We start from the raw sequence: 72089 nt of genomic DNA, 5'->3' as shown, positions 1-72089 counted from the left end.
AGACTGGTTCTCAGAACCAAGAAATTGGAATTGCCAAAGAAGGAGAACATGAGAACATCTGAAGGATGGAGGGTGGGCAGAAAAGAGAATATCTTGATTTTACCTTTGCTAATGTGCTTTTTTTTTAATGTGCTGGTTGTTAAGGGCCAGTTATCTAGAGTCCATGACCTTTGAACTTGAACTCAATAGGCATAATCTCCCTATCAGAGATACCCCTGGCACCTTGCTTTATCATATCTTCCCCAAACCAGTAGTCATCACGTGGACTCTGTCTCATGGCAACCCCATGTGTGTCAGTGTAAAACTGTGCTCCACTAGGTTTGCAATGGCTGATTTTTCAGAATTGGCGCATCAAGCCTTTCTTCTGAGGCACCACGGGGTGGGCTCAAACCTCCAACCTTTTGGTTAGCAGTTGAGTGCAGTTGCACCACCTAGGAACTGCTTTATCTTATCTAAAAAAAAAAAAAAAACAAAACTCATTGCCATCAAGTTGATTCCGACTCATAACAACCTTATAGGACACAGTAGGATTGCCCCATAGGGTTTCCAAGGAGTGGCTGGTGGATTTGAACTGCTGACATTTGGTTAGCAGCTGAGTTCTTAACCGCTGTGCCACCAGGGCTCCTTGTCTTATCTGCAGGGGGAAAATATCATCAATGCATACAGAGAATGAATGGCATCTGTAAAATCAGTGCCTTTGTCCAGAATTTACAATATGACACTGGGTCTTATTTGATGTGACTGTTTTTTGTTTTCATTTTCACGACTTCTTAGTTTTGATTTCGCTTTTATGCCTAGTATTTTTGGAACCATTTTGCTCCTTTCAGTAGTAAAAAATTATTTTTATATATTGGGGCCCCCAAACCCTTATATCTTGTTCTTTTATCCAGGAACATTAAGACGTAGACAAGGACTGGAACATAAGAACCAAAATAATGTACAGAATTTACAACAGCACTGGGTAAATTTAAAACTCAAGTATTAGTAAACCAGACTGAGAAACATTTTGACTTTTCAGATTATAAAAGGTAGTTGTGGCTGGGGTTAAGAAACATGTTGGTAGGCAAAGCCTGAGAAAACGTAGGCTCTTTGTGCCTTGTAAATTTTGTGTTTAACATTCTCCTGAAATTTTTATAGTTTTCCTACCTAAGTTTGCATTCTTAATAAATATTTTATTTAGTTTCTCCTGTCTTTTAATGCATTTAAATTAAATCACACTATATTCTTTAGAAACATGCTCTTTTAATTATTATGTTTTTAGTATTTAGCGAAGTTGTTCCATTTAGCTGTTATTCTCTGATTTTATATGTTATGTAGTACTCCATTGCCTGGATATTTAGATATACAACAATTTCTGTACTATTCTTCTGCTTTTATATATTTGAATGTGTCCAGTACTTTTATAATACGAACTACGCTATTTGAAGATTTCTATAATTTTCTCCTTGTTACATGCAGGAACTCCAGTGGCTTTCAAAAATGTTTGACCAAAACACAAAACGAGAAAGTTAGTTTACATGGTGACCAAATGCAGGTAACTTCATATATGACAAAAGTTTCATAAAGCAAATAAAGAATATTAATTTGATGTACTCTAGTGTGTGTGTGTATATTTATGCCATGGTGGCACAGTGGTTAAGAGCTATGCCTGCTAACCAAAAGGTCAGCAGCTCATATCCACAAGGTGCTCCTTGGAAACCCTATGGAGCAGCTCTACTCTGTCCCATGTGGTCGCTATGAGTCAGAATTGACTTGATGGCTAACGGGGGTTTGTTTTTTGGTTTAAATATATATATGTGTGTGTGTATATACATATATACATACAAACATATACATATATACATACATATACATATATATATAGTTGTTTTCAGGTGCTGCCAAGCAGGTTCCAATGAATAGTGGCCCTGTGTTTAGCAGAACAAAACACTGCCAGGTCCTGTACCTGACAGTCATTGCTATGCTTGAGCCCACTTTTGCAGCCACTATGTCAATCCGTCTCCTCGAAGGTCTTCCTCTTTTTTGCTGACCCTCTGCTTTACCATGCATAATGTCCTTTTCCAGGGACTGGTTCCTCTTCTAACATGTCCAAAGTACGTGAGAGTAAGTCTTGCCATTCTTGCTTCTGAGGAGCATTCTGGCTGCACTTCTTCCAAGACAGATTTGTTCTTTCTTCTGGGAGTCCATGGTATATTCAATATTCTTCGCCATAATTCAAAGGCATCAATTGTTCTTTGGTTTTCCTTATTTATTGTCCAGCTGTTGCATGCATACGAGGTGATTGAAAATCACTTGGGTCAGGCTTGGCTTGAGTCAGGCTTGGCTTGAGTCAGGCACACTTTTGTCGTCAAAGTGACATCTTTGCTTTTCAACACTTTAAAGAGGTCGTTTGTAGCAGATTTGCCCAATGCAATATTTCATTTGATTTCCTGACTGTTGCTTCCATGGGCATTGATTGTGGAACCAAGTAAAATGAAATTTTTGACAATGTCAATCTTTTCTCCATTTGTCATGATGTTGCTTATTGTTCCAGTTGTGAGGAGTTTTGTTTTCTTTATGTTGAGATGTAACCCATACTGAAGGCTGTAGTCTTTGATCTTTATCAGGAAGCGCTTCAAGTCCTCTCCACTTTCAGCAAGCAAGGTTGTGTCATCTGCATAATGCAGCTTGTTAATGAGACTTCCAGTAATCCTGATGCCACATTCTTCTTCATATAGTCCAGCTTCTAGGATTATGTGCTCAGTATACAGGTTGAATAAGTGTGGTGAAAGGATGCAACTCTGACACTTACTTTTCCTGATTTTAAACCATGCAGTATCCCCTTGTGTTGTTCTAACAAATACCTCTTGGTCTATGTACAGGTTCCACATGAGCACAATTAAATGTTCTGGAATTCCCATTCTTCGCAATGTTATCTATAATTTGTTATGATCCACACAGTTGAATGCCTTTGCATAGTCTATAAAACACAGGTAAACATCTTTCTGGAATTCTCTGCTTTTAGCCAGGATCTACCTGACATGAGCAATGATGTCCCTGGTTCCACGTCCTCTTCTGAATCCAGCTTGAATTTCTGGTACTTCTCTGTTGTACTGCTGCAGCCACTTTTGAATGATTTTCAGCAAAATTTTACTTATGTGTGATATTAATGATACTGTTCGATAATTCCTGCGTTTGGATGGATCACCTTTCTTGGGAATAGGCATAAATATGGATCTCTTCCATTCGGTTGGCCAGGTAGCTGTCTCCCAAATCTCTAGGTATAGATGAAAGAACACCTCCAGCTCTGTATCCATTTGTTTGTCAATTCCTGCAGACTTGTTTTTCACCAACACCTTCAGTGCAGCTTGGACTTCTTTCAATGTCAATGGTTCTTGATCATATACTACCTCCTGAAATGGCTGACGGTCGACCAGTTCTTTTTGGTACAGTGACTCTGTGTATTCCTTCTATCTTCTTTGGATACTGCCTACTTCATTTAATATTTTGCCTGTAGAGTCCTTCAAAATTGCTACTCAAAACTTCAATTTTTTCTTCAGTTCTTTCAGCTTGAGAAATGTCAAGTGTGTTCTTCCCTTTTGGTTTTTTAACTCCAGGTCTTTGCACATTTCATTTTAATATTTTACTTTGTCTTATCGAGCCATTCCTCTTCAATTTGTCATTTCTGGCAGAGTAGATCACAGTGTTGTCTGATTCAAAATGGCCAATACCAGTCCATTTCAGCTCACTAATGCCTGGGACATCAATCTTTTCTGTTCCATTTCATTTTAACAACTTCAAGTTTTCCTAGATTCCTACTGCATACATTCCATGTTCTGGTTATTAATGGATGTTTTCAGTTGTTTCTTTTCGTTTTGAGTCATGCCACAACAACAAACGAAAGTCCTGAATGCTTGACTCCGTCTATGTCATTAAGGTCGGCTCTACTTTAAGGAGGCAGCTCTTCCCCAGTTGTATTTTGAGGGCCTTCCAACCTAAGGGGCTCATCTTTTGGCACTATATCAGGCAAAGTTCCACTGTTATTCGCAAGGTATTCACTGGCCAATTTTTCAGAAGTAGACTGTCATATTCTACTTTCTAGTCTGTCTTAGTCTGAAAGCTCTGCTGAAACCTGTGCACCAAGAGTGACCCAGCTGGTATTTGAAATAGTGGTGGTAAGGCTTCCCTTATCACTGCAACATGCAAGCCACCACAGTGTGACAAACTGACAGAAGCATGGTGGATATAGACATGTATATATAAAACCAAAAAACCAAAGCCAGTGCTGTCGACGCCGACTCATAGCGACCCTATATACATATGTAAAATATATATGGTGGATATACATATATGTATTTACATATTTACATAAGTATATGTAGGAGCCCTGGTGGCACAGCCTTTAAAGGGCTCAGCTGCTAACCAAAAGGTCAGCAGTTTGAATCTACCAACTGCTCCTTGAAAACCCTATTGGGGCTGTTCTACTCTGTCCTACAGGGTCACTATGAGTCAGCACTGACTCAACGGCAATGGATTTTTTATGTATGTATGTGTGTGTGTGTATATATATATATATATACACACACACACACATACATATATTCTATTTCATACATAATTTGTTTAAAAATTCTAGTTAGCCTCTGAGAGTCACAAACCACAAGGTCATGAAAAGTAAAATAAGTTCATCTGATTTGGCAAATGAAAGCTTCTGATTTCAAATTGAAAGCTAGTTCACTATTATACTAATCTTTTTGGGATTCCTCAGGTACTAAGGGCTTAGTCTCTGAGAATTCTTTGATAATCGAGCATCTCATCAGTACCTCTTTACTACTCCTTTTAATCATTCTTTTTATCATGTGACTTGGAGTTCCTCTCACAGGGGCAGAGTCAATCTCCGGAGATGACTCATATTCCTTGCTTTGGTTAACAAAATGAAGCAAAAACGCAGTTGTGTAATTCCAAGCCCAGTCTTTAAGAACCCTTATACTTTTTCACTTGCTCTTTTGCGTTTCTGTCAACACCATGAGAAGGAAATGCCTGTGCTAGTCTGCTAGTCCCAGGAGAAGAATAAAGGGCATGTGGAGCAGAAGTGTTCCAGGTAAGCTGTCCTGGCTAAGCCAAGCCTGGAACAGAGTCTCAGCAGTATTGCAGATGAATGAGTAAGCCAATTAAACTACAGACAGAGGGCTGATCACAGCCAAGATCAACCGAACCTATCTTGGATCAAGATGATTGCTATCCAACCCACAGATTTCTAACTATAACAAATCAATATTGCCCAAGGCTCTGAGTTATGGAGTGATTTATCATGGTTATTTTTGTCTTGTGGCAAACCCATTTCTCCATCCTCAGTAAACTAATGCCATGAAATTGCTATGTAACAAACAATGAAAATACCTCAGCTGCATATAATAATAAATATGGATTTCTCATGTAAATGTGGGGCTTGGTTCAGCTTGGAGGTGTTGCTGATTTTAGCTGGACTCACTCATATGTCTATAGGTCAGCTTTCTTACTTGTGAGACTTCAGGCTCTCTGAATAGTCTGCTCTGTGCTGGATCGGGCAGAGTTAGAATAACTGGGGAAGTTCTACTCTATGTGCTTCTCATTCTCCTACACGGACCAATAGGCTAGAAAAGGTATGTTCTTTTCATGATGATGGCATCAGCACATAAGGACAAGACATGTAAGATCTCTTGAGGCTTAGACTTGAAACTAGCTCACCATCACTTCTCCCTCCTTCTATTGACCAAGGGAAGTTAGAATGCCAAATCCAAACTCAAAAAAAAAAAAAACTCAAAGGGCAGAGAAATATACTCTGCTACTTTGTGGAAAGAGATGTAATATCACATGACAATGGGTTTCATTAGAGAGAGTATGAAGTACTGGGACTATTAATGCAATCTTCCACACCTAGAAAGATAACCAAAAACCAAACATTTTGCCATGGAGTTGGTTCCGACTCATAGTGACCCTATAAGACAGAGTAGAACTGCACTGCAGGGTTTCTAAGGAGCAGCTGGTGGATTCTAACTGCCTACCACTTGGTTAGCAGCCAAGCCATTAACCATATCAGCCTATACGTAAATAATTACACATACAACACTGTCTTAGGCTAGGTTCTCTAGAGAAGCAATATAGAGAGATTTACGTCAATGAAATGACTCACGCAATTGTAGAAGCTGTAACATCTCAAGTCCGCTGGTCAGGCTGATGCACATAGCCACAGGGGCTGGCGACCTCAAAATTGGTAGGTTGGAGAGCAGGGCTCTTGTTCCCATGCTGTGAAGATCAAAGAATCCCAAAGACTGGCAGGCAAGACCGCCAGTAAGCTGCTCACTCAAGTCCCAAGAACCAGAGATCAGATGAATAGGAACCAGCTATAGGATCCAGAATGAGCAAAAACCCAAGCCTTGCCAGAATATCCACTTATATTCAATGCAGGCCACATGCCCAAGGAAACTCCCTTCCAACTGATTGGCTACTCACAGCACATCCCATCATGAAGGTGATCACATAATATCAAATCTCATCATGGAAGTGATCACACCATCATACCACTATCAGATCACTGAGGATCATGGCCCAGCCAAGTTGACACACAATCTTAAACATTACAAACACATTAATCCAAATTCTGCAAAATGTCATAAAAAAGAAATGCAACATATGAAGTTCTACATGGAAAAGAATAGATAAAACAAATACAATTAAGCATTTCTATTTCAAAGCTACAGACTATATCATTACAATATTCACCATCAAGTATTTAGAGTGAGCACTTAGTTAAAAATTCACATGATATCTGATGTTTTGATAAATGTCCAAAGTTTGACATTAAAGAAAACAAAACTAATAATGCCCTGATTGTGTAGAAGTCGTAGATTATGTTTCTTTCTTTAATCTAAGAACAAAGCATGTCAAATTATTTACTGTCTCCTCCAATTTTGAAGAAAAAAATTACTCCAGTTGGGAAACTGTCTGATGTTCACCTTGAGGTTTGAAGAATACATATATGTTGGCGGGGAAGCATGGCGAGGGAAGTGAGGAGCTTCCTCCGTGTTTTTACTTTTTTTGCAGGTAAAATAGATTATTTCCACCAACACTTCCATTTTATTGGACATCCTATGCATGCCATTTCTCTTAGTCTCCGTACTGGCCACCCCCTTTCTTACTTACTGCTTGTGCAGGGGCAGCGCCTATCTAATTTGGTTACATAAACATTTGATGTCTCAATAACTTTGCCTTGCTTGGTCTCAAGCAGAGCACATTCTTCTTTTTCCTCTTCAACTGTGATAAATATTTTGGAATTGATTCTCCCTTGCTGGGGATAGAGAGATGGGGAAGAGGCTGCTTTTCTGAAATTTTAACTGTAACTAGGTATCAGTTGCCATGGAGTCAATTTGGATTCATGGCAATCCCATGTATGTGAGAGTAGAACTATGCTCCATAGGGTTTTCAATAGCTGGTTTTTCAAAAGTTGATTGCCAGGCCTTTCTTACAAGGCACCTCTGGGTGGACTTGAACCTCCAACCTTTTGGTTAGAAGACTAGCTCATTAACCACATTAACCATTTGTGGCAAAATCACTGAACTCTGCTGTCTTTTTACTAATTTGGTTTACTAGTAACATATACGTAGATTCTCATTTGACTCTTTGTGTTCATTTTCTGTTGATTGATTTTAAGATGGCTGCAAATTCTTTGACACTTCTACCATTGAGAAGTGAGGTCTATGTTCCTTTTTCTAGAAGGCAAAACTGGATGGAGAACTAATGCTATTTGACTTCCAAAGCTAGGTCATGAACATGTCACGCAGCTTCCACTTTGTTCTCTTAGAACACTGACTCCCTGGATGTCTTCTATTGGGTATTTCTCTCTCGGAAACCTAGCTGCCATGCTGGGAGAAGGCCCGACTACCGCATAATGCCATTCCAGCTGACATCTCAATCTGAGCCTAGGGCACAGGGTAAGTAATTGAAGGAGCTTCCAGGTGATTCTATCTCCAAGGTATTTGAATCTCCCACATCAATTTGAGTCCATTCAGCTGAGGCTTCAGAATCGTAAGCAGAGATCAGCTATCCTTGCTGGGCCCTGTCTAAACTCATGATGTGCAGAATCTGAGAACATAACAAAATGGTGATTGTTTCAGGCTACGAAGTTTCAAGGTGATTTGTTATATAGCTGTCATGACAGCAACAATTGGAGAAGAGAAGTCAGTGTAGATGACAGGAAACCAAAAACTTTCTCCAATGAAATATACTGAGCATAGATGAGTCATTTGAAGGAATAAAGACAATTCTTAGAAAACAGAACTCTAAGATCCGTAAATCATTTTTAGGACTTCTTCATGGCTTATGTGGGTCTAACTGGCCAGGATGGCTTATTCACAAGCATGCCTCTAGTATTCAAAACCAACTATTAGTGAGAGTGTTAAATGGCTTCAAGATTGTGATTTTGGGATGACTGTGGCCAGATTACGAGCCCTGGTGGTGTAGTGGTTAAGTGTTCAGCTACTAACAGAAAGGTTGACAGTTTGAACCCACCAGCCACTCCACAAAAGGAAGATGTGGTAGTCTGCTTCCATAAAGATTTACAGCCTCAGAAACCCTACGGGGAAATTCTGCTCTGTCCTATAGGGTCTCTATGAGTCAGAATTGACTCAACAGCACTGGGTTTTGGGTTTGGCAGCCAGATTGCAATAACTGGGTACAAATGCCACCCACCTAGCCAGTTCTGTGTCTGTATCCTGGGATATAAACAAGACACAATTATAGAAAATTTAAAATATAAAGCATTTAAAATATTCACTTCTTAGAGAAAAAGGCAAATGGCAAGAGGGTTAATTTATCCTGGGGTTTGGATTTAGTAATCCATATTGACCTTCATGTGGAGTCCCTGAGTGGTGCAAACGGTTAAGCACTTGGCTGCAAGCAAAAGGGTTAGGAGTTCTTAGTTAGTACAGATGCCTCGGAAGACAGGCCTGACCATCTGCTTCCAAAAGGTGTCACACTTGAAAATTCTAGGGAGCACAGCCCTACTCTGGCACACATGGGGTTGCTATAAGTTAGAATCGACTCTACAGCAACTCACAAAAATAACAAATTGACCTTCACATACTTAGGAATATGTCCTGGACTTAGAGGACATTTTGCACCATCTTTTATATTGTCTACGTTTATGTTTATATATGTAAACAGTGAAAATTGGTATTTTATTTTAATACACTGAGGTAATTAAATTTTCTTTACTCATGTGACACTGTATGTCACCGAGAAAGTACTTTAAGAACTCAAAATTTACAGACACAACAAAAGACAAAAAAAAAAAAGTTAAATGTAAAGTCAGCAGTCAAGGTCACAGAAACCATATTATTCTTAAAACTTAATAATTGATTTTTTTCATTTATGACTGCAAATTGGTTGCGAAATTGATTTGAGGATATGAAGATATAATTTAAGTCATTTCAGGGCTTAATTCTCATTAAGAGGAAAACGAGTTTATCATTACACTGGTGATACGGATTCTTAGCTTCAAGTAACAGATATTCAGAAGCACTAGCTTAAGCAATAAACCAAAAAAAAACCAAACCCAGTGCTGTCGAGTCAATTCGGACTCATAGCGACCCTGTAGGACAGAGTAGAACTGCCCCATAGAGTTTCCAAGGAGTGTCTGGTGGATTCGAACTGCCAACGCTTTGGTTAGCAGCCGTAGCACTTAACCACTATGCCATCAGGGTTTCCAGCTTAAGCAATACGGGGGATTTATTACAATGATGCAAGATATATCATAGAACTCAAGAAAACCCGTTTAGAACTCAAGGGTATGTATAAATTTAGTTCTCAGGAACTGCCAGGGGACAGAAACTGGAAATTGTATGCTTCTTTTCGTGTCTGCTTCAATTTCTCTTTCTCAAACAATTAGCTTATTCTGATTTTCCTGGCCACAAAGCAAAAAAAAAATATGGCTGCTGAATTGACACGTTGTAAGTCCATCCCTCCCACTCCACCCTAGAGAAGACGGATTTCACTTTTTCAGTCCCAAATTTAAGTTCCTAGAGATTGACTGGTGAATAGCTTAGACTGAGTGATTACCTTTGGATCTATCAGCCAGGACTCTGACAAAGTCAGGGGGATGGAATCTGATGGCCCTTCTTGGCTTGGTTAGAAGGACAGGGTCATGTTGTACAAAATAGCTGCTGGGAACTGACCACTGCCATCCTGTGGTAAATTGGAGGAAAAAAGTAAGGGTGCCATAGAGAGATTGGGCGGACTGACTTCCCAAGAAGAATCCATCATAAATATAAATACTGTATATAGACCCTGCAAAATGATTGACCAAATAAGCCAAAGAGTTAAAAAAGAGTCTTACTATGTCCCGCAACACACCTTCTACACCTGGAATGCTATGCAATTCCCTGCCAGTTACCCTGATTTTTTTGAAAGCACTGCAACCACACCCATATTTTCTTGCTACACAGAGTAAACTAGTTTCTCATTAAACAATTAATACACATATTGTTTTGTGACATTGTTTGCCAACCCCACAACATGTCAACACTCACCCTTCTGGACCTTGGGTTCCCCATTACCAGCTTTCTTGTCCCCTCCTGCCTTCTCGTCCTTGACCTTGGGGTGGTGTGCTCAATTAGTCTGGTTTTGTTTTATGGGCCTGTCTAATCTTTGGCTGAAGGCTGAACCTCAGGGCTGACTTCAGTACTGAACTAAAAGGGTATCTGGGGATCATACTCTTGGGGTTTTATCTTGCCACTTCTTTTCCCTCTCTGCTGGCTACACATTTCATTTACTAGGAATGAGTGCCTACCAGTCTCTACCACCTCTCCGTCAGTTTGTTATGCTGCGGTGTCTGTGAGGTGACCAAAGAAGAACTCTGTGTACCAGGAGCATACCATGCTGGATTGTGATGGCTGACTCATCAAGGTTGTGTTCTAGGTGAGTTTGAATTGAAATTGGTCACCTTGATATTAATGTCTTCAGGCATAGCAAGCTCAACAGCAGGTAGGCATTGAATAAAATACCAGTTGCCCTCAAGTTGATGCTGACTCATGACGATCCCATGTGTGTCAGAACAGAAGCGTGCTTTTTTGGGTTTTCAGTGGCAGATCTTTTTCATAAGTAGATTGCCAGGCCTTTATTCTCAGACACCTCTGGATGGACTTGAACCGCCAACCTCTCAGTTATGAGGCAAGTGTGTTAACCATTGGAACCATCCAAGGACTTCAGACATTTAACAGGCTGAAGTGTTTGAATAGAGCCCAGGTGATACCTGTTTCTGTATATGTAAGTGCTAGGGATGGCTCTGAATCAGCATAGCTGCAGCCAGATCAACAGAGCCAGGTTTGTATGGGGGACAGTAAGAAATGATGTCTTTTGTCCCAGATGGCCTCTAAGACCACTTCCTATTTTTCCCTACTTCCTCACATATTGTCAGAATCAACCCCTATTACCTTAGGAAAACGGAGTGTGAAGCTTAAAAGAGCCTAATTTAACACACTTTTCAGGACATAAGTAAGGACACTGACAGCAGACAAGACTGAGAAGATGTTCAGGTTAACAGTGAACAGTTATTTTGAAGGGTGTAGATTTTATTAAGAGTAATAATGACAAAATCATAGCAGTAATAGCAATAACAAGAATACCAGCTACTTTTTGTTGAGTAGGTATTATGTGCCTTGGAAAGCACTTGGCAGATACTATCTTAATTTAAATAACATGATGGTCCTCTGAGATTGGTTTAGCTGTTATCATGCTCATCTTATAAATGAGAAATCTGAGGCTCAAGAGAATTTAAACTCCCCAAGATCCTATAGCCAGGAATTGAATGATTAAGCCAAAGATATGACTGTGGAATCTGTGCTCTTACCCACTATGCCGAACTGGTTCTCCTGTGGAATTAAAAAAAATAAAAACATATCTATGGGATTGAGAACAGATCACAATGTCATTTTGAGAAGTCAAGGTAAGTGCAATATAAAGACACTCGCATAGAGGACTCCCAGTAGCAAACGTGTGGTTACCTTTCTATGTATTTTCTGATATATTTGTCCTTAGATACTAATCCTAAATGATTTCAACATCTGGTTCAAATTATGCAGTTTGCTTCATCTATAAAATGGCAAAACGTTATGTCATTAGCACCAAGCAAACATGTGCTCTTCATTATGTTTTATTATATTCATATTGAAATAGTTATTAAAATAACATGGCAGAGTTTCTCTATTCTCTTTATTTACTTGTATTTTAGTAGCAAATAAAATGTTTTATTGTTAGTATAAAGAGCCACTTTGGAGTGTCTTTTTCTTTTTTTTTTTAATTATCAACTGTGATAAATTATTAAAATGTAACCTAGAGTTTATTAAAAAATAACTCCCACTCTAATAAAACTATACTTCTAAACACCACCAATTATTGTTCAAGAGAAATTGAAAAGCTCCTTTTAGAAAATACCTAGTCTCTCTTGATCATCTCAGGATATTTAACATGGTGGACCACCTCCTTTTCTCTAAAGACAGTTTTTCTTTTTTTGATCTCTTTGATGTTTTACTCTGGTCTGTTTCCACCTCTCTGACTACTCCTCTTGTTCGTTCTACTTTAACACAGTTTCAGTTTTCATCAACTTTCAAAGCACAGTCCATTAAACTTGAGCTTTTGATATTTTATACTCTTCCAGGAAAACAAAAGGTGTTGCTTCTGATGGTTTCAATGATTTCGTGCAACCATGAGGAGCATGGGTTCTATGCCCAGACTTCCTAGGGTCAAGTCTTTCTCCAGTTACTAGATATGCTAACCAGGGTGGGAAATTTCATTTCTCCTAACCTCAGTTTCTTTCTCTGTAAAATTGGGAATATAATAACAACTCTGCCCACAGGGATGTTGTGAGGATTAAAATGAGAAAATATGAGTAAACTGTCTGGTACACTGTAAGAACTTAATAAATGTGGGCTGTTTTCTTCAGCCCTAATCTCTCAGCCATACTCCAATTTCCCATTTTCCTCTGACTTCCAATATTAGTATTTAAGATAAAGACTTGGTGATTAAAAATAAGTAAAATATTTTAAGAAAGGTAGTGAATGGCACAAATGGTTGAGTGCTCGACCACTAGCTAAAAGTTGGCAGTTCAAACCCAGCCAGAGGAACCTCAGAAGACAGGCCTGGTGATGTGTTTCCAGAAGCTTACAGCCTTGAAAACCCTATGAAGCAGTTCTACTCTGCACACATGGGGTCGCCATGTGTTGGAATCCACATGACAGGAACTAACAACGACAGCAATGAAATGATGGGAGGGCAGTGGTGGCTCAGTTGTAGGATTCTCGCCTTCCACGTGGGAGACCCAGGTTTGATTCCTGGCCAATGTACCTCATGTGTAGGCACTCATCTGTCAGTGGAGGTTTGCGTGTTGCTATGATGCTGAACAGGTTTCAGCAGAGCTTCCAGACTAAGATAGACTATGAACAAAGTCCTGGCAATTTACTTCCAAAAATCAGGCAATGAAAACGCTATGGATTACAACAGTTCAGTCTGCAACAGATCATTGGAATAGCACATGTGCATGGGGTTGTCATTAGTCAGAACCAATTCAACGGTAGAAACAGGAACCATAGTAAAATGACAAGACAGTGTGGGTCTAGAGGCAGGAGTGTCTTGTAGATGGTTGCTGTGGTTATTTAGGTATGAAATACAGAGGTCCAAAATATGGAAATAGGAGCCAGCATGGGTAGAGAGATCTTTTACAAATAGAGTTTATTTGACTTTAAGACAGATTGCATGTGTCGACAAGGGGAAGGTGATAACTAGAATGATTTTCAGTGATTGGAAGACTGTGTGAATTATTGAGTAACTCATTAATAGAGAGAATAGAGTTGTTAAGGGTCACAACGGGGATGACAGTGAAGGAAGGAGTTAAGCTCAGTTTTGGATATCCTGAGATGGAGACTTCAACAAAAAATTCAGTTAGAGCTACTCAGTCAGTATCTATATCTGTGTTTGTATGCACATCCGCATCTGTATCAACATCAATAGAGATATATGATAGTCTAAAAAGAAAGAGGTAAAGCATTCTCTTAGGCTGGGTTCTCTAGAGAAGCAAATCCAGTAAAGTATATAAATATGTATATACAGAGATTTATATTAAGGAAGTAGCTTGTGTGGTTGTACAGGCTGCAGTGTGGGCCAGGCTGGAGGCTTCTCCTGATTCATATAGCCGCAGGGGCTGGCAAACCCAAGATCGCCAGGGAGTCTGGCTCACAGGCTGCGGAGGCTGACAAATCCCGAGATCGGCAGGCAAGACAGCAGGTAAGCTGCTGCCTCAAGTTCCAAGAACAGACGGTTAGACGAACAGGAGCCAGCTGCAGGGGCCAGTGAGAGCACAAGCCCACGAGCCTTATCAGAAAGTGCACTTACGCTGGGTGCAGGCCAAACCCCCAAGGAATCTCCCTTTCAACTGATTGGCTACTCACAGCAGATCCTGTCATGGAAGTTATCATATTATATCAAATCTCATCATGGAGTTGATCACATCATTATATGACTACCAAACTACATCATAATTGCCAAATCTGTGAGGAGCATGGCTTGGCCAAGTTGATACACAACCTTAATGATCACAGGGGTGTAGATAGACAGTTATTAGTTATTAGCAATGGATATGCATAAAATTATATAAGGAGAGTTTGCAGAGTTAGAAGAAAATTGAGCCAAGAAGAGAATGCTATGGGTCACCAAGTATAAATAATACGTGGAGGGAAGAGGTTGAAGAAGAATGTCTAGAAATGCAGAAGAATAATATTGAGACAATGGATTCATGAGATGCTGATTTCATGGAACCCAGGGATGAGAGTATTGTAAGATATGTGATGTGCCAAAGCCTAGCAGCTCTACATGCCATCAAGAGGAGAAGATACTAACTTGAAAGTGTTTCTGAGATTTGGCAACTTGGAGGACTAGAAAATTCCTCCCAGAAATTTTCTAATAACATTTTTGTTTGAATGGTTGAATTGGAAGCCATATTGCAGTGAACTGAAAAACAAGTAAGAGATAAAGAATGGGAAATGGGAAGAGGAAAATACTGCATCTCTGAAGGAGAAAGATGGTGTAGCGGTAGTAGATAACGGGTATGTAAAGGTCAAGTGAAAATTGCTTCTTTGTTTTGTTGAGATGATAGAAATGTGGAGGTATTTACTTCTTGAGAGGAACAACAACAACAAAAAAAAACAGAAAATTTTGAGGTCAAAGTTGAGATAGGGGATGACCTATGAAGCAAGCCATGATAGTGAAGGAAATGGGAAATGATTCCTCCTCCCCAAAAGATGAAAATACTATGACATAGCCCTGCAAATGAAAGGATACAGAAGATAAAGATCAAAACAAATACAGGTAAATGTATAGATTGAGGATAACAAGTGAAGACCTCTTCCATTATTTCTCCTCCTGCTCCTTCTTCCCCTCTTCTTCCTTCCCTTTTCCTCCTTCCTTCTCCTTATCCTCCCTCTCTTCTGTTTCTTTCTCTTGCCTTTCCTCCACTACTGCTCTTCCTCCTTACTCCTTCTCCTCTTCTGCTATTCTTTTTCTTCTTCCTTTCCTTTTATTTAATCTCCTTCTTCTTCTTTTTTTTTTTTTTCCTATTGAGAAAAAGGAGTGTCTATGGTGTATTTCTATGGTGTGAAGAATGGGAATTCCAGAACACTTAATTGTACTCATGTGGAACCCATACATAGATCAAGAGGTAGTCGTTCTAAGAGAACAAGGACATACTGCATGGTTTAAAATCACGAAAGGTGTGGATCAAGGTTGTATCCTTTCACCATACTTAATCAATCTGTATGCTGAGCAAATAATCTGAGAAGCTGGATTACATGAAGAAGAATGCAATATCAGGACTGGAGGAAGACTTATTAGCAACCTGCAATATGCAGATAACAAAAGCTTGCTTGCTGGAAGCAAAGTGGACTTGAAGCACTTACTGATGAAAGTCAAAGACTGTAACCTTCAGTATGGATTACACCTGAACACAAAGAAAACAAATATCCTCACAATTGGACCAATAAGCAATATCATGTTAAAGGAAGAAAATATTGATTTTGTCAAGGATTTGTTATATGAAATTTTACTTGCATTCACAATGAACACCTATGGAAGCAGCAGACAAAAAATCAAACGATGGGCCCCTGGACACCCTACTACTTCTGAACCAAAGCCACTCCTGAAGTCCACCTTTAAGCCAAAGATTAGACAGGCCTATAAAGCAAACAATAACACACATAAAGAACAAGCTTCTTAGTTCAATCTAGTATATGAGACCAAATGGGCAACACCTGTCCAAAAACAAAGATGAGAAGGCAGGAAGGGACAGGAAAACTAGATGAATTGACTTGGGGAACCCAGAGTATAAAGGGAAAGGGGGAGAGTGCTGATATATTGTGGAGATTGCAACCAATATCACAAATTATCAGAAATTAATTTGTACTGTAAACTTTCATCTAAAGCACAATAAAATTTTTAAAAAATTAATAATTAAAAAAAGAAATCAAATGAAGCAGTGCACTGGAAAAATCTGCTGCAAAGACTTTTAAAAGCAAAGATTTCACTTTGAGGACTCAGGTGTGCCTGACCCAAGCTGTGACATTTTTAATTGCCTCATATGAATGTGAAAGCTGGGCAATGAATAAGGAAGAAAAAAGAAGAATTGATGCACTTGAATTATGGTGTTGGCGAAGAATATTGAATATACCATGGACTTCCAAAAGAACGAACAAATCTCCCTTGGAAGAAGTACAGCCAAAATGCTTCTTAGAAGTGAGGATTTCATCTTGACATAGTGGCTACAACAATGGGCTCAAACACAGCAATGACTGTGAGGTTGTCGCAGGACTGGGCAGCATCTTGTTCTGTTGTACATACGGTCACTATGAGTCAGAATCAGCTCCAAGACACCTAACAACAACAATATGGTGTAAAATAAATACAACAATATTTCTCATGTGTTGTTTGCAGCCACCGTGTTAATCTACCTCATTGAAGATCTTCCTCTTTTTCACTAACCCTCTGCTTTACCAAGCATGATGTCCTTCTACAAGGGCTGGTCCCTCCTGATAATATGTCCAAAGTATGTAAGACCAAGTCTCTCCATCCTCTCTTCTAAGGAGCATTCTGGCTATACTTCCTCCGAGACAGATTCATTCATTCTGCTGGCAGTCCATGGTATATTCTTCGCCAACCCCATAATTCATTTCTCTTGTGGTGCCAGTAAAAAACAAACAAACAAAGAAAACACTTAAATATTTGACATCCAAAAACAACGCATTTCTGGGAACACAAAAATGTTATTGTATTTTGAATTTCCAGATTGAAAAGTAAGTCATATTATTTTTTGAAAAGTTGTAGAAGAAAATATTACAATAAGTAAAAGACTGCGCTGAAGAAATCTTTGTCAGAAACAAAAAATAAATATTTTCTTAGATCTATAATATTTTCTTAAATTATATAAAAATTCTGAAAATCCCATTGGATCTGGGTGGTGCAAGCAGTTTGTGACCGACTGCTAACCTAAAAATTGAGGGTTTCAACCCACTCATCTGCTCCATGGAAGAAAGGCCTGGTGAACTGCTTCCATGAAGTTTATACCCCGCTCCCCAAAAAAGCATGAAGCAATTCTACTCTGTAACAAATGGGGTCACCATGAGTCAGAGGCCAACTCAATGGCAGGAACCAACAACAATATTAGTCATAGAAAAGGCTTGTACTGCAGCACTTATCGCCCTTCAGCTGGGACCTGATACATTGGCTTTGTTTGTGAAAATGGGTGTCTGTAGCATGCTCAGAGCCTTGGTAGCACAGTACTTAAGAGCTTGGCTGCTAACCAAAAGGTCGGCAGTTCAAATCCACCAACCACTTCCTGGAAACCCTGTAGGGCAGTTCTACTCTGCACTATAGGGTCAATATGAGTATGAATCAACTCGATGGATACAGGTTTTACAGCTACTCATTCTTTTTCACTGGAGCATTTTTTTTAGCATTCATTTTTTGGCAAAAATTTACAAATTTGTTTGCATTAATAAGTAATCAATTCTATATATTTGTTAGAGCTTTGCTGTTTTCAAATTTATTCTGAAAATAAAAGGACCTGGTACGCCTTCATTTTAGTGGGGTTTCTGTGAGTTGGAACAGACTCCACGACACCTGACAATGACAACAGAAAAGAAAAGCAAACACCATGGTGAATGTGTTCTTTGAAATTCTAAATTTAATTTTCAAGCCATGTGCTTTGAGGGCAGCAAGAGAAAACTTGTGATGAGAAAAAAATTGTAAAAATGTTTGCACGTTATAGGAAAAAAGAAAATCAATCACTTTAAGACTCATAATATTCTTTTGGAATTTTATCTGAACTTTTCAGACAATGTCACTTAAGTCAACCCTATTATCTTTAACTCTACAGTGAAGAGAATTACACTGATGTTTTTCATATTTGAAGTCTTTTTCTTCACCCTTCATTAATGCTATTCTAACTTTGATAATGCCTATACCCTTTAACAGGTACTAACAATCATTACGTGTCTTCCAGGGCATCATCCCCAGGAGAAATACAAATTGTCAAATGGTTCTTGCTCCCAATGCTAACTCCCCATTTAGACACATTAGTAGGAAAAACGAAATATATTTTATTATTCCTTATAATTCTAGGTTTGATTAAGCATGGATTAATTGGATTATGTTTGTCAAGTTCTCTATATTCAATCTACCTAAAGGCAATGCCTCTATAAAAATTTATTAAATATCATTTAGGCACACTGGATTGGATGCTCAATGACCTTTTGCAAATGTTATGATTTGTCCAATTGTTTGATAATTTATGTCATGGGAAATAATTTTAACATTTCTTCGTATGAGTTTATCAAAGATTTCCTAGGATCGTATAATCAAACAAAATGAAAAGTTCAATAAATCAGTAAGGGGAAAAGGTGCACAGGGCAAAGTTTGGAGGAAACCAGTCACAAGCTTCCAAGATTCATCTTCCAGTGGAGTTGCACAGAGCATGCTTAATTTCTGCAGTAACAATGTGTGAAAACGCGTGAAGGATTGCTCACCAACAAAGCTCACCTGAGCCTGAGCCTAGAAGTCTAGGATTTTCATTGGGTGTTGGTCACATGACTTACCACAATTTCCCCAGACACTCAGAAGAAAAGCAAGTGCTCGCTGTAAATCACATGATTTGTGCAATTTATCTAGACAAGCTGGTACAGTGTTGTTCAAGGTCCTGTGTCTGCAAAACACTCTTATCACACTCTTATCAGTTAGGACTTGCAAAGAGCTCAATTCTCAGGAGCTGGCCAGGAGCCAATCTAGTCACAAAATCAGGTTCATATTATGAATGTGCAAGCTTTGAGCAACTCAGGCCTACTGAGTTAACCTTGTCATGTACAGATGGCTGGTACACTAGCAGCCATCTTGTGATCTTGAGAAGAGAACATAGAGTTCAGTCAGATGTCTTTCTAGATCCACCAACCAATCTTAGCCTGCCTAAATCTTGATTTCTTGTGTGCGAAGTGAATGCTTATGTTACCTCATTTCCTCGGTTTAAAATGACAAGAAAAAAGTGTTCATTGAATAAGATCTTATTCATGGATAACTATCACAGAATTATAAATTAAAGACATATTTGGATTTACTAGAAAGAATTCCATGGGTATTATCTCTAGGGCTTGCTTCCAATTTCTTTGAGTTCGGACAGTATGAACAAAACGAAGAGGTCATGAATTACTCTGTTCAGAATTTTGAAGAGCTCAAATTATCAATTTTATTTTATGAACTAAGGTTGTTTAAAAATTACCTCCAGCAAAGGAAACTAAAAAGGGGTACTTTTATAGTCTGAATGCCAATTTAGCTAGTATTCTTTAAGACTGGCAGTGCACCGGTCACTGTGAACAAACAAGGGGCCATGCCAAGGGGCAGAGTGTGCCATCCTCAGTAACAGAGATAGTTAACTCCCATCGCGGAAGCTATCTCCTTATTAGGCAAAACAGGAACTAACCTCTGCTTTTAGAGTATCTCCTTATTTAGGTATACTTCCAACTTAGTTAAAGAAAATAAGAGACTGGGGTCTTCAGTCCAGCTAAAACCAATCTCGGACCAGCTCAGGCCCTCCTGAACTGTGCAATACTGATGACCTTGCCCCCTCAGACAATTTATTGATGTCAGAGGTCGGAAAACACACCCCCGTCTACACCCCAGATGTGGGCAAAATGCCATCTTTGTAACCCCCCCCTTCAGACTGAACAGGCATAGAAAACTGGATGCACTGAGAATGTCATCTCATGTCAGACCAATCAGCAAGCTGGCCCCACCCTGTGGTGCTCTTGGGCACCCCAGACCTGATTTACTTTATCCATATAAACCCCTTGGGCTATTGTTCTGAGAGACACCTTGGCAACCCGAGTCCCAGTGTTTTTCTTTACTTGGCCAACTAAATAAAGCTATTTCTTTTGCTTTTGTCCACTCCCTGTGTCTTGACAGCAGCTGTAACAACAACAACAAATATGGGCCAGGAGTCCCTGGGTGGTGCTAACAGTTAACACACTCATGTGCTAATTGACAGGTTGAGGGTTTGAGTCCATCTAGAAGCACTATGTTGCTATGAGTTGGAACCAACTCCACAGCATGTAGGGACAACAACAGAGGCATCTGGGAAAGAAAGTCCTGGAGATCTACCTCTAAACAACAAGCCATTGAAAACCTGTGGAGCACAGTTCTACTCTTTCACACATGAGGTCACCATTAGTTGGAATCAACTTTATGGCAACTGGTTTACCGGTTAATATGGGGAACCAGAACACATTTTATTGAACTGCAAAAATGAGTGCTCAGTTTGTCACATTGCTCCCCAGACTGAGTGCATTTAATTTCTGAAAAATTTAAAAAAATGCCGTGTCAATATCTCTTTGAATTGGTACCAAACAATTGTTTTATTTTCCATTTGTCTTCCTGAAATTTTCATCCATCTTGTAATACATTTCTATTCCTTTCACTCATTTTTGTCCTCTAAATAAATCTGCTTGATTTAACCATAGTCTAAAAGAAGCCGTGCTTCGAAGTCTAACAATTCATGTTTAATCATATCATTCAAAGAAAGGTTATACAAAATATGTGCCTCATTTTGTGGGGGGGGGGGGTCTCACCAAAAGTTAAAAAGGAATGGGATAAAATGAAGGGCAAAATATATCTTTCAGCCCCAAAATGGCCTGGTTCATCGGAAGATGTAAAGATCACATTGTAATGCCAGGCCAATATATTTATAAAATATACTGAGGGTACTGCATTTAGAAAAGGTGATTTGTGTGACAAAAATTGTGACAAGAACAGAGGTTGGCACCAAAATCAATACATTCATGTGACAGGTACTGCAATAAATAATAGAAATGAAAAACTGGATGAATTTAGCCCAATTTTATTATAAATTAAAGTCAGACTAATAGCCTATGTAATTGGCTAAGAGCAGCATGCCCATGAAAATAGAGAAAATTGCAAGCTGTACTTTAGATCATTTTAGTACTTAATAATTCTCTAAAATCACAATTGAAAAATGTTTCTGACTTTCACTTTTACATGCGAGGTATGAGGCCTGCGTGTATCTACAGATGGGCTGGTTTTTACATAACATGAGCATAATGGAGCCGTAACATGCATAATGAGGATTCGCTCAGCATGTATATCACACTTCACCATGCAAACCCAACAGCTCTGCCTCGTGGGACCTGCTTTATTTTCATACTACATTTCACAAATAAAGAAACTGAGGCATGAAACAATTAACCTATTTGCTGTGGGTCATGAGGAAAATCTGTGGCAGACATCAAATTATGATTCTTAGTTGCTAGAAGCAAGATTCAAAACCACCGTGTCTTTTAATCTCCTGAATTTTTATTTCTTTTTATTTCATGTCACTATGGATATAATTGCTGAGGTACATAAACTAAGAGATTTTCTGTCAGGATGATTTCCCTAATTACTCGGAATGTTGCAGGGATGCAAAAGTAGCATCAGCTCCAAAAATAGTATTTTAAGGGCCTGGGGACATATGAGTATGTACACAAATATATGCATGTGCATTTTTCAAAGTTAAAGTTAAGTGTGTGAAAGAGAAAGCCCACTTATAAACCTAAAGTAGTTGACTTTCTTCTTTGTGTGAATATGTAGTCACTCTGACCTTGCCCATCGCTGTCCTTGAAGCTGGAACATCTCGTCAATTATAGAAATGGCTACTATATGTTTTAAATTGCCTAGAACAATCTAAATCGCATACAATTATGTTCTTCTTAAAAAGACAGTTCACTACGTATAAGACTGTGTTTTATTAAAATTTAAATGCCTTTATGAGATTTTCCATTTGTGTAAGTCCACACATATTAAAAATACTTTGATAGACAATATCTCTAGATTCACATTCATTATCAGTGGTGAGGACTGAAGCCAGCGAAATTATATATTGCAATTTCCAGACGCCCAAATACATTTAATTGCTTTGGGCAAAATCAAAGCAGTGTAGGAGAGAAAATATAGCCACGTGAAAGGCAATTTAAAGGGGGTATTAGTGGAAGGGAGGAAGGACTGCCTTGGTGATTCTTTTTTGGAATATCATATATTAACTTTATTCAACAACTGCTGTCTCTTAAAGTATTGTTTTCTGTCAGAAATCATGAGTCGTGTTTACTGTGAGAACAGGACATTAACTGTGTGATAATGTTACCAAAGGCGGTTCTGTTCTGAATTGGAAAAATAGCTCAGTGACCCTGTCTTCCTTACTTCTGGAAATACATTGAAATTCAGAAAAATATTCTTAGTTTATAAAATTTACCAATGTATATGATTTTTCCAAGGGATATCTAAACATAGATGAGTATGGAAAAATGTGATAGAAATTTTCATATATATTTGTATATTAGAATATATACAAATAAGCAATCCTATTTTTAGTTGACGTATAAAAAAAAATATAGTATATATTAATTACATTTTAAAATTTTCATCTTATCATTAGGTGCCTTAACAAAATAATGATGATAATCATGATAAATGCTGCTTAAGCTGATTCAAGCGTATGAAGGGGGAAAGAAATAAGACCAACAGCAAGAATTGCTCTATTTTGTATCAACTGCATGCTCTGTTTAATCCCTGACAAGTTTACCATCTAATTTTCAGTAAAAATTAGATGTCTTAACTGTTAAGAGTGGTCAGGAACAGATGTAGTGTCTTAACTGCAAATTTGCTTGGCTCGGGACTTACCACTCTAGGGGAAATTATTTGTTTATTTATTAAGAGTTTAATTAAATAAAGTCCTTGTTTTTCATGTGGTCAGTTACAACTCCATACTCCCGTGTTCTTAAAGAGGGAGTATTTACTATGATATAACCTTGAGGGGCCGTGTGAATAGGAATCGTATCACCAACTACCCTTTGGTGAGCATTCTCAAGGACCCAGTTATAGCCATCCTTCAGCTTCAATGGAGGTGTCTCCCTGCCTCACTCAGTTTTATTAATGAAAAGAAAACATTGTCAAAATATACACAAAGTCAGGCGGAACAAAGGTCCATTATTTATCCCCTCCTAAAAAAAAAAAAAAAAATTTTTTTTTTTTTTTATCCCCGTCCAGAATCCCTGGATGGTCCAGAATCCCTGGATGGTGCAAATAGTAAATCTGCTTGGTTGCTAACCAAAAGATTGGAGGTTAGAGCCTACCCAAAGTCTTCTAGAAGAAAGACCTGGTGATTCCGCTCAGAAAAGCCAGTCAGTGAAAACCCTATGGAGCACATTTCTACTCTGACGTTCATGGGGTTGCTATGAGTTGAAATTGACTAGATGGCAACTGGTTATTTCCTTGGCCTCTTCCCTTCTTTCTCTTGTCTCTCCTCCACCTCCTTTTCTCCCTCTTTGGTAGTCCCCTGAGCTCCACAGAGACCCCCAGTGGCAAATAGAGAAGCCCTGTTAACAACTGACAGGATGGCCGGGGAAGAAGTAGACCAGATGCTCATGTAGGGTATGAGGCTCAAAAGAGAGCCCACTGCTCATAGTAACACCTTCTTCCCTGGCTCTGTTTCACACACTCAGGCTGTGTACAACCTCTTTTGTAGCATCTCTTTTCTTCTTCAAAACAAACAAAACCTATTGCCATCAAGTTGATTCCTACTCATAGCAACCCTATAGGACAAAGTAGAACTGCCCCATAGAGAATCCAAGGAGTGCCTGGTGGACTCCAACTGCTGATCTTTTGGTTAGCAGGTGTAGCTCTTAGCCATTGCACCAGCAGGGTTTTCTTTCTTCTTTAAAGGTCATGATATTTCTTTTAATCACCTGTTTATGCATTTTTAGGGCACAAGATTTTATATTCTTGGGGATTTTGCCCTCAGTTAAAAATCACTTTGCTTCCACCTGCCTCCTTCTCTCTCATCTTTCTTTCAGTTTAGTTTATCCCCCCCCCTTTTTTTTTTTTACAATTGGGGCCAACTATCCCTGTTAATCAATGGAAATCATCTTATCACTCCCGGACTTCTGGAATCCATGGATATTAGTACTACATTGTACTAATTTTGCTTTATTTTACTTTGCCAGATGAAAATACTTAACTTTCTTAAAGTGATATGCAATTATGGAAAACAGAGATTACCATTTAGAAAACATTGGATGGTTTTCTAATACTTTGTGTTCTTTAGGAAAAATAGCAGGTACAATTGTGATTAAGAAAATATTTGAATCTTATTATAATGCCTTGGGTAGTCCTGGTGGCGCAGTGCTGAAGATCTGGGCTGCTAACCAAGAGGTTAAAAGTTTGAGTCCTTTGTAACCATATGGGGCTGTCTTACTCTGTCTTAGGGAGTCACTATGAGTTGGAATTGACTTGATGGCAATGAGTTAGAGTTTTTGATTTATCATGCATTGGGCTTTATATCCTCACATTTGAAATCTGTCTTCTCATCTTGTGGTCACCAAATATATCCAGCTTTCCTACTTCCTGACACGTGGTTGCAATGTTCTTTTTTTATTTTTTGACACCAGGTTTGGTCATGGGACTTGCTTCTAAGTGTGAGCAGCAGCGACGTGTGATGTGTGAAGAACGAGGGTTCTGTTTGCCATGTTGCGTTCTTCCTGTTGCCTCTTTCGGTCTGGATCTTTATTTAAATACAGTGAGCAAAGTCCCCTAGCAGCCTGCATTTGACAATGGGTCACATGAAAGGGAAATAATCTTTGTTTTAATTAAATTACTGATAATTTTTAGAAAGTCATATCCTAGATATAAAAACATAGTATATGCCAGGCATGAAATAAATGCTCAATAAATACGTTTTCTCATTTATGATCCAAGCAATGTATTTTATTCTAAAGCAAGAGGAGACTTCAGATATCAATTCTAGGTCATAAATTACCTTTTCTAGGTAAAATGAGCAAAAATAGATTGCAAGATATTCATTTTTTAATCATCTCCAAAAATAAATACCAGTATTGTGGGAATGGAAAATTCCAATATTAAAACATGACAGAAAGTCTTATGCTTAACATAAATTCCATTTGATTTTCTTTAAGCCTCCCACCTGCCTTTCTCTCTCATCTTTCCCTCTTGTGTAAACCCTTCTAGAGAGAGAAGTGATTGTCTTAAATCCCCTACAAAATCCTTCATGTGTCTTTGCCAATTCTCCTTCCTCTACCAGAAAAAGTGCTCTCCTGTCACTCCAACACATAGACACATAAACACACACATACACACACAAACACACACACACAGGCACTATCATAGCTAAGACTGTCTCATCCTTGAAACTTCAAACATTCACTATTCAATTATTACTTCAGTCAGAGTACTGCTCTCACCCACAGATTAGATAGTTTCTCCTCTGCTATCCCATAATGCTGCATCATGCGTCTATTATAATATCTGTCACATGCCATTGTACTAACTGATTTTCTCTTTTGATTACTGGTCTGTTGGCTCCTTTTGGGCAAGCTCGATGTCTTGCTCATATCTCTATCCTTGGTGCTTAACACATGCCTGGCAAATAGTAAAAGCATAATGGATTTCAGTTCACTGAATAAATGAAGATAGATAATTGATCTTTCCTTCGATCATATTTGGTTGTCTCTCAAAATTCTTTCTTCAGTCATTAATCCATTTAACAAATATTGCTTGGATGCTTGCTATGTGCAAAACATGGAGTAATGGAATGTGAAGAATTTATCAATTTAGAATAAAACATACCTGACTTATAATGCTTTTCATATTTCATTGGTTAACATTCAGTGTGTTGCTGTTAGTGGTACCCTTTGTAAAGTAAAAAAAAAAAAAAAGAAGAAGAAGAAGGAAAGAAACAATGCTCCAATCAGGACATACATAGGAGACACTGTGATATTGATAGTCAATAAACTGAGACTTGCATTTTAATTTCACAGTGGCCAGTAGAGAACTTCCCTTGTCTTTGTTGTCCTATTGAGCTTATGCTAGCTAGTATGTTTTCTTATATCCAAGTAGCCTGTGTTCAGCCCTTAAGCATACAGTGTCTGTCCCTACAGTTTAAGTCACACTTCTAAGGAACTGATTGCCAATTCTTTAGGGACATTTGAATTCTATCCTTGTGCCTTGTAGTGTTGGCAGTCTTCCAGGATTGGAACTGATAGTGTGCTCATTAAGCTGGTGGATGAGGATAACTTCCAAGTCACTGATACAAAGTATGAAAAAATACTGGCCTTAGAACTGACCCCAGTGGACAGCTCTCAATGTGTGGCCCAAGTATGTCACATAATCATTGATCCCTATCTATGGTTATGACCTTCCCACCAGTTACACAGTGACCTTACAAAATATTATAAATTTCTTGGTAAAAAATGGCATATGGGTCTGTATCAGAGGCCTCACTAAAACTGAGATATATTAAATGTGTTGCTCTTTCTTAGCTCATCACTGTCATGCAGAAATTAAATTGGTTTGGGGTGATTAACTTTTCATAAAATCATATTAAGCTGTGGTTGAATACCTGTGCTTTTCCAGGTATTTGCTAGCCAATAATTTCATGATTATATTTAGTACCTATCCAAATGTAAAAATTAGGCCAGCTAATCTTTACTTAAAATGGTTTTTCTTATTATAGTCCTTTAAATTCTGTACTCTCTTTTTCCATTATAACAATTCCATCTCATACCCCCATATTTCTTAAGACACTTGGATTGGACTGTGCCCCCCAAAAATACATGTCAACTTATCTACACCTTGATTCCCAATATTGTGTGGTTCTCCTCCATTTTGTGATCTGATGCAATTACCTTCCGTTTTGTGTATTGTAAATTCTGACTTCTATGTGTTAATGAGGCAGGATTAGGCTATGTTAACGAGGATTAGGTTATGTTTGTTACATTAATGAGGCAGGATGAGGGTGGAATGTATCCTGAGTCACACCACCTTTACTTAAGTCCCCACCCTTACTCACGTTACACCTCTGCTTGAGTCACACTTTTAGTCTTATGAGAGAGAAGTGAGCAGAGAGGAGGGGGACCTCCTACCACCAAGAAAGGAGAGCTGGAAGTGGAGCATGTCCTGTGGACCCAGGGTCCTTGCCCTGAGAACCTTGTAGACCCAGGGGAAGGTTAATGCCAAGACACATGGAGATTCCCAAGAACACCGGGCACGCAAATGTTGAAAGGGGACAAGGACCTTCCCCAGAGCTGACAGAGAGAGAAGGCCTTCCCCTAGAGCTGGTGCCCTGAATTTGGACTTTCACCCTCCTAAACCGTGAGAGAATAAATTTCTGTTTGTTGAAGTCATTCACTTGTGGTATTTCTGTTACAGGAGCACTAGATAACTAAGACACTGCCTTTGCCAACTGCTCCCTCCCCAGTGTTGCCTTCCTACTCAATAAAAACTAGCTCACTCCTACTCTTATCAAACTTATGTGGCTATTATCTACTTCTTTGTTTGCTTTGTAACTTCTCACATCTGGTATGCTTGTTATTTTGAGAATGGAAGCATTTCTGAGTCCATAGTGTCTAGTAATTTGGAACTCTGGTGGAGCAAAAGTTAAGCACTCAGCTGCCAATTGAAAGGTAGGTGGTTTTAAAAGACTTGGTCACTTGCTCCCATAAAGATTACAGCCTAGAAAACCCTATGGGGCAATTCCACTCTGTCCTATAGGGTCGCTATAAATTATAATCAACAGCACACAACAACAACAGTAACAGTGCCTAGCAAAAGGACCGGCATATGGCATGTAGAGTAGGTACTTGATTAGTAAATACATGCTGAAGGAATTTACTCTCAAACCTTTACTTGCATATTCCTTCTATTTCTTCGCCTTTTCCCAAAACAGATTAGATCTAACTAGTTCCCTAGGTGATAGAAAGCATTCAAACATTACTTGCTCCTTGCAAATGACCAGAGTGCAGTCGTTCCACACTCCTCATTTCTCCAGTCTGTACTCAACTGACACTGGACTTCTTTCCTCAGTGAAGTTAGCACTTGGTGTACATTTTTACTCTCTGCCTTGTCTCCTGTAAAGTTTTTGGTTGTATGGTTTAGTTCAACCGCCACACATTTCTGCAACCTCCTAAAAACCTCCTAGAGTCCAGTAATTCAATTTCTACCAGCTACAAGTACAACCATATCTTAACCTTCCATGTTCAAGAACTCTGAAAAGATATAGTTTGTCATATATGACATGTTCTTAATCTGCATCTAAGCAAGTTCATAGAAGTACTACTGCATTTAGAAAGTAATTTGGAGGATTACCTTAACATGGAGAGTGTTCAGAGAGGGCTAGAATGGTCATCCTGCAATCAAGGAGATTAGACTAGAAGGAACGTAACAACAATTGTAGTGCCAGAGAGATCTTCAAACCTGCCTTCAGATAACTTTTTTGAATCCTCTCCCAACTCCCACCCTAAGCTCCACACTCAAGGAATGAAAACTTATTTCCCTGAGATTTAATTTAATTTCCCACACGTTTACTGAGCATCTTTTATTTGTGAGATACAGTTCTAGGAACAAAACAGCGAAAAAAGCAGATAGACCTGCCTACCATTTTGGCACTCGTGTCTTTTCCTGGAATTCTGTGGCAGAATGTATCATATTTTGCCTTGTATTGTATATGTATATATTTTTATAATTCTATGGGTTGCTGTGTTCAACAGAATCTTGGAATCATAAATTCTGCCATTTTCTAGTTTCAGTAACATCTTTAAATCTCAGTTTCCTCTTCCATCATAAAAACATATATCCTCATAGGGTTGTGGGTAGGTTAAAGAGGAAATGTATTTAGGGTGTTTTGGATGATGCCTAGCACATGGTAAGCATTTAGAAAACAAGCTTTTTTTTATCATTAGAATTGATATTTTTGTAGTAGTAATTGTATTGTACTTAAAAATTACAAGTGCTCAATACATTGGAGTTGCTTATATTGCCTATGTTTTTGCATGGCACTTCTCTACTGAGCCCTGGTGGCACAGTGGTTAAAAATTTGGCTGTTAATCCAAAGGTCAGCATTCAAGTCCACCAGCCACTCCTTGGAAATCCCACGGGGCAGTTGTGCTCTGTCCTTAGTGTCACTGTGAGTCAGAATTGACTCGACAGTTTCTTTTTTTTTTTTAGCTCTCTACTGAACGATAAAGAAAGATCATGGCTCCTTATTAAGTTTGTTCTTTCTGCATGGCTGACACACCATCAACGTTCAAAAACTGTCTACTATTTTGAATTAAAAAAAATAATAATTATATCTTAATAACTTCTAGATTTCATATGTTCTCAAATTGTTCCAAAGTATTCTGTTTTTAATACCTACCATTTCTTTAAAAACCTGCAAACCAAACTGTAAGATATAGCTAATCTAAATATTACTAGGTTTAGAAAGTAATTTCAAATTTCACTGTCCCTTTAAGAAAAATATATTGATCTTCTGGTCATGTTTGAGATTTACTTAAAAGATTAACAAGTCATGATACACATGAAAGTTTCAGCTCTGCTCACTGAAATGGAATGGGGGACATTTTATTGTCCAGATGGAGATTGTCATTTATGGAGAGGGAATTCTGCAAAATGTACACACTGGAGGTCATCACACGAGTACATTTTTTGTAAAAGGATGTAAACATCCAGTTTGAGGTCAGTGAAAGCCAGCCCCCAACCTTTCCATATCCCAGATTTTCCATATTTGGTATGCTAATGAGTAATCAAATCACAATCAGTATGCATTTTAAACCACAACGCAAACACTGAACTTCATTTAGTGATATAAATATGATAACAATTATGAAAATTTCCTTGGATGAAGGGCAGGAATTATTAGTACAAATGACGTTGTACTTATTTATTAGCCCTAACTGTTTTAATCTTATAACAGCTGCTAAGGAAGCAGCCAACCGCTGTCTCATTTTTGCATTCTCATTGCTAAAAACATGAAAAGAACAGAACTTGCCTTAAACAAACCAGCCTACTTCGACAGTCTTTCACCACTTAGCTGTGCTTTTCTAGATAAGTTTATGGCTTAGGCGGTCATATTCCAAAGCTCCGGTTTAGATCATCAATGTGAATATTTAGAGACATCTTACATTTTGAAAGCAAAGCATTTGAATAAAAAAGGAAGACTATAATGACCATTTTTCAAGGGGACTATTATTATGGTTTTTAGCAGCATGGCAAATGAGCCTTTCTTTTTGAAAATGTCAGATTTATTATTTTTTTTAAGTTGACTGATGACAATAGCCTATTGCCTGAAGGAGTGAAATCTAGCTACTACAGGGTCCCTATCAGTTGGAACTGAGTCAACAGCAATGGATTTTTGGTGTGCCAAGGAGGTAAGGAGCCCTGGTAGAGCAAGTGATTAAGTACTCAGCTGCTGACTGAAAGGTCAGTGGTTTGAATCCACTAGCCACTCCACAGAAAAAACATGTGGCAGCCTGCTTTCATAAAGATTTAAAGCCTTGGAAACCTTATGGGGCAGTTCTACTCCGTTCTATAGATTTGCAACTAGTTGGAACCTACCTGACAGCAATGGGTACTAAGGAAGGCAGTATCTTACCTCTTTATTAACCATTCATTGCATTGTCTTCCTACTTGAATTAAAAAAAAAATGAAACAATATAGAGTGAGTTTGAGGGGGTTTGGGTCTTTTCAAGGAAAAAGACATGGCCCTGAGATAGCAGTGCTACATAGCAAGTTATTTATTGTGGTCTAAAGGTTTTTTTGTTTTTTTTTTTTAAGGTTACTATGTGGCAGTGCTACTCTGTCCTATAGGATCACTATGGGTTTTTTAAGTGTTGACACCCCCAATGCAGCAGGTAATGGCCCATACCAGGAGACTTTCCAGAGGTAAATGGCATAGTGAAGCCACCAGGAGAGGGCAAGGAAACCCTGGGAGAAAGGAGAAAAACGGAGAGGAAGGTTACGTATGCCTAGCTTATGTCCTTGGGCAAGGTTGAAGGTCTCTGTCAGAGAACTCTGAGAGACAGCAGCAGTTTAGAGTCCTTATAACTAGAGGGTTTATCTTATCTATGGGTAGTAGATGTTGGGTGTAGTTTCTCAGGTTATGTAAAGCAGTCGGGCTCTGAGTGTATAAAAATCTGTTAATAGAGCTATTTTTGAGACAATTGGATGTGTAAAAATCTGAGTTTGGCACCACTGGGTTTTTTTGGGCTAGTGGGCTTCAGTTTGCTATGAAGAAGTAAACCACCCAAGGCTAAAATAAAGAGGCTATCTTTGGCTCATTTATATAATAGCAATAAATGGGTTCTGTTCTCTACATGGAGCCCTGGTGGCACAGCGGTTAAGAGCTCAGCTGCTAACCAAAAGGTCAACAGTTTGAATCTACCAGCTGCTCCTTTGAAATCTTTTGGGCAGTTCTACTCTGTCCTATAGGGTCACTATGAGTTGAAATTAACTGTACAGCAAGGAGTTTGATTTTTTTTTTAATTCTGTGCATACTATGAAAAAACTTGTTTTCTCCCCCTCAGTAATAATTATTACACTTTTTTTTTTCTTGTGTGAGTGTATGGTTTTGTATGTGTGTATGGATTATTTTAAATTTGCACTATTCATTAAAATTCTGCATTAACCATTCTTGTACATACTTCTCGCCCTCTCAGGCAAACTTAGTGTTTTGGTTTGATTTACAAAATAGAAGCACATATCATATTCCTATATATTATTCCTTATTAACTGGATTTCCGTAAGCAAAAACTCTGATCCTTAAAACTGCAAAGTAAGTAAATAAATAAGGTCCAGGTTTACAAAGATCGTTAGTGGCAAAGTTGAGCTTTTAACCAAAATCTCTGACTTCATAGTTAATACCATTCTCACGACACCATACTGTTTATGATGTGAAGTAAAGATGTTAAATATTTTCCGAGTGTGTAGTCCATTATCTGCTTTCTTATCTCTATGGATATAAATGTAAGTGGCATAACTATTCAGAGATATGATATATGGTTTCTTACAACACAAGGGTGTCTCTTGAATTTAGTAATACATTTTTCCTGTAAAGAGGAATATAATTTAGCTGATTGATTTTTTCCTATGAGACAGATTAGATGAAGGTGTCAATGTTGCAAATTTAGACAGAGAATTCTGCCCAGAATCCAAATATTAAGTTTCTGTAAAAAGCTGAAAGTGGAACTGTAGTCTTTTTAATAAGTCTAGGTCGCTACTAACACTGCAGAGAATGGTAAAAGGGACATTAAGAAAAACACTTTGTAGAGCAAAACAATCAAGGGGGATTTGCCAGGAATTACAGCAACATGATGAAACATAATATTGACAAAAAGTACACAAGTTTATTTATTACAAATAGCTCAGAGTGGTTAATGAGGACTCCTATCATGTTCTGATAAATTTTAAATCATCAGTTCGGCTCCTGCGTATTCAATCCAAACCCCTGTTTATTTTAAGTGCACCTACCGCACTAGCAATCACAGCTGTTAGTTTTTCTCCCACACTTTGAAATGGTCAATAAATATTGAAAATTTATATTTACCACAGGGAGATCTTTTATGAAATACTGCATGTTTATTTAATTTTAAGGCAAATTATAATCCTCATGGATGGTGCAATGGAAACCCTGATGGCATAGTGGTTAAGAGCTATGGCTGCTAACCAAAAGGTCGGCAGTTCGAATCCACCAGTCGCTCCTTGGAAACTCTATAGGGCAGTTCTACTCAGTCCTGTAGGGTCGCTATGAGTCAAAATGGACTCAATGGAAATGGATTTTTTTTTTTTTTTGGATGGTGTAATTGATTAAATCGTGTCTCCCTCCCCTCCCCCCCCAAAAAATAATAATGTTGAAGTCCTAACCCCTAGTATGTGTGAAGGTGAACTTGTTTGGAAATAGTGTCTTTGAAAATGTTATCAATTAACATGAGGTTGTATTGGCATAGGCTGAACGCTAATTTAACCTCAGTCATGTCCAACAAAAGAGGAAGAGAGACACAGAGAGACAGAGAGAGGGAAGACAGCCATGTGATGATGAAGTTAGGCTGCAGCTGCAAGCCAAGAAATGCCTGAGTCGACCAGAAGCTGAGAGAGGCAAGAAAGAATCTTTCCCTAGAGACTTCTGAGAGAACATGACTTACTGACACCTTGAATTCAGACTACAAGCACGCTGAACTCTGGGGACAATAAATTTCTGTGCTTTGAAAGCCACTCACTTTGTGGTACTTTGTTGTCCTGGGAAATTAACATGAATTTGCTAGTCATATGGTGCATCAACTCCTCCATGACAGTCAGCTGCACCTCCATATTAAATGAACTAGCTTGTCCCAGATGCCAGAAACCACTGAGTGATGTTTTCTGTGTAAGCAGACATTCACCACGAAGAGGTGGATAGCTTCTTCCTAAGGAAATATTTACCACACTATCCAGTTTTTTATTGTACCACATGTACCTTTATTAGAATAAAACTGCATATTTAAAGAAAACGTACCTAAACAATCATAAAACAGAAGCAGTTAACCACAAGTGTCCTGTAAAAGAAAGGTCCTGAATCTCATTAAACTAAGGTAGAGTCATACATGTCTGATTATGACAGAACTATATAACCTTCAATAATCCTTGCCTTCTATAGTTTTGGGGGACGTTCCATTATACATTGAAAGCAATGGGGCCAATGCTTTGGTAAAGTTTGCAAGAATCTTTGCATTTGTCTTCTTATAACAACATAAAACATGAACCCAGACTGTATATATTTTTAAAAAGTTAGTTTACCCTGATCACCTGTGGAGATTATTGTCAAGGCGTCAATAGACAAGACTCATTTGGATCACAGTTGTAACTCTTCTCATCTACAAAATCCTCAAGATTTAGGGTGGTTTCAGACTGCGAGGGAAAGATAGGGACCTTCTAATACAGACCAGCACTCTGGAATAGGGAGCTATCCCATTTGTTGTGGAAACTGGTTGCGGAAGGAAAAAACTTAGGACACTATTTGCATGTAAATAATCTTATTTGTCTTTTCTTGTTCCTTGCATTTGAAATATATACCAACTGTCTTAATTGCCTAGGGCTGCTGTAACAAAACACTACAAGGCAATTGGTTTTAAAAAATAGAAATTTATTGTCAAGCAGTTCTGGAGAAGTCTGAATTCAGAGTGTTGGCAGGACCGTACTCTCTCTGTGCCAGCTCTTGGAGAAGACTTTTCTTTGTTTCTTGAAACTTCTGGGAGCCCAAGGTATCTCTTAGTGCTCCTTCGCTTGGAGGTTTATCTTCACGTGGCATGTCCACCCTGTGTGACACTGTCTCCATTCTGTTGTTGCAGCTGTTGTCAGCTGCCATTGAATTGACCCTTGACTCATGGTTAACCATATACAAAGGAATGAAATGTTTTCTAGTCCCGTGCCGTCCCATGATTGATTGAAGATTGTACTATTGTGATCCATCAGGTTTTCACTGGCTATTTTTCAGAAGTAGATCGCCAGCCTTTTCTTTCTAGTCTGTCTTAGTCTAAGAGCTCTGCTGAAACCTGTACAACATCACAGCAACACACAAGCCTCCACACCTACACTAACAGACAGATGGTGGCTGTGCACGAGTTGCACTGGTCAGGAATTGAATGCACGTCTCCCAAACAGAAGGTGAGAATTCTACCACTGAACCACCACGGACCCCACGTCCATGTCTGTTTGCCCCTTTTATAAGACACCACTCAGAAGGGATTAGGATTAATTTATGCCAGTATGACCTCATTAACTTAACTGATAACAGAAGAAAACCCATATTTCCAAACAAGGTCATATTCTTTTTAGGAGACACAATTTCAGTCGATAACACTATCATAACACTTGTAGCGTATGTAAAGATGGGAGACCATGGAAAGAGTAAGTGAAGAGATTTTATAGAAAAGGCCTGGATTTTGCCTCTGACCAGCTATGAAACCTTGAATAAATTCTTCATCTCCGACAGTGCAGTTTAGCACCACTGAGAGATTAAAGGAGGCATGCATGGAAGGCATCTAGCACACCTTTGACTGGCTTAGGGGGACACTTAATTTTTAAAGGCATAAGAAGGGTACAGATTTCATACTGTACCATAGTGGAGGGAACCCAAAGTATGAGCTTAAAGGAGTGTATTACTGAAGTATGTAGTGGAAAACATCTTTAAGTGCAACTTTGACCTTGGCAAAACAAAACAAAACAGTCATTTGCAATGCTTTTTTTAGAGAAGTCATTTTGTTAGGCTCGAGGATTTTAAAATAAATTGCTTGAAGTCATGATTTCAATGATGTATGACAAGATATGGATGTCACAAGATAGTATTATTAATTTAATTGATTACAAGAGACTGTTTCTGTAAATTGAGGCGATAACACTCGCTTTGAGTTTTGCTCCTTGAAAAGAAGATCAACAGGAAGAATTTTGAATAGACAGAGTAAATGGGAGATAGTTGCTGAGGAAGGCATTAAAATTAAGTAATAATGACTGGATTCCTCTGTAGCTTTGGGTCTGGCATCAGGCCTTTTGTGAGAACAGGCAGTTAAAGCCCTCATGTGTCCATCACAAAGCCTCTAGGTCCTAAGGAACCATGATGGTCACTAAAGGATCCTTTGCATTAGGGTCTTGGGTCTTTTTCTGGTACTACTCCGCTTTTTTTTTTTTTTTTTTACTCCACTTTTAGCCTAAAATGACCACCCAGTTCTTGAACACTGAAAATCCCAGAACAATTTCTCCAATCTTTATCATCAGCTGAATTGACCTAGTGGATAAATATGTGAACAGATATGCACTGTGCAGAAAATCTTCATTCTTCTCTCAGGGGCCTAGGACTGACGGGAAGTGGGTGACAATGAAAAAGTGCACATTTATTTAAAAATCAACATTAACTTGTAGACAATATCCCACTGTGCCATGGCATACAGAAGGAATGATGCAGAGTTTAACCCAGAGGAAACATCTGCCTTGACCCTTTCTCTGGGACTTTTCCAAAATAACTGTGTATCAATAAGATGTAGACAGACACATGTGGTCTGTGCTGAAGCAGAGCACTTTGTGGAGGCAATAGTTGTGATCATTTGGAAGTAAAGACCATCTTTTGGTTACCAACCCACGGGAGCAACAAACACTTGACCTTTCTTATGCCTCACCCGGGAAAACAGAGATAGTCCACTACTATACATTTATTTCTGTAGTTTTTGTGTTCAATTTTTTAAATCATGTATGTATTACTTTGATAATCAGAAAAAAGTAACAAAATTCCTTCTATAAATCCATTAGAAATGGGTTTGTCTCTAAAGATATTTTTCCCTAATCCTAATGTTAGGTGGAATTGGGTCGTACCAACTCATAGTGACTGACCTTACGTATAACAAAATGAGGGAAACATATCTGGTCCTGCGCCATCTTCAAAATCACTGATATTTCTGAGCCCATTGTTGTAGCCACCGTGTCAATCCATCTCATTCAGGGTCTTCTTCTTTTTCCATGACCCTCTACTTTACCAAGCATGGTATCTTTCACCAGGAACTGGTCCCTCCTGATTACATATCCAAAATAGGTGAGACAAAGTCTCACCATCCTTGCTTCTAAGGAGCATTCTGGCTGTATTTTTTTCCAAGGCAGATTTGTTTGTCCTCCTGGCTGCCCATGGTATATTCAATATTCTTTGCCAACACCATAATTCAAAGAGATCCATTCTTCTTTGGTCTTCCTTATTCATTGTCCAGCTTTTAGGTATATCTGAGGCAATTGAAAATACCAAGGCTTGAGTCAGGTGCACCTTAGTTCTCAAAGTGACATCATTGCTTTTTAACACTTTAAAAGAGGTCTTTTGCAGCAGATTTGACTGCTGCTCCCATGGGTGTTGATTGTAGATCCAAGTAAAATGAAATCTTTGACAACTTCAAACTTTTCTCCGTTTATCATGATATTGCTTATTGACCCAGTTGTGAGGATTTTTGTTTTCTTTATGTTAAGGTGCAATCCATACTGAAGGCTGTAGTTTTTGATCTTCATCGGTAAGCCCTTCAAGTATTCTTCATTTTAGGCAAGCAAGGTTGTATCATTTGTATATTGCAAGTTGTAAATAAGTCTTCCTCCAGTCCTGATGCCCCGTTCTTCTTTGTATAGTCCAGCTCCTCAGTTTATTTGCTCAGCATACAGATGGAATAAGTATGGTGAAAGGATACAACCCTGACACACACCTTTCCTGACTTTAAACCACTTAGTATATCCTTGTTCTGTTTGAATGACTGCCTCTTGATCTATGTAAACGTTCCTCATGAGTACAATTAAGTGTTTTGGAATTTCCATTCTTTGCAATGTTATCCATAATTTGTTATGATATGCATAGTTGAATGCCTTTGCATAGTCAATAAAACACAGGTAAACATTTTTCCGGTATTCTCTGCTTTCAGCTGGGATCCATCTGACACCAACAATGATATCCCTGGCTCGATGTTCTCTTCTGAATCAGGCCTGAATTTCTGGCAGTTCCCTGTCAATACACTGGTGCAGCCACTTTTGGAAGATCTTCAGCAATATTTTACTTGTGTGTGATGTTGATGGTAATATTAATGATATTGTTCTATAATTTCTGCATTCGGTTGTATCATCTTTCTTTGGAATGGGCATAAATGTGGATTTCTTCCAGTCGGTTGACCAGGTAGCTGTCTTCCAAATTTCTTGACATATATGAGTGAGCGCTTCTAGTGCTGCATCCATTTGTTGAAACCTGTCAATTGGTATTCCCTCAATTCCTGTAGCCTTGTTTTTTGGCAATGCCTTCAGTGCAGCTTGGACTTATTTCTTCAGTACTATCAGCTCTTGATCATATGCTACCTCTTGAAATGGTTGAACTTTGACCAGTTCTTTTCGGTACAGTGTCTCTGTGCATTTCTTCCATCTTCTTTTGATGCTTCATGCGTCACTTAATATTTTCCCCATAGAATTCTTCAGTATTGCAACTCAAGGCTTGAAGATTTTCTTCTTTTCTTTCAACTTAAGAAACGCCAAGTATGGTCATCCTTTTTGGTTTTCTAACTCCAAGTCTTTGCACATTTCATTGTAATGTTTTAATTTGTCTTCTATAGCTGCCCTTTGAAATTCTCTGTTCAGCTCATTATTTCTTCTGTTAGCTTTAGCTACTCTACATTCTGAGCAAGTTTCAGAGTCTCTTCTGACATTCATTTTGATCTTTTCTTCCTTTCCTGTCATTCTAATGACCTTTTGCTTTCTTCATGGATGATATGCTTGAGGTCTTTCCACAACTCGTCTGGCCTTCAGTCATTAGTGTTAAATGTGTCAAATCTATTCTTGAAATGGTCTCTAAATTCAGATGCAATATAATCAAGGTCATATTTTGCTCTTGTGGACTTGTTCTAATTCTCTTCAACTTCAGCTTGAACTTGCATATGAGCAATGTGCTTTATAATGACATTATATTTCATGAACTAGCCACAGAAAACCCATACCAGACTTTCCAATTCTTTCTACCTTTCCACATTGTCCTGTCCAGTTGGAGTCAGGTGCAGATTTGGCATAAAATAACCGTGAAATTAAAGTAGTAGTGTCTGAAACTGTTTAACTTCAGGAGGTATAATGACCAGGATCAGCCTAAGGCTGATTTCCATGAAGTGGAGGTCTGACATACATCTGCCCTCCAAACTTTTTACAAAATCTGACACCAGCTGTCCCTCCCACGGCACTCTCTGCTTCTCATCTGGGTTCGATAATTCATTGCCACACAGAATTTACAGACCATACTTACAGATAAGTGGTGTATTAAGGAAGTAACAAGGTACAACTCAGGATCAGGATCAACAGGTTGTAACTCAGGATAGGATCAGGAAACACATAGGCAAAGTCTCCCTTTTTCAGTAGAGAACAGCCTTCTCAGCTCCTCTTGGCTATTCAGGCCTCCTCACTGGCCTGTCACCACCAGCTTGACTGCTGAGCCCTTTTTGGGCCTGTTGCCACTGGCTCTGCCACTGGGTCCCTTCTGAGCCTCTCATTGTCTTCAGTATTATAGCCCTTGAACCCTGTTACAACTCCTTTAGGAGGTTCATTGCCTCCTCTCTCCCTACTTCTTCTTTCTTCTTTCTTCCTACTTCTTCTTGCTGGTTCTTTTCCTGTTTCTTTCTGGCTCAAAAACCTCTGTGGGCTTGGCTGCTTATATACACAACTACTTGTCAATTTCAATGCACAGCCCCTCCCAACAGGAGCCACAAACTGACTAATACCTTCTTGGTGGCCACAGTCAGTTCATTTGCATAGTAGGCTATGGTTACCATGTTTACATAGTCTATTGACCAATCACAAGGTGCATACCAATCACAAGGCAGGCTGCTTCTCAAGTCCAGAAAAAAATGTATGAAAGCCAAGTTGTTTATAGCTTACCCCCAAAATGTCAATTCAACCTGGACAAAAGTGACTAAACCTCTGGGGTAAAACACTAGGACAAAGGTAACTCCTCAGGGCTTAGGGGAAAAAAAAAACTCTCAAGCTGTTTTTCCTAAGAACCAAGGCAGAATGCCACATAAAGGAACTCATTTTACCACAATAGCTATCAAGGATTTTATCACCTTTAAGAATTTGAAATCTTAAAAAAAAAAAAAAAAGTACTCCATTTACTAATAAAATATTTGTAAATAATTCGTTGGATTATTATTGACAAAATACTTTTACATGTGGTTTTATCAGAATCTCACTGTACCTCTGTGAGCAAAGAAGGGTAATTAGTATTATATGCACTTTACAGAGAAGAAAAATAAAGCTCAGAGAAATTAAATGATTTATCCAAATTCAGTAAGATAGAAACTAGAAAAGACTCAATCCTAGTATTTAACTCCAAGCCTGGTTTTCTTTACACTTGGCTCAGTGCTAAAATTATGAAGAATTCTGACCCACTCCAACTAGGTCATTGAATCTTTATCGAGAACCAACAAAGTGCCTAGGATCACATAGGTGTTGTAAGGGAAACGTAGAAAATACTCTCTACCCTATAGGGTTATACAGAAGGGTTATGTAGAAGCTAACTGGACATTTGCATAAAAATGAGTGAAGATGGTAGAGAAGAGCACTCTATTAGACCATAGGAAGTCCAGGAATATTTTTCTTTCATTTGCTTAATATTTTTATTTAGCAGTTTAACTACCGCTATGAGCAATAACAGAAACCCTCGTGGTATACTGGTTAAGAGCTATGTCTGCTAACCAAAAGTTCGGCAGTTCGAATCCACCAGGTGCTCCTTGGAAGTTCTATGGGGGCAGTTCTTCTCTATCCTACAGGGTTGCTATGAATTGGAATCAGCCTGATGGCAATGGGTTTGGGTTTTGGTTTTATGACTGATAACATAAATGAATCTCATAGAAATGTTGAGCCAAAGAAGCCAGTTAAAAAAAGTACTTCCTGTATGATTTTTTTATATGGGATTCAAAACAGGCAAAACTAATTGATACCACTAGAAGTGGTTAACTCTGGGAAAACTATTGACTGGCAGATAATAAGACAGAGGTTCTTGATTGCTGTTAACATTCTATATCTGAATATGGTTGGTAATTACAGAGTGTATTCATTTGTAAAAAAAATTATTGAGGAGTATGCTTATGTACGTTATACTTATATACTTTACTTTTTATATGTTATACTTCATTTAAAAAAGTTTTTCACAGAAATCTTTAAAAAATCAATAGAACTGATATCTCAGTAGGTAGACTGGTTACAACAAAAACATGTAAAAATCATCAATATCAGGAATAAAAGAGGGGACATCACACAGTTCCAACAGTTATTTTAAAATGGTAAGGGAATAAATAATTTTATGTAAGTCAACTTGAAAAATTAGATGAAATGGACAAATTCTTGAAAAACATAAATTCCTAATTTACCACAATTAACACAGAAAAAAATAGAAAACCTAAATAACTCCAAATAATAAAGAATATAAATTCATAATTAAAATACCTTCTCACAAAGATAACTTCAGGCCTATATAGCCTGAACAATGAATTCTATCCAACATTTGAAGAAGAAATAATATTGATGCACATAATCTCTTTCAGGAAATGGGATGAGAGGGAAAACTTTCCAACTCATTTTATGTGATCATCACTTCCCTGATACCCAGTACAGGCAAAGACATCACATGGAGAGAAAACGATAGACCAACACCCTTCATGAACACAGATTCAAAACACTTCACAAAATATTAGCAATTTGAATTCAGCAAAACATAAAATGGATCATGATTAATTGGGGTTTATACCAGGAATGCAAGGTTGGCTTCACATTTAAAAAGCATTTAGAATAATATAGGATATAAATAGAATAATGAGAAGAATCATATAATTTTCACGATAGATGCAGCAAAAGCATTTAAAAAAATTTAACACCCTTTTATGACAAAAAAAAAAAAAAAAAAAACTCAGCAAAGTAGGAATAGAAGGGAATTTCCCCCAACTTCATAAAGTGTAGCTATAAAAAACCTATGTATAATATCAAACTTACTGATGTTTTCCTCCATCTACCAAGTCCCACCCTACTACCTCCAAGACTGGGAAGAAGGCTAGATATGCCATTCCTATCACTTTTATTGAGCACTCTAATTGAGTGCCTAGTAAGTAAGGCAAAACAGTAAATAAAAGCTTATTTGAGAGGAAGAAGTATGACTTTATTATTTTTTAATTTTTGAATGCAAAAAGTAGAAAGAACACAAATGCCGATTAACAGATGAATATATAAGCAAATTATCTAATATTGATTCAATAGAATACTAGTCAGCAATAGAAAGGAATAAAATAAGGATAACACACAATATGGACGAATCTTGAGAACATTATTCTTAGAAAAAGAAGCCAGACAAGAAAGAGTACAAATGACATGATTCCTATAGAAAAGATTAATCTATGGGGACATAAATAGATCAGTTGCAGTCTGAGGCTGGAGGTGGGCCAGAGATTGATTGAAAAGGAGCATCAATTAACTTTTTGGGATAATGGAAGTCAGGGTGGTGATTGCCCAGGTGTGCACGCCTGTCTATCAACACTCATAGAGCTGCATTCATAAAATGGGCAAATTTTATTATAGGTAAATCATACCTGCATAAAAATTGGTTTAAGTGTGTATAAGAGAAACATTATACAACAAAGAAATATTTTCACTTAAGTATGAATGACATGATATAATTTTTAATGCTTAAGTTTTTTGTTTCTAAACTTGGTATGTTTTGATTATTTTTTGTCTGTTCCATTACATTTCACAGAAAGTAGACATATTTGGTAATTCTTAACATATTTCTAAGATATGAATTTGATATATGAACAGGAATTACACAGATCACTCTCTAATGAAAACTGTATCCTGCCACCTTAAAAATGAATCCAGCAGAGAGAGGCAGGCTGAAATCTTCTCTTGCTAAAACAGGTAAGAAAAGGTGTTATACTTAAGTCTTTCCATGTTTTCCTGTCTGTTTGCTGTCTGCGTGCAATTGAACAAACCTGTGAAATTGTGGTAATTTCCTAGAAATAGAAAGTGACCTGTCACATAAAATTTTGATCTTAGCCTCAGCTTTGTTCCGAAATACATTTGACTCTAGGGTAGTCTGAAAAGGGTGTGGCTTTTAAAATATCATTGTACTCGGGAGAAAACCAGTGTGATCAAAGGACAATTTGTTGTGCCAGGTTACAAAAACAATTGTTTTAAGGAGCTAAGTAATGAGAGCAAACAGGGTCAACTGTAATCATGACATAGCGATAGAAGGGCCACTCAAATGTGAATCTTCATGCTTATGCTTGCTGGATACAAAAGAGCTATGTCTGCATCAGATGTAAGCTGGTCACTGTGCTTGAGGAAAAGATGGAAAGGCTTTGCTTCTGTATAACAAATCTTATCAAATCACACAGCATTATAAGAATGGCAGTGTAATGGAATGAAGAGATGATACTGAGGTTGCCAGGAGAAGTAAAAAAGAACACTCCTAAACTACACTGAAGCCCTTGTTGGTAACTAACATTTTTTTTTTTTTTAAAGCAGAGACTATATGCCAGGCACTCTTACACGTGTATCACATAATTTAACAATCATCATAGGCACCCAGTGGGATTGGAACTTTTATTGTTATCATCCCCATCAAACAGAAATGTGGGTAACTTGCCTGAGGTTGTGTAACTAGTGGAACGTGAACCTTGATAGTGCAGCTCCAAAGCACAAATCGTTACTATTAGGCTTTCTTTTCTTACAGCTTCCTACTCTATCACCCTCACGATGAGTAAGTGGTCCTCTCTAAGGCCTCCTAGAACAGCAGCCACTCTGAACAAAGCTGAGACAATTTAAGGATTCAACATCAGAGATGAAGGTGGCAGAAGAAACTTGTTCCATTGGAGGCAGCTACAAGGTTCATCCAACAAATGCTGTATGCAGCTCTTCCAGGAATCAAGGTTCATTTCAGAGGTGTGAGTTAACCTGTTCTTAGAACCAGCAGAAAAATATATATATAAACACCATGATTCATGATGATTTGCTATGAGAATGATACAGAGGGTTGTAGTTTTAAACTGACATGATCAAGTAGGAGGATACTATCTAAAGAGAACATATATCCAAAATGGGAAGAGATCATAGCCTTACTTATACTCTCTTCATTATCTACTTATCATTTATATCGACTTCTGTGGGAAACTACAGTGTTAGAAGGGGTCAAGGGTGCATCTCTAGGGATTTTGAAGACCTGAAGGAGAAAATAAAGTCCGTGAAACCTAGAAGGAATTAGTAATGCTATGAAATTGAAATCAACTAATTACATCTACATGATTTATAATAACATGTTAATGACCAATAAAGAAGTATATCTCCTCAAGTCTACTGAAGAATGTATTCTTCTTGGGTACTAGCTTATTTCATTTAGTCTATAACAGCTAGACTACAATGACTAAAGACTTAGGTTATTTAAAAAACCTAGATCTTTTAAGACAGGAAGCCAAGAACCCAAATACATCAGGAAGATATAACCCTATACCTTTCCTAAGATTTAAAAAGTAGAAGAATATGTGGGTGAAGTTAAAAGCAAGGTGATGGAAAGAATGTATGGAGTATTTCTGGAACTGACAAGAAAAATGTCATTTGTTGAACACTTATTTAAGCCAAGAAATTTTCTAAATAATTTTAAAAGATTATTTCCTTTATTGCTTTTCCATTTATCTCTGTATGTATAACAAACCACTCCAAATTTAGTGAAGTAAAACTTTGTGTGTGTGTATCCATTCATATTGTAGGAACCAAATTTCAGCAGGGCACAGCTCTTGTCGCTGTTTCACTATGCCTGAGGCCTCAGCTCTCGGGAAACAGATGGAAAACAAACAAACAAAAACCACTTTTTTCTTTTTTTAAAGGCAGATATGAACCATATTTCTTTTTTGTGAAATATAGTAAATATTTGATAAGTATTTGGGTTGTGATCCATTCCATGTTATGAAATTCATCCACAAAATTGAGTATGACCTGTATTACTCCAAAGACTGTGGATAGAGCTGGGGAAGACAAAATGCATGAAGGACATTTAGCAGAAAGAGATGTTAAAGAAATCCATGGAGAAGTGGGCTGAGTGAACTAAGTGTGATTGCTGGCAAGCCTGCTGTAACATCACCTGGGAGCTTGTCAGAAATGTAGAATCATGGGTCCCAGCCCAGGCCTACTGAGCCAGAATCTACATTTTAGCAAGACCCCAGGGAGATTCATATGCACATTTACTTTTTTATTGTAGTAAAATATATAAAACATAATATTTGCTATTTTAACCATTTTTAAGTATACAGTTCTGAGACATTAATTACGTTAATGTGCAGTCGTCACCACTATTTATTGCTATAACATGGATAAATCTTAAAAACATTACTAAGTGAAATACAGTAGACGCGGAAAGACAAAAATTGTATGATCCCACTTACATGAAGTATCAAAAATAGGCAAACGCATAGAGACAGCAAATAGATTAATGACTTCCAATATTTAGGAGACAAGGGAATGGGGAGTTATCGCTTAATGCGGAGTTGCTGCTTCTGTTTGGGGAGATACACATTTCTGTTCAAAATGCTTTGAGCTAAAGACATCGAGGCTCTTTTCAAAGGGTGCTATAAATATCCTGCAGCAATTCCTTAGGTCCTTACTGAGGAAGCAGAATTAAAACCCTACTTGCTTGACACTAAGTAACATTAATTCAGAGAAAACACTGTCAAAATTTCCAAATACAATTCATCCAGGATTATTAGTTTTTGATGGCTAATGAGAAATTCAGATATATTGGAACGACTTTTTTCAGTCTCTCAGGAATCAGTTCTCCAAATGGCAGTAGTTTTCATAGCCTACAGATTTCTTCAGACTACAAAGAATTCCAAGATTTAGTTCTCATGTTTTGATCAATTTCTGCATTAGGGCTGTTCAGCTGAGGCATCTGGTGAAGCTATCTGAAAGACCTTGCTTTATCAGGATCAACCAGCTGTCAAAAGCTATGGACACTGAGCCTTAAAGGTGTTATTTGCAGTGAGCATAAAATAAGAGTTGTGGTTTGTTGCCCTTTGCCTGAAGACAAAAGTGCTTGGGGGTGTGGGTAGGGATAGCCCAGCTGTAAATGAACACTTCCATAATATCTATTGAACAATTTAGTTTTCAAAAACATTTCTATTTATTGTTATCAATTATTTTTGGTGAATGGCATCAGTGTTAATAATTATTATTTTGGATATTAAAAGGATAGGCATATTTGTCTTGAAAAGCAACTAAAATTTGTTTTTCATTCTGATTACAAGGGTCACTGACTTTTACTTTATCCTTTGCTATGTGTTATAAACATAAAAATCAAATAGATTTATTTTGCTCAGAGGCTTGCTTAAGTTAAGGTCAAAAAAAAAAAAAAAAAGGGAAAGGAAAAATCTGTATTCCTCCCCTCTTTTTGATCTGGTGAAAGCCCCAAAATGAAATTAATATTGATTTGCACTAAGAAAAGACAGATGTCTTAGGAGGGTATATATGTTTATAATAGGCCTATTATTGATGAATGGGAAACTTAGAGGCATCAATAGAAAATGGAATCATGATTCAGTCATGAAAAGAAGTAGGAATTTATTTTTGTAACACTGCAGGCCATAACTAGATCAAATTATTTCTCTCATCAATAATTCAGACAAAATAAATAAACAATCAAAATGGCTATGGGAATCACATATCTGACTTCGTCTATATTTGCGCAACATAGGCATTGCTTACATCTGTACCCATCAGCGTTAGGCAGAATAACGGCCACCCACTAATGTCCTTGTCCTAATCCTTGAGACCTCTGAACACGTTAAGTTGCAAGACAAAGGGGAATTGCATTGCAGATGCAATTAATGCTGCTAATCAGTTGATTTTAAAATTGGAAGTTTGTCCCAGGTTATCTGGGTGGGGCGGATGTAATTACAAAGTGTCTCAAAAGTAGAAGAGGGAGGCCGAAGAGAGATGAGAGCATGAGAAGGCCTTGCCTGATGTTGCTGGCTTCGAAGATGCAGGAAGGGAACCAAGAGCCAAGAAATGCAGGAAGCCTGTAGAAGCTGAAAAAAGCAATAGAATCTTCCCTGAAGTCTCCAGGATGAAATGCAGCTTGAATACAACTCAGTGAGTTTTATGTCAAACTTTTGATAAACAACTGTGAGATAATAAAATAGTGTTGTTTTTAAATCACTGTTGTTAAGTGCCGTTGAGTCAGTTCCAACTGAGCAACCCTCTGTACAACAGAACAACACACTGCCCGGTCCTGCACCATCCTCACAATCTTGGCTGCTCTTGAGCCCATTGTTGCAGCCACTGTGTCAGTCCATCTCCTTGAGGGTCTTCCTCTTTTTCGCTGACCCTCTACCAAGCATGATGTCCTTCTCCAGGGACTGGTCCCTCCTGATAACATGTCCAAAGTATGTGAGACGAAGTCTCGCCATCCTTGCTTCTAAGGAGTATTCTGGTTGTACTTCTTCCAAGACATATTTTTTTCCTTCTTCTGGCAATTTAGTTAATGTTCTTCACCAACACCATAATTCAAATGCATCAATTCTTCAGTCTTCTTATTCACTATCCAGTTTTAGCATGAGCGAGACCATTGAAAATAGCAAGGCTTAGGTCAGGCGCACCTTAGTCCTCAAAGTGTCATTTTTGCTTTTGAACATTTTAAAGAGGCCTTTTGCAGCAGATTCGCCCAGTGCAATGTGTCATTTGATTTCTTGACTGCTGCTTCCATGGGCGTTGATTGTAGATCCAAGTAAAATGAAATCACTAAGTTTGTGGTAATTTATCACAGCAGATATATAAAACTTGTATATATGTATATATTATATATTATTCTACTCTGACTCCTACTTCCATAGTACAACTAGTAATAGCTACCATGTAGTATTTGTTGCACACCTGCTATGAGTTAAAAAAAAAAAAAAAGGAACCTAAAATTTACTATTTTCATCTGCACAAATCTCTGCAAAGAAAATATTCTAAATTTATGGAGGAGGAATTAAGATTTATGTATAGTAACTTGTCATCCAGTAATAGTTCAGCAAAGGTTTGAACGTCAGTATTTCTGACATTTCAAAGTCCGAACACTCTCCAATATTAACAACTGAGTCTCAGACAAAAAGTGTAGTCTTGCTTTGGTTGATTTACTCAGACAACTGTCTAAATCATCAGTAGTTAGGAGTGAAAACCAGGAGCTGTGTAGCTATGTGTAAATACCCAGAAATTCAGTAAATAATTGTTATAGGATAACAGTGACAGAAACCCATGTAGAAATAAATTAAGTAAATATGAACCAGTCTTTTGAAGGACATACTTAGGCTTTGACATATGAATTATTTGTGCTGACTCAATATAAGTAATAACAAATGATCAGACAGGTCAAATTTATGGTTCAAATACTATTTTACAATATCATATATACTTCTTTTACTAGAAGGAGAAATATTCTTTCTTTTTAACAGAGCATGAATACATCTCCTTGGGAGAGTTCTACTACTATGATTATATTGGAATAATCATAATCCACTGTGATTATTTCTATAAGCACATCACCACCCTCAAGCATTGTTTTGGTAGCAGTAGTACAGAAGCATCCTAAGGTCTTTTGGTGGCCTTCTCACCTGGTAGACCTGCAAACCTGACTTGACCATCTGTGATGTTGCTCTCTGTATATTTAATTTATCTAAGTTGCTCTATATTTTCCCTTTAATTGGCTAAGGAAATGATGCCAGTGCAGTATTCATTTTTGCTGAAAGCAGTACAGATAGCTATGATTAAAAGTCAAGCACTCATGTTCCCAGCAACATCACCGTATTCCAAAAACTGACTCAATGGCTCAGCAGGCACTTTTAGTGCCATCTTGCCAGGTATGTAGTTTACACTTGATATGTAATTTAGATCTTGGCCCTGCAATTCCTTTGCTGTCAGAATGTGGACCTCCTAGGGCAGCAGAATGCTCAGATCCTAGAGGGAAGGGAGTGATTCTCATCCTTCAACAGACCATTAAAGAAGGAGTCCCATCTGGTAGACTCGGGAGTTCTCTATGTCTCTATATAATGCAGGATGGGAGGACATTATAGGGTGACAAATGTAATGAGGATTTAATGAGGAGAACAAGTCATTCAATAATAATTGAGAACTCTCTGGAATAGTTCTCAATTATGCACATAGAAATAAATAAAATAAATGAGAATTGAAATTTGAATGAAAATAAGATCATACCTTATTCCTCAATATGAAGGCTTAAAGCATATTCTTAAGGTGGCTAATTATTTTCTACTTTTCTAAGGCTAAAAGGAACAGGTTTTATGAATTATTTTTCAATATCTGTGAATCAAAGAATTCTTTTTTACTCAACTCAAGAAACCTAAATTTATTCAAATGTAAATATTTCATGAATGGGATATATGTAAAAATATAAACAAATAAAACAAGAAAAACAGGGTTTGTGTATGAGACTCAAGAAGTGTTAATAGTTTAAAGCATTAATATGGTATCTAGAAATAGGTTAACTTTTTCTGCCAATGTAAAGGAAAAAGAAATTAGTATGTCCCATTTTTTCTTTATATGGATACTATCATACCCAAAGCCTTTTCACAGGTGTTAGATATGAAAATTATCAATGATATTTTGAAAGACATACAAATTCTTTTATTCCCTACTTTCAAATTTATTTTTGAAGTGAATAACTAACATCTGAAAGGTTACAGAATACTCACATATCTTAAATTTACCAAGAGGGGAGTAGCTGGGTAGCACAAACTATTAAGCGCTCAGCCAGTAATCTGAAAAGTTCGTGGCTCAAGTGCACCAATAGGTGCTTTGGAAGAAAGTCCTGGAAATCTACTTCTAGAAGGTGACAGCCATTGAAAATCCTACGGAGCATGGTTCTACTCTGACACACACGGGATTGCCACGCGTCAGAATCAACTTGACAGCAGCTGTTTTTTTTGTTTGTGAGAGAGGAACAAATTACTATATGTTAGTATTGCTCTATTCGTATTGCAAAAATGTACTTTCCAAGGGGCTTATCACATCGGAATATAAATTTTCATAGCATAAGTCTCACCCTGACATCTTAATATTGAAATGCTTTCCTTGCTTAAGGAGTCTAAGGGGAAAATATAATGAAAACAATGTCTATTCTGCTGTCATCTATAAACCCTTCCAGGACACCCATGCCCACATCCTTTTGAATCAGATAAAAAGCTCCCAAAGCTGTGTGCTGCTTTGTTCAGATTCTGCTGCCTCTACACTACTGCTCATGTGGAAATTCTCCATCGTTGACTCCTCTTGGTATTTATCTTGCTTGTTTTCAAACCAGGATCCATTATTTTGCCTAGCCTGGTGTGCCTTGGTGATTCGAAATATGATTACTACCTGCTTCCAATCTGGTAGTAGATTGGCATGTTGCACTGATATTTGACCGTACACAGTCCCATACCTGCCCCTTAACTCCAAGTGTTGATGTTCCGGTACCCTGCCCAAGCCCCTGAAAAAACTCTATGACCAGACCCTTTGCGTCGGTAACAAGAAAGGAAGAACTAAAAACTCATTTTGATGTTTTCATTTTGCCTTAAAAGAAAAATAACGCTCCTGATACACTGTAGCTAGGGTGGTGTTTAATGGCATCATACAGGAAATATCTCAAGGGGACTTCTATGTTCACGTTAAACCCTAAAGTGTCAGTGGCTCTTTCTGGGAATGATACCAAATAAAACACCATAATTCCTAGAAGCAATGAGAAGGCTGATTGTTGTAGAAAAGCAGACGAAGAAGGAAGGCTCCGATTTGAAAATGAGAAAGGTAATAGTAAGCTAGGCAGGTGGTTGGTATTTTTGCATACCTATCGGAAGGACATAATTAGTGAGATTTAAGGACCTTCTTTTTTAAGGTCTTGAAATGCACGCTAAGAACTAGTAATAAAGGCACTGAAACAAAGAATTGCCAGCCAAGGAGGAGAGGATTTCAGGCAGCAATAAGGAATGTATAGTCCCCTGGCGGCGCAGTGGTTAAGAGCTCGGCTGCTAACCAAACTGTTGGCAGTTCAAACCTACCACCTGCTCCTTGAAAAGCTTGTGGGGGAAGTTCTACTCTCTCCTATAGGGTTGCTATAGAGTTGGAATCCACTTGACAGCAACCGGTTTTCTTTTGGTAAGAAGGAAAGGAATCCTGGTGGTGCAGTGGTTAAAGTGCTTGGCTGCTAACCGAAAGATTAGCATTGCGAACCCACCAGTTGCTCCGCAGGAGAAAGATGGGGCAGTCTGTTTTCACAAAGATTTACAGCCTTGGAAACCCTGTGGGGCAGTTCTATTCCAACCTATAGGGTTGCTATGAGCTGGAACTGACTCAGTGACAGTGGTTTTGGTTGGGATAAGAAGGAAAAATTGGACTCAAGTTCTTTAATACATATTGGCCAAAGTTTCCTAAGCAAATCAAAGGTCACGGGTTTTATGTTGAAATTCCACAGTATATTCGTTATGGTTTTTTAATAGAATCACACTTAAATTTACTGTATAGCAAAATACGGAATTCACATTCTAAATCGTTGGATTTATTCATTTTCAGTCCATCTGGAACTGAGCAGCCCCTTCTAGGTGATCACACACTAGATTCCAGCACTCACTGAGCAGAGAGAACCAAACACATATAGACAAGTGACCTGCCCAAGGGACCGTTGCCTCTTCAAAGCTTATTTTTCTTCATGCGTAGAACACACTGAGAAAGGAGTGAACCTGCTTTTCTGCTCTCAACATAGCATCATCATTACATGAAAGTTATCAAGCATGCCCAAGAGGATTAAGCCACTCTGTGATGGTAGCTTCACCTACATTTCGAAGCACTGCTTGACAGGTAAGAGTATGGACTTCAGAGAGATCACCTGGGTTAGAATCTGGGTCTTCCTGTATTCGTTTATTTGTGAAGATAACTTATCATTTAGTTTTGTTGTAGGTGTTGTCCATCTGTCTATTTTAATAAAGATATTAGGGAGATTAAAAAACTACTGCACTATAGCTATGATTTTCCCAGAACACTCCTTGTTTTTTTTGAAAATAAACTTTTATCTTTTTATACATGTTCTTTCTTGCCTAAAATAACATATCATGCTAATTATTTTAAGCACATTCTTTTGGTAAAGTTTGACAACCTAAAACGAAAGCTGTAATGATATCAGAATTTATGACAGGTCATATACTTTTGGATATATTTATTTTCTTCACCTTGGAAGGGGTTTACAATTCTTGAACACAAAGGGACTTTATAGAGTTATTGATTTTGTGACTTCTCCTAAGTTTAGATTTCTTTTTATAGTTATAACAGATTATATCTGTAAAAATGTATTATTAGGCTAGGAATGTCCCTGACATATTCTCTTTCTTCATAATAAAAAGTAGCCAAATAAGAGGCAACAAAAACAGTTCCAAGTACAAGAAATTAAAGATGATTTTGAATTTGTAATAAAGGAGAAAATCCAAGATTGATACTGCTATTGGCAGAGCTTATAAAATAGATATTTAGTAACATAAATCTCCCATAAATGACCATGTATTTTCAACAGTATGAAGGTTTAGATTACTCTTTTCCTAGTTTGGTTTATCCTTGAAGTAGTAATGAAGGTAATTTTCTATTGAATTAAAATAAGCTGTAGGCAATTCTTCACGGATCATAGTGCACTTTAATAATAAGGCCCATTATTGTTAACAGGAGAGAGTGATACTACCAGATGACAAACCTGATGCATCTCTTGGTGCTCATTTTTAGTGCTTAAATGGCATTTAGTGAATTGTTAACAAACAGGTATAATTTGTATAAATAAATTTTATTACCTTTATTGAGACAATAATATTTTTGTAAATTGAACTTCTAATATTTTCATATTCTCTAAATATTATTATTTCATCAGTAATTAATGAAAGAATAAATGGGCAAGGCTGAAATGAAGTGGACTCTGATGTATTATAAAGAGTCTACTAATAATTAGAACTGTACTGAAGTAGAATGTCAGGCTTAAAAATATAATGTTCTTCCCTTTATTAGACTCATTAAAACAGTGCTGAGAAACATAGCCCCTCAACGAGATGCATTGACGCAGTGGCTGCAACAATGGGCTCAAGCATAACAAAGACTGTGAGGATGGTGCAGGACCGGGCAGAGTTTTATTCTGTTGTACATAGGGTCGCTATGAGTCGGAACCAACCTGATGGCACCTAACAGCACCAACAGAAGAAACATATTTGTACAAAGGATGGATGTGTCTGATAGAGGCTTGGGCAAGTTGACTTTTAATACTTCATCTAAATCTGAAATGCTATCAATCTATAAACATGTTTGAATTTATACCAAAATGATGTGCCTAAAACAGTGCGATATACTTTATTGATTTTATCATCGTCGTCATTATCGAAAAATTGTTACTGTAAAAGTAATATACGTAAAGTATGACTTGCACAATGTAAAAAAAAAAACGTGGAATAAAGACGGTATTAAGCAAAAATAAAACGATCTGTTCATTTTGCTTATTCCCATCTCCGAGATATAGCCAGGTTTTATCATTGTTTTTTAGTTCTTTCAATAGTTAAGCACCCAAATCTGGTTATGTCTCTGTTCTTTATCACATTTAAACATTAGCTATTGTCTTCTTGCCAAAAAGAGTAATGAGTTCACCATCATTACCTGTTTCCCTCTCTCAACCTTCCACGCAAGTTGTAATAGTTTAGTTTACTATTTGCTCCCTTTATTTCTAGGTCTAACCTGTAATTCTTGTTCCATCAATTTTAAACAGGCTCTACCCTACATTTTATGCACTTGAAGAAATAAACACCTTAACTCCTTTTTTTTAATTTTTATACCATCAATATTTATTCTGTTCTGTTACTCTAATTAGTTCCTCTGTGCTTTGCCTATATATAGGTTCTAAAAATTGAATTTTAATGAACTCTGATTTCAATTTGGTTTTTATTTTCATATTACATTCTGTAACTAAGTAGAGAGATTGGGGCAGAAGAGAACATTATGTTATCTTATGTGTTATTGAAGGGAGAGAATGTTGCAAGTTTCAAGGTCAGAGGATGTATTTTATCCTTTAATTGCTCAAAATCTTGCCTGATCTGGGAGACTTAAAGTTCCCTAACATTTACTATAATTAATGCTATTTTTCTTTCTCATGTGAGGCAAATAAGATTGGAACTGAAAATCATATTTTTTATATAAATCACAATAAGATCTGTTTGTCCCCATTCCAAAAGTAATTTTAGGCGTTTTGTAGGGAGGGAAAAGAAAATATAGTGTGTACCAAATTCATGTGAAAAAATTATCGTTCTATCCAAATATGGTGCTTATGTTCTCTCTTAATTTTCTATTAAAGGATAGAGAAGGACCTTAATAGTGATGCTGTCTTAAGTAAGGTCATAGGACTACGGCTGAATTTCATCATGGCTAATAATTTCTGCCCCAGGGGAGGAATAAAAGGGGTTGGAAGAATTTCTCAGTTTTAATAGATTTGCTTGGTTGAACCCACAAAGCTCAGTGGCAAGTTGAACGCAAACCATTTTCCTTTAAGACCAAGTGAGCTGTCTGATTTAGTGATTTCTCCTCATACTACAAGCTGTCAAGAAGTACAGCAAATATCAAAATGTTGTTTGGTATTTGTGATGAAAACAATCATGTTCGCCCATATCCATATGCTCCTTGGAACTGAGTGGAGTGTGGATGGAAGTGATATACACCATTTTAGGACAGGTTCTTAAAATGCCTTGCACATTTATATATACGTATATATACATAAAAGATATATACATATATACACACAAATGTTGAGAATCTATAGAAAGGAAGAAGTATTTGGTGGTCATCAACATTAACATCGTAATGGAACTCTTTTTTTTGTGTGAAAATACACACAACAATTTTGACGTGCACAGTTCAATGACACTGGTCACATTCTTCACATTATGTCACCGTTCTCATATCTCTCCTTATATTGGTTTACTGCCATTGACTTAGGCTCTCTGCTGTTAAAGTTCTCGTCTATGCTTTAAAGTTACTGTTGTCAATTTGATATTATATAGATAACTCTTTCAAAGAGTACAGTTTTCAAGGCATTTAAAAAAATAGTTTTCAAGGCATATAAAAAAATAGTCTTTATTAATTGATCTAAAATGTTGTCTATTTTAAAGATGACTTCATGGGTAATTTTGGTTGAGGGTTTAAAGACTATTTCAGGAAGATAGATTTGGGGGTTCCTTTAGTCTCAATGAATCCAGTAAGGATGATTCCCGTAAGACTTTGACATTCAGTTCCACATTATTTCTCCTTTTGATCAGGATCCATCTATGGGGTCCTTCATGACCAGAACATTGAGTAATGGTAGCTGGGCACCAACCATTTCTTCTGGTATCATGGCAAAGTAATTCACGGAGTCAACTAGACTTGCAGCCCATTTTCTTCTGATTCATGGATCTCCTTCTTCTGTTGCTGCTCTAGGCAAATTGAGAACAATTATTGTATCTTAGATGGTCCCATGCAACCTTTTAAGACCCCAGATACTACTCACTGAACTAGGAGGTAGAACAGAAATGAAAAACCATGTTAGGCCAATTTACCAGATAGACCCACGAAGCTATCTCCCTAAACCCTTGAACCAAGAAAACTAATCCCATGAGGTATTTCATTGTATCTAAGTATTAACAACAAGTGAAGATTACAACCTTGGAAACCCTATGGGGTAGTTCTACTCTGTCCTATAGGGTCACTATGAGTTGGAATTGACTCAGTGACAACAGGTTTGGTTTTGGCTTTGATTAACAACTAATGATGAACATCTTTTCATGTTGTGGTTGGCTGCTTGGATATCCTCTTCGGTGAAGTCTCTGTTCATATTTTCTGCCCATTTTTGATTGGGTTATTTGTCTTATTGTTGTTAAGCTGAAGACTTTTTATATACATTGGATACTAAACTCTTAGAGAATCTATGGTTCCCAAAGATTTTTCCCCAGTCTGTAGGTTGTCTTTTTACTCTTTTGATAAAGTCTTTTGATGAACATACTATTTAATTTTCATGAGATTCCAGTGATCTATTTTGTCCTCTGCTGCTTGTGTATTTGAAGTTGTAGTTTTTAAAAAACAAAAACAAACAAACAAAAAACCTAGGTCCCATGGTTTTACCCCGCTGCTTTCTTCTACAAACTTTATGGTTTTAGTTTTAACATTTAGGTCCTTGATCCATTCTGAATTAGTTTGTATGGTGTGAGGTGTGGATCCTGCTCCATTTTTCTGCACGTAGAAATCCAATTTTGCCAGCACCATGTGTTGAAGAGACTATTCCTTTCCCATTGAGTGGACTTAGCATCCTTATTGAAAATCAGTTGTCCGTAGGCTCTCAGTTCTATTCCTCTGGTCTACGTATATATCGTGAAACCAGTACCAGGCTGTCTTAATTACTGTAACTGTATTGTATGTTTTGAAATTGGAAAGTATGAGGCCTCTATTTTGTTCTTCTTCAAAATTGCTTTGGCTCTTTCTGGTCTCTTTTCTTTCCATATAAAGTTAAGGATTAGTTCTCCCATTTCTGTAAAGAATGCTGTTGGAATTTTGATTGGGATTGCATTGAATATGTAGATTGCTTTGGGTATTTTTGACATTTTCACAATATTAAGCCTTCCAATCCGCTAGCACAGGATAGCTTTCCATTTATTTAGGTCTGTTTTAGTCTCTTGCAGCAGTGTTTTATAGCTTTCCTTATGTAAGTCCTTTATGTTCCTGGTTAGGTTTATTCTTAGATATTTTGTTTTTATAGTTGCTAATTGTAAATGATATTGTTTCCGGTGACATAACATTTCAGGTACACTCTATTTAGGGTCAGTGCACTTTTTACTTAAAATTCAGTCTTAAAGTATCCTACTGGAGTCTATCAAACTGCTGTTTCCCTTTTGCTTGATTTCTGCATCATCTTTTTCTCTATTCACTCCTACTTTCAGAAATAGCTCTTAGATTTTGAAAGCATCCATCTGTCATCTGTTCTCAGCTTCTTGTTTTGCTCCCCAACTTCTTTCTTATCTGCACCACAGCATCTACATTTCTACACTAGATTTAAATTACAGTGAAGGTCTTAAAAATTTCGCATTTACATTTTGGCATAACCAGCTACAGTTAGAAAACAATCCCTATTATATTTTCACTGGGCAATGTGAATGCTTTCTTATAAGAACAAAAAGGGTTTTCCAAGAATCCCTTTGATGCTGACACAACACATAGCTAGAAACTAGCTGTCAGTATTGTCGTGTAAGCAAGACACCTACACAGAAAACAAAGAAAAAAAATTGGTATCACAGTTCTTTGTCTTTTGGGGTGTGTGTGTGTGTATGCATGTATCCTTTCAATTATCTATCTCCCTTCCTCTGATTGAGGGGTGTTATAGCAGTAGGTAGAAGGATCTTTAGTAAATGTTTCAAACTGATTAGCTGACTAAGAAGAGCATAATTTATGTTATTTCTAGACCGTATTATAGTGAGCTCCAAATTTCTAGTTCATATTATGATGAATTTCTACTTCACAATTCTTGAGATAAAATAGTCTTAGAGAATCTGAAAGTAGAAAATAATGCTGACATCATTTTCATTAGATTGTGCTTAAATGGAAATCCTATCCAGGTCAAGTTTCTCAGGTTCACAGACTAGAGAAGCACCCATTTATTTACAACAGTTAAAGTGATATCCAAAATATAGAATGAAGAAAGTACTTATAAAAGGCTTTAAAACACTCAAAATTTGAAGCAGTCTTTTTATTAATAGCTGATATTTAATAAAAAATCACATGTATAACTTTATAAAACAAGAGCTGTATAGGATTCATTAGTTACAAAATACATGGATGACAACCGTACGGAAAAGAAACCCAAAAGGAAGTAATTTGGTTCTGTGCTCTTATTTACATGCATTATAGATGAGAATATAAAACCTGTCTATAAATCAGGTTTTGAATTTTACTATAATTGTGCTTTTCAAAGTAGATAATTAAATTGCTATGTCTTTGGGAAAAGGTCAGCCTGTTGGGATAGCACACATTAATCTCTCTAGGGCGTTTGCTCTTAATAACCATGAATCGTTGTTTTATAAGCTTGAAGGCTTGGCGAGGTTCCATCCAGCCTAAAATACTTTGGAAATGACAGGACTTCACTAAGAAGCATGCTAATAGTTTTATTTAATCACCAATTAACCTGCACAAGCACCTTTGCATTATCATCTACCAGTTAACCTATGCTATGATCAGATATTTGGGTAAATGAGCACATGAAGCCTCCTGGGCTTCTTTGTTCATCCTTGTGTTTGGATTGGTGTTGGTGCCCTGAGCTAGTTGTAGAGGGCAAAAGCTATGAACTCAGGTTCAGATAGAATACTACTTCTCACTCTATAAATTATTATTGAATACCTGCCACCTAATTTTGTATTTCTAGTAAAATGTCTCCATGCTGTACCATTATACAAATTATCAAGAATAATTTCTGATACAGCTTCTCAAAAGAGCCCTAAAAGATCATTTCTATGATGATTTTTTTTTTTTAATGACAAAACAAAACTGAAATATTTTACTTAGTAAAAGCCTCAAGCCCTCCTACTGAGACAAAAACAAAACAGCTAATTCGATCCTGAATTATCCAACGTATTATTCTCATGTTGACGAGATCATCCAGTTTCCTATTCCCATAGCCTAGGAGAAAGAGAAGAAGCCCTGGTGAGGCAATGGTTAAGCACTCAGCTGCTAACTGAAAGGTCGGCAGTTCGAACTCACCTGTCGCTCTGCCTGAGAATGATGTGGCATCTGCTTAGGGAAAGATTACAGCCTTGGAAACTCTATGAGGCAGTTAAACTCTGTCACTATGAGTCTGAATCAACTGGATGGCAACAGGCTAAAAGAAAGAAAACAAATTGATGATACTAAACCAAACATAATGTGTTGCCATCGAGTCAATTCCGACTCGTGGTGACCCTATAGATGATAAATTATAATTAAAATAGCCTGCTTTCTAAAGCGTAACTTATAAATAAAAACAATTGAACATTTTAAAAGTTTTGAGACTTAACTCCCCAAATTTTATTAACACACTCTTAAAAATTACCAATAGAATCCCTCCTGGAAGAAAAATGTTCCATATGGTTATTATATTAAAAAAAAAAATTAATGGAACTGAGATCTCCGGAAAATAAAGGCTCCTTTTCTAAAATGAATTCCTGTTGCTCAATAGCCCTTCCTGGCCCTTAAGCAGCTTGTGTTTTCTAGTAACATTCTCTGATTTCTTTGGGGCATTAGCATTTTTCCTTATCTCGATGTTTGAAGAAAGGAGTCTTCCTCTTATGCTAAACGGCCATCAGGTTGATTCCTACTTATAATGACCACATACAGGCCTTAAAGGACAAAGTAGAACTGCCCCATAGGGTTTCGAAGGCTGTAATCTTTACGGAAACAGACTGCCACATCTTTCTCCCAAGGAATGGATGGTAGGTTTGAACTGCTGACATTTGGTTAGCCGCCCAGAACTTAATCATTGTGCCACCAGGCCTTCCTTCCACTTATATTACTCCCTTCAATGTCTTTTGGCATAGCAATTCAGACTCCTAAGGGAAATGAGCATAGGACCCTGGAATGGCAGCATTTAAGGGGAAGCAGCAGAAGTACAGACCATTTTCTACGAGACAAGCGCATCTTTAAATATTAGCCTTAATTAACAAGATCATGACTATAACAAAAATGTATTTATAATCACTTTCTTCTTCATGTGATTAGGGCTCTTTCTTGGCACAATTAAATTAGACTTCAGTCTTAAAAAATAATTTTTATTAATTGATTTTTATTTAATCATCTTTCCCCGTGAGCATAGACTGTGGAGCACTCTGTGTTGTCAAAGTTCAAAAATGAATGAAGGGATGACCATTATCACCATTGCATCAACTAGAAAGCGTTTACTATTTAGTAATTTTTTTCTGGAAGAACAGCTATTCTGAACCATCAAAACCCTCATGGGACAAGGCGTGGACTCGTTTTTTTCTTATCAGCAGTAGTTCAACTCATCACAATTTAATATTTACTCCATTTTATTATTATTATTAAACTCTTCTTTTTATACCTTACCAATAAAGGAATTTTTGAAAGCTGATACATATTACTTCTTAAACTGTATTCTTGGTCAGTTGCCAACATTACATAAAATATCCTGAATAAATGTGAGGGCAATTTCTGCATGAATTTATGAACCTAATGGCCAGAAGCTGTAGCTACAAATAGATTGCTGAATGATATTGTTCATCCTTTTCCTGGAACCCTACACAACATTGTTGACCAATATTTTGATGGTTTTCTCTTAGTATTTTATGTCTTTTGACAAATCATCAAGAGACATTCATTCTGCACTTCACATTTAGTAATATTTTCCAATATTTAACTCTGTGTCAGAAATAATATTTCTAAAACAAAATGGTCATAATTGCTGCTAAGCTTTAAATCACACGTGTGCAATAATGTAAAACTGGCATTATATGTACATTGTTAAAATGTACAAAAGGCATCCAACTTTGTACCTTTTATGATTATGTACATAAATGTGTTTGACTTTAATGTTAAGAATGATTTTAAACAATTCCTACTTTTGTTCACTGCTTATTTATGTAATGAGTTGAATTGTCACGCTCATTCTAATCTATAATTTTTAACAACATGGTAACAAGTTACTACACCCTGAGGCTGTCAGGATCTGAAATTATTTCTTTGTTAGATCATTCAATACTAATTTCTTTAAATTTCCCTCCTTGTTTCAGATCATTTGTTCCATTTACCATTAATAAACTCATTAGCCTAAAGGGTTATTATTTAAAATGTGTTTCCATGTGCTGATAGCAATCCACAAGGCCATTTGTTCATTGTGTGTCCAGAAATTCAGTTATTACCATTGAGGTAATCACTCTATTTTAATTATGCTACCTACAAATGCCTACAATAGCTTCGTTTCTGAACAGAACATTCCTTAAAGCAATTCACCTCAAACTATTAAACTAAGAAATTAATGGTTCTGTCTACTGCGGCAGATTACTTGAATAAGATAAAGTTTTTTGCAAAGCACATTCTTTTTCCTCTGTCCTTGGCTTGCAATCTATCATGAAGTTTGATGACCTTCCTCCAACTCGTCATTCTGATTAAACTTTCCCGCTTCTACATAAAACTCCTCTTCCTGCAGTGGGCAATGCAGTTGTTGAATGTATCTGTGTATCAGTGTAGGAAAGAAAGGTTGTTAAATGAAGAATGAGTATTCTAAGTGGTAATATGGCAACACTGAGCAGATTTTAGTTACAAAAGTTACAAAAAGATAAACCAACATTTTGCTCCTGGTTCTTGCTCTTGCCTTCCCGGGACATGTGGAAGACTATCCTCGTCCCGTTTACTGGTTCACTCCAGCATAACTCATTTTTAGAAAAAGATCTGATGAATCCATTCCCACTGAGGTGTACTTATTGAAAGGTTCAAGTACTGCTAAGGGAAGAACTTTTACAATGTTTTCAAACAATACAACTATAATTATAAAAATTTATGTTTAGTTAAGGACTAGGTTAGAATTGCTTTTAAAAATAATAATATAGTCTATAATAAGAAATAAATAAACCAGACACTCTTCTATGAGTTTTACACATATTACTTCTTTTATCCTGATAACAGCCTATTGAGTTAGGTAATTAATATTCTTATTTTTCAGCTATGTCTCCCTGAAATTTCTGAAACCACAGTGCTGAGGAGATTAGTAAGAACTTTGAACTAACTTATTTTTCTTTGGACACTTGTCTTCACACAAAGTATTTTATACAATCAATTATTTACTTTAAAATATAATAACAACTATAAACTCTGGAGTAAACATGGCACCACTTGAAGGCACTAGAGACCAAGAAAAAGTAGGCAGAAATTGGGTGAGATTCTATACTTGGAAGAAGGCATGGAGTGAGTCTAGTGGTTGTGTAGTTGGAGTCCAAAAGGAAAGAAGAGAAAACATGGGTAGGAAAATTGAGAAATAATGATAGAAATTTCCCCAAAGTTAGTGAAAATCATAAATCTACATGTTCAAGAAATCCAGAACATTCTAAGGAGGATAAAGACAAAGAAACTAAACTGAAGGATATTATAATCAAACTACTGTAAACCAAAGATAAAGAGAAAACTATGACAGCAGCAAGAGGGAGATGACATGTTAAAAACTGGTACAGATTTCCTGTAACAGTGCTGAGAAAAAAGATGTCAACCAGAATTCCATATCTGTTGAAAATACAAATACAGACTTTTCCAGATAAATAGAAAGTAAGACAATTCAATACCAAGACAAATGTATTACAAATATCCTGACCGAAATTCTTTAGGTTTTTGAGGAATTATACCGTATTAAAACTCAGGTATTCAGGGGAAAAAAAAAAAAAAAAAAGCACTAGAAATAGTAAATATGAGAGTAAATATAAAATATATTTTTCTTCTCAATTTCTTCAAAAAATACACTATGTTACGGTGGCGCAATAGTTAAGTGCTGGACTCCTAACCAAAAGGTTGGTAGTTCAAACTCACCTAGCTGCTCTGTGGCAGTTTGCTTCCGTAAGGATTACGGCCTAGAAAACCATGTGGACAATTCTATTGTGTCACATGGGGTCACTATGAGCCAGAATTGACTGGATGGCGCTCAAAAGCAAAAACACTGTGTGACTTATATAGGTTTAATACATAGGACAGCTATAGCAGAAAAGGGTGAGGGAATAAATAGACCTACATGACTGTGAGTTTCTTAAATTTTAGATGAAGTAGAATAATTTTAACACTAAATAAGCTCTGATATGTTAAAGATCCATATCGTAATTCCCAAAGCAACCTTTAAGAAAATGTTGCCGAGGTTTAGCTAAAATCATATAAATTCTAAAACAAAACTAAATCCCTAAATGTGGCAGAAAATTAAAAGCAGAGAAAAAAAAAAAAAAGATGTGACTAATAGGAAACAGTAAAATGGTAGACCTAAATTATACATAAATGAAGTAGTCCCTGGGTGGTGCAAAGAGTTAAATGCTCAACAATTAGCCAAAAGATTGACCGTTTGAGCCCACCAAGGTACCTCAGAAGTCAGGCCTGGTGATCTGCTTTCAGAAAGTCACAGCCTTAAAAACTCTATGCAGCACAAGCGGAGTTGCCATGAGTCTGAATCAACTCCATGGCAGCTAAAAGCAATGAGAACAAGTCTAGTAGATGAGTAAATACATTAAGTGCAAATAAATTCAAACTAAAAGTTAAAGATTGCCAGACTCGATAACAGAGACTTCAACTATATGCTAGTTACAAGAAACCCATTTTAAATAGACATAGACAAGTTGAAAATAAATGGTTGAAAAATAAGCCATTAAATTCCTAAGAAGCGTAACCAAGAGAAGACTTCATTCACATCAGTAAGACTTGACATCAGGAAACAATGGAACAGTGTCTTTAGCAAGTGGAGAGAATGCGATAAGGAAATGTGAAAGCTGACTGCATTCTCAGCCTTATCTAGTTCCATTTATCTACTGTTATACTGTTGACAAGTAAATTCTCTGGGTACCTAGACTTTTCTTCCCAGGTGAAAACAGCCATTTCCCAGATAACATTTCTACCTTATGTGTTATCCTTAGGAATTCATCTACTTTGCTTCTTCTTAGTTATTAGATTAGTCCCTGGGTGGTGCAAACAGTTAATGTGCTCAGCTGCTAACTGAAAGGTTGGAAGTCCATTTAAAATTGCCTCAAAAGACAGGATGATCTACTTCTGAAAAATCAGCCATTGAAAACACTATGGAGCACAGTTCTACACTGACACACGTGAGGTCACCATGAGCTGGAACTGATTCTATGACAACTAGTGGTGTGTGGTGACAGGAATTACTGGAGTAGGGTAGGAGGAGAGGTCAATAAACCCCTTATTTCTCAGGTTCCAGAATACTGTTGCTCCACTGCCATTACTCAGATCTTCCTCTTCTGAAGTCCATAGTGCCCTCCTTACTTCTTCATCTCCAAATTCTGTGCTTACTCCTGTTATCCAGACTTAACCTGAGGACTTCATCTACAAGTTTTTTTTTTTCCTCACACTGTTTTAACCTTTCTACGTAGTGCCTTCATTAGTTATTTTGATTACAGGGTGCTTGTATGGCACCCTGGCACCACAATTTCTTAACCGTCTCAACTGCAATGGCTTGCGATTAAAGAGTTGCCAACTGGCAAAGCCCTCACCAACAGTTGGAACATGAATTATATGTCCGTGGCTTACAGCTTCTCATTCTCTCTATTTTCCACTTTCACATCTGGCCTAGGACTTTTCATTCTTTGCTCTCATCATGACCTCTGATCCTTCAGCACTTGCTCATTTTCCTGGTCTTTTTCTTTCTTCACTTATTGGGACAAAGCACCAGGCCTTGAAACTGGAGAACTTCCATAAACGTTTGCTGAGCTGAGTTGAATCCACTCACCTCTCGGGTTTGTCTGCATATTATAATCTATCATCCTGTGATTCCCTTCACAGCACCCTAGAATCACTCATCATCCCCTTGGCTTGTGCTGCATTCCTGAACCTTTAGTCACAAGGTCACAACTACCTGTGGTCTTCTCTGTTCTCTCTTCTACCTTGTTGAAGTTTGATGTATGAAGTTCATACACATGACCAATTACATGTAATAATCCCTCTGAGAGCCCAAGTTGTAGCTCACCAGTCCTCATATATACCATGTGTTCTATTCCAACTCTATCTTCCAAAGTAGCTATTCCAGCCTTTTTATAATGTCTTCCAACCTCTCATTTCATCCCCTTTCCCTTCTGATGAATATAGTGACTCCTCTGTTTTCAAGCTTCATTAATATTTCAATGCTTGATCTTATTTTCTCCTGTCTTCATCAGTTGAGTAAGTTTTATCAATAACCACCCCCACTCCATTGGATTTTCAATGTCTTTTGCATTAAGCTCCTTTTCTTCTTCCTGTAATGTTACTGAGCTCTCCACTCTCAAAACAATAAATATCACTTTTCTCCCACTCCTTAATGTTTTTTCCCCGGTCCCCCATGTACTATTTTATTTCTAATGAGTTAGAAGGCAAGTCTGCACTTATTACTTCTATTTCTACAATAATTATTAAATTCTTAACCATCCAGTATCTATTTGACCCCATCATTTACAGTTACTGCTTTCGGTAAGGACACCTGTGACCTTCTCCCCCAAATGAATGGTTTTCTCAGTTTTCTTTCTGTTTTAGCTGCTAAGGCATGTGATATTCTCCCTACTTCAAAATCTTCTCTTTGACCATGGCTGCTGTTCCCCTTTATTACCTTGGTTTCCATCCTATCTTGCAGTTTGTCCTTTAGTATCTTTTCACTGATTTTTTTTCCTTCTCTAATTCCTTCTCAAAATTTAACTTCACCTTTTGCACCCCTTTGCAAAAAGAATAATGGTTAACCACATGAGTTGGGCCCAGTTCAAATACCTCTCTCTAAAAACAAAAATGCTTCTTTAAATGCAGGATTTGTAAGAAAAACAAGAAATAAACTCAAGGTTTACATTATGCTATACTCTATTGATAATTAAGCTCTCAATCTTTTGTTTTATACACACACATGTGTGTACACACATATTTATATATATTATAAATAGAAATTTATATGTATATATACATTTGTATGTATCTATATCTGTATATATGCAGAAATATATAATAAAAATTACCAAATTCAAAATTATGTGTGACCATAGCAACCAGTAATTCAATTGTGGACAACATATTTTTCCTATACTGATATTGGTGAGGTGCTTCATTAGTAGTATTTGGGACTCAGTTCTTTTGTATTTCTGGTATCTGTTTCTTACATCTATTACACTTTGTCCACTTCTGGGAGCTGTATTTGTTCCAACTCATTTGGAATTTTCTGTCGAGAATTTCTAGAAACTCAGTGACTCATAGAGCCCAGCAACTATACTCCTAGTACCACAACTATTTCTGTTTGTAATTGGTATTGCACTAGTCCCAGGAATTCCTTCTCTGTGGTTTCCCATATCTCACTTCCAGACTTTTCCTGGCAATGTAAGCTAAAATTTAAAGCTATGCACTCTAAGTAAAATGTTGCCTCACTTGCTGTTGCTCTCTCACTCTTGTTTGCCAACTCCAAGACTAAACTATAATCAGGTTATTTTCCACTCAGTGAATCAAAATTGCTCCCATCAATTTACATCAACTTTAAGTTCTTTTCCAAAGTTTTTGAAATTTTCTGTAAACTGGACCAAACTTATAAGATTCCAATACGTAGTACTTCTTTCACCACATAGATTGCGCTGTCCCTGAAACACATGACAATGCCTGTAAGCATGTCTTCTTTAACGGGATTTTCTCTCCAAGGTGCTCTTTCTTCTTGCCTTCACTGTTATTAATCTGTGTATTTTCTTCTCAGTATTAATCCTATGTATTGTTCATGGCCAAATTCATGTCTCAGTTTATCAGAGAACTATTCTCCAATTATTATACACTTCTCGTTTTCCTTTTCTTTTATAATGCTTATTCTGTCTCATTACTGAGAATTTGGCCAAAAATATTGTTGTATAAGGTTTTTGTTTTTTAGAGGTATACTGTAAAATTCCTGCTGTCAGGTGCTTTATTAAATAAAAATATTTATAGACAGAAGGGCAGTAGAGTTATTTTTCAATTGCACACTTAGTGGACCTGAAGTATTATATATTCAGTGTGTTTGCTGGGTGCCAGATGCTATCCTAAATTCATTCAATCCTTACAACCACACTCTGCAGTTGCTATTATTAAATCCATTTAATAAATGAGAACTGAGGTTCAGAGAGGTTAACTCTCCAAGGTAATACAGCTAATCAAAACCAGCTCTGTTTGATTGCAAAGCTCATAATCCTTCCATTAAACCTAGAAGATTCTAAATACTTGCAGAATAATTATCGTAAATGAAAAAAACATTGAATTGGTTTAATATGATGTCAAGTATTTATATATAAATATTCTGCCAAACTTGGAGCCTACGTCTTTTGGTATTTTTTATTGTCAGTGAATACTTTTTCCAGCCTATTCTTGTTCTGTCCAAAAATGCCATTGCAACCTGTGAAGTTCCACATAATCAAAGTTTAGGTTTGTATTATTATGTAAAGAAACAGCAAGGTCAAATGACTGGTAATTAGAAATCATAAAGATGTACTAGAAAAATGTCATCCCATATGACAAGCATGAAGATAATAAGCAAATTACCTCATGGCCTGAGTAACTAGAACATCTTCAAAATCTGCTGGTATGGTTTGGGATGACAGAAATAAATTATTGATATTTTGATAATAAGGTCTTTTTCAAGGGAACATTACAATTTTTACCTGATAGACAATTTTATGAAAAATAGCAAATGGAAGTAAGGTTAAAAGTGGCCATATAAAAACTTCCAATAATATTTTGTGCAAAAAAGTGTGTTCTCACCCTTGTTGCACATTGTCAAGTTGATTCTGATTCATAGAGACCCTATACAACAAGTGTAGTACTGCCCCAGAGGGTTTCCTAGGTTGTAATCTTTTACAGGACAGATCACCAGGTCTTTCCTACTGTGCAGCAGCTGGTAACTTCAAACCACCGACCTTTCTATTAGTAGCTGAGCTCTTAACCAGGACTCCTTTTCTCACCCTTAGGGTAAAAGAAAAAAAAAGAAATTTACAGGATAGAAAAATCATATAAACAAAAATAAACTGGGTCAGGGAGTAGCATTTATTTGGCTGCATCAGCTAGAAGTATTCCTGAGGAAAGCATACGGAGGGAAAAAAAAAAAAAGCGTGTAGCGTAGCAATAGTTTCTCCGTGGAATTATAAGATTAAAATCTGTTTTAGTTATCTAGTGCTGCTATAACCAAAATACCTCAAGTGGATGGCTTTAACAAGCAGAAATTTATTCCCTCACAGTTTAGGAGCTTAGAAGTCCAAATTCATGGTGCCAGCTCCAGGGGAAGGTTTTTTCTCTCAGGCAGCTCTAGTGGAAGGTCCTTGTCATCAACCTTCCCTTGGGTCTAGAAGTTTCTCAGCACAAGGACTCTGGGTCCAAAGAATGCGCTCTTCCTTTGGTTCCATGTGCTTGGTGGTATGAGGTCCCCCTTCCTCTCTGCTTGCTTCTCTCTTTTATATTTTGAAAGAGTTTGACTCAAGATATAACCTAATCCTGTAGATTTTGTCCTGCCTCATTAACATAACTGCCTCTAATCCTGCCTTATTAACGTCACAGAGATTAGGATTTACAACACATAGGAAAATTATATCAGATCACAAAATGGATCCCACAATACTGGGAATGATGGCCTAGCTGCATTGACACACATTTTAAAACCCTGTTGCCGTTGAGTCAATTCTGACTCAAAGCCACCCTATAGGACAGAGTAGAACTGCCCCGTAGAATTTCCTAGGAGCACCTGGTGGATTCAAACTGCCGATCTTTTGGTTAGCAGCCATAGCACTTAACCACTACGCCACCAGGGTTTCCACACGCACACATTTTGGAAGGACACATTACAGTCCATAACAAAATTCTACAAAGACAATCAGATTATATCAGTATATCTGAAAGACTTTTAATTCTAGTCTCCTAAATGTAAACACAAGAGATGAAAAAAGGCATATAAAACTTTCTTGGAGACTATAGGCAGGTGAGAAACCCCAGGAGTTCACCTTTTTCTGAGAAAGGTTGATATTATGCAACATCATCAGAGCTTTTAAATAGAGCAAACTTTGCTTCTATTTCCTGTTACCTGCTTATCTCTTGTGTTATTAGTGAATCAGCTTGAATTTTCTTTTCCCAGCTCTGGTTAAGAATCTTAAAAGGCCTGTGTAAGCGTTGTTTGTTTTGTTTGGAAGCATCCCAGATAGGAGGCCCTGTGGGATCTTCCACCACATGGAACAATCTCCTCAAGCTCATGGTACCAGCGGACATCACCTGGCCTCCTACTGTTTATGGTTTTCAGTGACATTCACAGCAATTCGGACATGGGGGGAGCTGTTTAAATCCATTACCCTTTATTATCTACAGATTCTGTTGGCTGCTGAAGACGTTTTTTTAAAAAGAAGAAGCCAGGGTCTCAAGTTAAAGAAACAAAAGAAAAGCAATTTAGCTGATATCAAGGGACGTTGAGGCAAATAAAAGCTTTCTATAAGAGAAAAAGGAAAGAAACATGACAGAGATGACAAAAAGACATAACTTTCTGTCAACAGTCTTACTTTAGTTCCGCTGAGATCCATTAGCAGCTGTGAAGTGTGAAAATTAGGAGCTAAAGCACAGATGATATTTTAAGGCTGAGAATGCAGTAAGCTTTCACATTTCCTTATCACATTGCCTTTTATTCCATCAAACATGTTACTCGTTCTATTTTTTTAACAATTTCTCAACAGATTCAAATACTGCTTCAGAAGTCTGATGAGGGGACTGACCTGGTTCAGGGTAATACCATCAGCGGCCTATTTCTCAGGAGATGTTTTCAAGGGGACAAGGAAAGAAGCAGCTGTTTTCTATCAACAACTGATGCTGGAGAGCTACCATTCCTCCCTTCCTAAACACATGCTCTAGGCAGTAATCATGTACTCCCTTCTTCTGCTTTCATAGACACAGCAGCATGTCATAATTCAGCTCCTGTCTTGTTGACACAGCTTGCTTCAGCTGTTCACATAGCAAATTGTTTGTTCGTTAAAACCGAAGACACAGCAGCCCTTTGTGGAGTGACTAAAAGGAGCTGCAGATTCCTGGATGATGTTTGCAGTTGAGTATATTGCTGTACTGGGGTCTAGAAACATTGCACAAATATGTTTACGCTTATTCAGTCCCAGCTATATGTGGAGTATTTCCATCACTTCTATTGATATAACTCGCGGTAGGTAAAACAGGGCCTGTTCATCATTTGGTGAGACTTCTTCAAAGCCTCACACCCATACCAAAGCTCCCTGACTTGCTGCCTGTTATGGATTGAATTGTGTCTCCTCAAAATACGTGTGGTAAATCCTAACCTCTATGCCTGTGGTTATAATTCCATCCGGGAACGGGTTGTCTTTGTTATGTTAATGAGGCAGGGTTAGTGTAGGGTGAATCTTGAGTCAGTCTCTTTTGAGATATAAAAGAGATTAAACAAATGAGCAGAGGAGAGCTGGGGTAAAACAGATGCCAAGACACATGGAGATCTTCAAGGAACCAGGAAGCAGAAGCTAAAGAGATAAGAGCCTTCCTCCAGAGCCAAAAGAGAGAAGAAAGCTTTCCCTTGGAGCCAGCGCTCTGAATTTGAAATTCTAGCCTCCAAAAGTGTGAGAAAATAAATTTGTTTGTTAAAGCCATCCATTCGTGGTATTTCTGTTATAGTAGCACTAGATAACTCAGACACTGTCCTTGATCAAATTCTTCTCTAAACCAAAAAATGTAGGCTTTTCAAGTAAAGGAACAAATAGGAAACAGCAAAGACAACAAGGACTATTAAATGGGAGATAAAACCAATCTTTTTCAAGCACTGTGAATCACAATATGCCATCAACATTGCCTCCAAGTAAACAAAGCACTTCCTGTGAGGTATATATCTACTTATTACTGAAGGACATCCTATTCAGGTTATTCACCCACGAATTACAATGTTTTATTCTGGGTATTTGTCTCATTCAAGGGCATTTGTAGTTGGCAATAGGAAGCTAATGACAGCAGGGCTTAGTGAACAGAGATCTGACATAGAGGTTCATATGCCTGATCTAGCCTCAGCTACACACAAATGTATAACCTGAATAAATTCACTTTAAGACTTGATTTCCTTATCTCTAAAGTAAAATCTAAAGTATCTCAAATTATTTAAGTTTTTAAATTCCATTTTCTCTAAATTAATGCTTGGTAGTCAAATCAGTACAATTGTAATCTAATCATCTTTCCAAACGATTAAAGAAAAAAAAAAAAACTTTTCAAGGCAAATTCTATGTGCCTAACCTTTTCTAGGCTTCTAAAGGTGATATGCTCACCAGGAAAAATGGGCAGTCTTGCATAATTATTTCACTCTTTCCATTCTGCTCTGATGTTCAAGCCCAGGACTCTGGACATTTTCAGGTGAGTATTTTCAGTCTTTAGTCAATCTGCCCATGTCCCCTGTCAACCCATCCTAACTCTTTTGCATCACTTCCAGAATCATCTTTTAAAAAAGCAACTTCATAATTTCATTCCCTTTCTTCAGGATATGAAATACTTGTCTATTTATTGCCTGTCATATCAAGTCTAAATTATTTGGTGTAGCTTTCAAAGCCTTCATATTTATATGACCAAATTTTTTAAATGTCCCAGAATTATCCACCAGAGCTAGGCCAGTTTCTTCACGACTCAGGTATCAATTTCATTTCTACCTCTGTCTTTATTTTTTTTCCTCTCATGTCATTTTTATGCCTTGAAATGCTTTCCTCTTACCTTTTGTTTAGCAGGGTTCTGCTCATTCTTCAAAGCCCGCTTGAGCCCCTTCAGACTGTCTTCTCCCCAGGCCTCACAGAGTTGACCAGCTTCTCTTCCTTCTCTTTGTATTTATAGTCAAAAGTGGGATTTTAAAGTGACAATATTGCAATATTATACATAATTTGCTATGATCCACACAGTCGAATGCCTTCATGTAGTCAATAAAGCCCAGGTAAACATCTTTCTGGAATTCTCTGCTTTTGGCCAAGATCCATCTGATATTAGCAATGATATCCCTTCGTTCCACATCCTCTTCTGAGTCTGGCTTGAACTTCTGGCAGTTTCCCTTGGATGTATGGCTGCAGCTGTTTTTGAATTGTCTTTAGCAAAGTTTTGCTAGCTTGTGATATTAATGATATTGTTCAGTATTTTACGTATTCTGTTTAGTTGCGTTTCTTTGGAACAAGTAGCTGTCTTCCATATTTGCTGATATTGATAAGTAAGCACTTCCAGGGTTGCATCTATTTTTTGAAGCATCTGATTTGGTATTCCATCATTTACTGGAACTTAGTTTTTTGCCAGTGCCTTCAGCATGGCTTCTACTTTTTTGTACAGTACCAGCAATTCATAATCATATACTATCTCCTGAAATGGCCGAGTATTGACCAATCAGTAACTCA

The sequence above is a fragment of the Loxodonta africana genome, chromosome 20 (genome assembly GCF_030014295.1).
Source record: "Loxodonta africana isolate mLoxAfr1 chromosome 20, mLoxAfr1.hap2, whole genome shotgun sequence".
Lineage (NCBI taxonomy): Eukaryota > Metazoa > Chordata > Mammalia > Proboscidea > Elephantidae > Loxodonta > Loxodonta africana.
Note: the sequence above shows the minus strand (reverse complement) of the source record.